The following is a 70,132-nucleotide window of genomic DNA, read 5'->3' as shown; positions in this document are numbered from 1 at the left end:
GTCCCGTCCACCGCTGCCATTTGCGTTGGCAGCGCCAGAGGTGCCAGCTTCACCGGCATTCATCGTCTACAAGATCGGTGGTGACCCTAGTGACTGCCAGTTCTTGCAGGAGGCACCTAAGGAGATCCCTCACGGGTACATGTGCACGTATGTGCCAGATTGCGGTAACTGGGCTCTCACAAACCAGGCCGCGACATCAGGGGCTTCCGGGAAAACAGGAGGAACGTCAGCAACGGATCGCGAGAAGCAGACGTGGCTAACAAAATACGCCACCCCGACGAACCTCCAGAGCACAGATCCTGCAGTTGGCTCCGAGCTGGAAAAACAAGCGTGGCTGGCTAAGTACGCCACCCCGGCCAATCTTCAGAGTTCGACTCCTACAGCCAGCACCGTGGATCAGATCAGCACGATCCTGAGGGACCAGTTCGGCATGGTGCCGAAAAGAAGGACGATCGGCTATTCCAAGCCGTATCCCGACGAATACAAATTGGTCCCACTACCACCTAAGTATCGGCTCCCTGATTTCTCCAAATTCAGTGGATCGGATGGCTCCAGCTCCATCGAGCATGTAAGCCGATACTTGGCACAGCTTGGAACGGCTTCAGTGTCGGATCCACTACGCGTGAGGTACTTCTCACAGTCCCTCACGGGATCGGCTTTCGGGTGGTACACTTCGTTGCCACCGAACTCGATCCAGACTTGGAAGCAGTTGGAAGAACAGTTCCACATGCAGTATCACTCAGACGCCGCCGAGTCTGGCCTTGCCGATCTAGCACAAGTACGTCAGAAGCGTGGAGAAACCGTGGCAGAATACATCCAGCGCTTCAGAAATCTGAGGAACCGATGTTATTCGGTTCGTGTAACTGAAAAAGAAGCAGTCGAGTTGGCAGTAGCGGGCCTTGCCTCACAAATCAAGGACATGGCCTCCCAAGCAGAGTATCCCTCATTGGCGCACATGGTTCAGAAACTGTCAGCATATGAACAGCGCCACCCGGACCTGTACCAGGACAAATTCAAGCGTGCAGTAGTCCTGGTCGATGCAGAGGAAGACGCGGTTTCTGCGGGAGATCAAGAGGTAGCAGTGGCTGAATGGACTCGGGGGGCAACCCCCGTGTCCTGCAAATGGGTAAAGCCACCAGGCCCGCCCAGGGGGTTTGATTTTGACGTGACCAAGACTGAACAAATCTTCGACCTGTTACTCAAGGAGAAGCAGTTGAAGATACCCGAAGGTCTCAAATTCCCCACGGTACAAGAGCTGAACGGAAAGCCATACTGCAAATGGCATAATTCGCTCTCCCATGCCACCAACGACTGCAGGGTGTGGCGTCAGCAGATCCAAATGGCGATAGAACAAGGACGGCTGATTTTCAACCAGTACGCCATGAAGGTTGACACTCACCCCTTCCCCGCCGTCAACATGGTGGGATGCACTTACCCTGAAGGTTGCCAGCCAGGACCCTCGTTCAGCATCAACATGGTAGGATCTGGGAACCACTCTGGCAAAGATGGAGACGAGGGCAGCTGCTCTCGTAGCAAGGACACAGAGGAGGCCGCTCCACGCGATCGGCTCCGTCATGATGGCAAGCGCTACGTCACAGAGGGAGAAGTGAAGAACATAAGATATCAGCGACCCCTCTCTGATCACCTCCTCAACAAATATGTAAATCAGTATGACCAACGCCGACGGTCCAGCTATAATGAAGGAGATCGTCTGGCTAGAGAAGCCAGAAGATATCGTCGGCATGATCACGATGAGGAGGAGCACGAGCGCCGTGCCATAGGAAAATCAAGGGAGCAAGACGACAACGACAGGCACTGGGACTGCCCCTTCTTCAGACACTGCTGGGATTCCGGAATGAGCCGATTGCCCACAATCGGCAATTGCCCAGAATGCAACCAGAAGAAGGAGGAGGCAGCCAACGTGTCTGTGTTCAAGCGCCTAGGGCCTCTCCCGCCACAAAGCAAACGCGCTGAGTCACCTCGTTGGGCAGATCTCGAGGATTCAGAAGACGAGAGAGAAGAAGAAGAAGACATGTACCACCGTCCAAGGTGGTGCCCTGATGGACTCAGCCGTTCCCAGAAGCGCAGGGTTCAGCGATTGCGCGGCCTGGAGGAAGCCGAAAGGATGTACTTGCATACGCTAAGGAAGGCACGACCTGATTTGGCTGCGAAAGTTCAGCGAACCCTGGATGAGGAGGGTCGTCCACGGAAAATGGAGTGGCGTCCCAAGCAAAGGAAAGCCGACGATGAAACATCGGCTGGTACAAACATGGTGCTCGTCCTTCCGACGGAGCTTAGTGCTCCACGATTCTACGATGCACTCAAGGTGGACGACAGCAGGCGCATCAAGTCAGAGGTTGGGCTGGTTTTATCCACCAGCCTGACCGAGTAGCAAGAACAAGCCAATGAGCAAACGAGGCGAGGCTGATCCTTGTGATCGGCCCCAAAAATTACGAAGGGACATTACGGAACCTTCACTGAGCGCTTCAATCAATATGGAAGCCGATTCCAGCAATCGGCCAAAATTATCTTTACCACATGCTCTGCTTATGTTCAGCATCGACCTATTGGGCAGCGGCCACGTCGGCGGATGAAAGTCAGCACGAAATCTTTACGGAGCCGACGTGCAAGTGCAGTGCCCTGGCTAACCATAAAAGCCGATATCTGCAGTTCTCTGACAGATTCGGCTCGGGGGGCACCTAATCAGGAGAACATGTTCAGATGAACATATGCAGTAAACATGTGTGCAGTAACATACATATTGGGGGCCGGTAAAAGATCGGCCCATACAATTTTTTTTCATGATACACAGCCGATGCACAGCCATCGACTCTAGTATAACAACGCAGGATTTATTGGCTACGTGTTCAAGGCACGGATCTTCACATAAGAGCTTCCTCAACTGCCTTGAGTCAATTCTAATGCCTAAACCTGCTTGTCGAGGATTCCCGGCCATTGGCGCTAGTTCAGCAGTGCTGCCAGAAGAGATATATCTGCGTTCAAGGGAAGGAAGGTGATCGGCTTTGGTGCATACTCGCCGGCGTTCTCGCCTTGAGCAAGGCTCGGGGGGCAGCAGGCCTGGTAAACGTTCTGTTCAGGAGCCGATTGGGGTACCATCGGCTAAACCTTCGTTGCAACCTTCTTCACAAAATGATGAGTGTTGAAGAGGACCAATTGAAGGATGGTGTGAAGTTTCCGGTGGCTGTCAGTAGACGGCACCTCGAGAAGTACTTCCCAAGCATGTGGGATGATGGACAGTAAAGTGTGGAGGCTGATACGTGAAATTGGCCAGTAGAAAGTTTTTTGAAACAGCCGATGCACAGACGTCGACTTTAGAGATTGCAAAATGTTGTGGTCAGATGACAAGTTACAGTCTGAATTCGAGGAGTGTTTGCCTGGATATCTGTCTGATGTGGGATTTGAGTTCGGCCTTATTAGTGTGCGAGGGTGAAAAGCCGATACGTTGCTATCGGTTCTTGGTGCGTTGACTTGTTTTGGCAGTCGGAGGATTTGAGATTGAACAAATGGAGAATCACATCAGAAGAACGATTTTCATTAGTTCGAAGAGGGATTCTTTACAAGAAAGAGCCGATGGCTCTCAAAAGATCATCCGATGCCTAATGCACTACTACTAGCCCTATGCTACTCCCTGATCTAAGGGCCGTCGCTGCCCTCGTCGTCGTCATCGAAGCTGCCGGCGGCGCTGCTACCGGCGGGCTCCTCGTCGCTGTTGATGAAGCCGCCGGCAGGGGCTTCATCCTCCTCGTCATCGTTGTCGTCGTCGTCATCCGACCAGGCCCAGCCACGGAAGCGTTTGGCCGGCGGGTATCCTTCGGAGGAGGAGTCGTCCTCCGGCTCCTCCGCCTCTTCTTCCTCCTCGTCGGAGGAGAGGACTGCCTCCCATGGGAAGAGGTCGTCGTTGCTCGCCGGTACCAGCTCCCCGTCGACGAGGAACTGGAGGTCTTCCTCCCCATCGGTGAGGGGTTCGTCGTCTTCCGAGTCAATGGAGAAATCCCAGTCCCGCGCGTCCCAATACTCTGGGGCGCGGGCCTCGTAGATGGCCATCAGATTGACCTCCTGCTCGAGCTCGCTGGAGGAGGAGGACTGGAAGGACAGGCTGGAGGAGGAAGAGGAATCCATGGCGGCTGAGGAGGGTTTTTTGTTTGCCGATAGCTACTGCGGAGCAGGAGGATTAAGAAGCAAACCGCTCGACGCGGTTAAAAATAAAGGGGACGGGGAGATTTAATGCTGTGGTGATTTCCGAGGGGGTGGTGCCAAAACTGTCGAATCATGCAGAGAAGTTGAGAAGGCAAGGTGTCATGATGAAAGCTGCTGCGACGGTTTTGCTCTGCCACGACATGACCCTTCGAAGGAAAATAGAATGGTTTTGAAATTATCATTACCAAAACCAGGGGGGCATGTGTTATCACCAGATTTTGACCAAGTCAGAAGGTGGGCCGCGATCAAGATGGGCTTGGAGATTATACATTGAAGAATATACGTGAATCGGCCTTGAATAGCAAGTTTGGGCTAATTTGCCTTTGTATCTGTAACATAGTAGGATACGTGTCGATTTAGCTAGAGTTGGGCCCGTGCCCGGTTGGGACTATTCCCACGATTAGAGAGTCTACGGACTATAAATATGTATCTAGGGTTTCTGGAATAAACAACAACCAACGTTCAACCAACACAAATCAATCTCGGCGCATCGCCAACTCCTTCGTCTCGAGGGTTTCTACCGGCAAGCGACATGCTGCCTAGATCGCATCTTGCGATCTAGGCAGCACAAGCTCCACGTTGTTCATGCGTTGCTCGTACTGAAGCCTTGTTGATGGCGAGCAACGTAGTTATCATAGATGTGTTAGGGTTAGCATAGTTCTTCGTATCATATGCTTGCGTAGTGCAACCCCTGCATGTCTAGCCGCCCTTACACCTATCTTAGGTGTAGGGGCGACACCCCGCTTGATCATAATTTAGTAGATTCGATCCGTTACGGTTGCTCCTTGATTCTTCAAGGATTAGTTTAATATCTGCAATAGTTAGGCCTTATAAGGGGCTGGAGGATCCAGCGGCACGTAGGGTGTCGTTCGCAAGTCCTAGACAGGATGTTCCGGGGATCAACCTCGTGTTGGTTTTTAGGCCTTGTCTAGGATCGGCTTACGATCACCGTGCGTGGCCGCGAGGCCCAATCCTGAGTAGGATGTTCCGATTATGCGGTGAAAACCCCAAATCGTCGTAGATCTTATCAGCTTTATCTTGATCAAGCAGGACCACCATATATTCGTGCACCTCGTACGAATCATGGGTGGATCGGCTCCCATGAGCCGATTCACAGGATAACCTGAGAGCCGATCGAGGCTCGTATTTAATGTTTACGTGTATGCCATGCAGGAAACTAAGCGAGGCATCTCCATCACCTTCCTGACCAGGTATAGGTCAGGTGGCACGCCCTAGCATCAGCATCGGACGTGTGTCCAGAAAGCTTTGCGGGCCGTCGCTCGGAGGGACCAGGGCCAGCCGAAGCCCTAAGTTGTTCCCGGCTCTACTGTGTTGCCTGTCGCTGCCCGCCGGTGGGTTTCTGACGACAACAGATATAAGCTTGTGTCGCCATGTACCCAGCTTCCGGTGTTTTGGGAATAATATTTCCTCTTGTGTCTATCGACATAAAGGACATGTCGAGGTTTTGAACTAGATTCTCTCTTTCTGCTTCAGGTATGTTTTGCAACCTTGACCTTGCCCTGTTCCGAGCTTCTCTGTGACTATCTTCCGAAGTTCCTGAATGCAGACTGAGGTCTGCCCTTCGCCTGCTTGACGCAGAGGCTGCCTCCCTTCTTTTGTTCAGAACCTCTGTTTGTTTTTCTAATTCTCTTCCAGCTCGAGCAAGTCTATATTGGTATGCCTGCAATTCTTCGACCGTGGCGGTTGTCGCCATTGGTTCTGAACCATCCATAGCTCTTGCGGCTCTGTCCCACGCTGCTTGCGGCAACTGAACTCTCAGACGTGGCGTAGGCCCGACGTATTTGTTACCTAGCCCTCGCCTTAAATCAGAGGGATCGACGTATGGATTTCCCGCATCGTCGAAAGCCTCCGATGTTTGCTCCTGTTCACGACTTGTTTCCCCGATGACGTAGACTTGGTGATAGTTAGAATTCTGCGCCTTGCTGGATTTGGTGACACCATCATAGAGATTGGTGAAGACCTTTCCAATGGTGATAGATTTGTCGATGAAGTCGAAGCTGTCGACACTTTCGGAATCGCTGCTTATATAAGAGTCCGCAGACGACTCGAAAGACATGTCACTGAAGATCTTGGCGAGTGTTTCGCTTGCATTGATGCCGACAAAGCGTGGCGAAGATGTTTCTTCGTCGCCTGACTCGATCGATGACGCCGAGCTCGAAGATTCAGTATGCTCCACAGGAAACCTCGGGAAGGTCGGAACTTCGAGACGATAACTTCCTTCCTTCCCGACGCGAAAGTGGAACCTCCCGAACGTCATCTCCATGGGCTCCTCCGGATATGTATATGCATCCAAACGGGAGGGCGGGTGAGGCACAAAATCAACGAGACCAGTTTCGATCTGTTTACCTCTATCCATGATGTTGCTTGCTGCCGATGAAGTCGACGATTCTGAACGTGCCATCGAGATCAGCTCCTTGTCTCCTCTAAATCCCACAGACGGCGCCAATTGACAAGGTATTAACTTGTCAATGCCTACGAATAGTAGACTAGGGTTTCGTGTAATGTAGAGGGCAAGTAGATCTTGAAGGTTATCAGCCGAAAAGTGCTCGACGAAATAGAACTAGGGTTTGTTCAATAATGATTCAATGATCCTTTTCGTCCCTCGACTCCCCCTTATATATGAGGCGGAGCCGAGGGATTCGTATTGTACAAGTTACAGAGTTCGGGGAGGTTTCTAACTCGTCCCGCAAGATTACATACAACACTTCTTATTACAACTCTAGCTTTCCTTAACAACATCTTTGGGCTTCCGAGTCTTCTTATTCTTCGGGTATTGGGCCTTCAGTAAACCCCGGGTACTATCTTTGGCAGGCCCATTGGGGATGCCTATGTCACCTGTTTTGTTCCATCTCAGTAAAAATACCTTTTTACCCTTCAGTTACGAATTCATTGACCACCGCACGATTTCTCCATCCAACGGCGCATTGCTTCGCCAAATCCCTATATAAATCCTTCTTCTACCTTCGTTCACACCTTCGTTCACGCCGCACCTCTATTCTCCTCTGCAAAAAACCTCCATTGCGCCCAGTACTTCCTGAGCTCATCCACGCACAAGCTTCGCTCTTTCACCACCGTTGATACCACCACGCGCGCGGCTCACTCGCCACAGCACGCCCGAGTCCAAGATGGCCGCCGAAGATCTGGAGTGGGAGAGATCAAAAATCTCCAACCAGGACGTCAATCTGATGAAGAAGCTGGGCCTGATGAAGAAGGAAGGCGCCATTCGCTTCCCCATCGAAGAAAGCTACCCCTCTCCTCCAATCGAATATCGGGTTAGTTTTGTCGACCACCTCATCCGCGGTCTCTCCACCCCAATTCATGATTTCCTCCGCGGCCTCCTCTTTGTCTATGGGGTTCAGCTGCACCAGCTGACCCCCAACTCCATCCTCCATGTCGCCATTTTCATCACCCTCTGCGAGTGCTTCCTCGGAGTTCCTCCTAACTGGGCTCTGTGGAAGCGCATCTTCTGCCTCCGCCGCAATGGCTCCCACAACGCCACCTACAACATAGGCTGTGTTGTTATCTGCGTCCGCTCTGACGTCGAGTATTTCGACGTTAAATTCCCCGACTCCGTCCAAGGGTGGCGCAAAAGATGGCTCTATGTGCATGAAGAAAGCGCCAACTCCGTCGAGCACAACATAGCTCCTTTTGATGGAAGCGCCAAGATTCTTCGCCGCCGTTCCTGGGATGCTGAAGCTACCGAAGAAGAGAAAACGGCGACAGAGGCCCTGATGTCCCGTATCCATGAGCTTCAGAATACCCGAGGCCAGGAACTGTCAGGTATCCAGATCACAGCCTATTTCCTTAGGATTAGAGTGCAGCCTCTGCAGGCTCGCAAAAATCCCCTTTGGACTTACGCTGGCGAAAAAGATGCTAATAGGCTCTCCAAATATCTTTCTGTAAAGGACTTGGAGAACCTTATTCGAATAATTTCATCGCTCAACAAGAAGGATCCTATTCCATCCTCTTGCCGCGTGAAGCCATACAGCGCCACCAATCCTCTCCCCCAGGTATTTTTCTTGTACTTTGTCCTCTCGACTTTTTTGTCTTCCCGAACTTTTGCTATTTTATCGGCTGCTGCTTTTTTTACTGACACCCCTGCATATTTCCTTGTCGCTATTTTTTTGTAGAACCATCCGGTCCTAGCTTCTCTTCCTCCTCTTCCCGAAGACGGAGAAGTTGAAGAACAGGCTGTTGTCACTGACGACAACCAGGGTACTTCTCTCCCTGAGAGTGAAGTCGCAGGTTCTCGCAATTCTGCGGCTTCCTCTGAAAAGGAAGTTGAATCTGACGCCAGCGAATTGACACAATCCCTTCCTTCTGCTGTTTCACCAGGAAACAAAAGAAAAAGGCTTGAAGTTGTCGACACTGGCACGTCCAAAGCCGGCACATCGCATGCCGAAGAAGTTGCTCCTACTAAAGAAAGGACAACTTTAAACCCTTATGAAGCTGCCCTTATCAGCTCATAAGTTTTTCTGTTACTTTTTTGCTCCCGAAATTTTGTCTATATTGTCTCCTTATACTGTAACCTATTTTTTGCAGTGATGAAGAGGAGGACAATCCCCCCATTGACGTGACTGCTCGAACGAGCACGTCTCGTACTTTGGTTATCTCGGAAGCTCAACATGATGGAGACGAAACCTCGACTCCTCAACGAGGTGTTGAGCTTACTGCTCCAGCCGTAAGCCCCCGAGCCCCTTCACTGAAGAGAGCCAGGGTTGAGCCAGTCGAAGAATCCACCCAATTAACTGGTGGTTTCACGACTCCTTCATTGAATGACGTAAGTTTTCCCCTTGTTCTTCTGTGTACCTCTTTTTTGCTTGCAGCTTTCGAACTTTTTCCGCACTATATTTGATTTTTCTTTCTTTGGCTCTCTCTTCAGCCTTTAATGAAGGAATTTTTCCATCTCGGTACCCAATTTGTCGGGTACCGTGATCTTTCGAATAAGCTGAAAGGTACTATCTTGCTATTCTTCTTTTGATTGAATAGTCTTCCTCGTAATTTTTATCATGACAATTATTACTGTCGATTGTTTTGCCAGTCGATCTTATAGAAGCCAACAAACGTGCTGACGCTCTTGCTCTGAAATTGGAGCAAAGCGAAAAGGCTCGCAAGAAGGCTGAATCCAGCGCCGCCGTTGTTGAAGATCTTCGAAAAAGACTCCACAACGCGGAAACCTCTCTAAGTGACAACATTAGTCAGCAAACTGCTCGAGAGAAAGAAATTGTCTCTCGCTTAGAGTCGCAGAGTCGACGTTTTGTTAGTAAGTACTCTGACTCTCTTTGTTCTTCGGGTACCGTGTTTTTCTTGGTGTTCCTTTTTTGACAAGCTATATTTTCCACCAGCAGGGAGGACGCGTCAACATTACGAACTTGAATTTCCTGAAGGTGACCCGCTTCTCGACGCGCTCTCCCTCCTCGAGATTCATGGAGATGAAGCGCGCCAAGGCATTGATGATGCTGACTTGGGCCTGGCGAAGTTGTTTCCATATTTCTTCTCGAAGAAAGAAGAACCCAAGACTTTTGGTGAGCTGGCCAAGTGCTTCAACGTTGAAGAAGATCTTGGACACAATCTTCGACAAGAAGGCTTGAAGGTTGGTGTTGAAGGCACCATTGCCTTGGTGTCTAGCAGCCAGCAAAACGTCGACTGGGCCAAGGTTGGCGACGTACCGAAGATGGAGACGAAGACATGGGTGTCTTTGATCAAGGCTGCCAAGCCAAACTCGAAGAAAATCCTTGCCTTCCTTGGATTCAAGCCAACTCCAGCTCCAAGTTCATCGAAGCCGGAGGTCAAGTAGACCACTTTTCTTTTTTTGTTTTGCTGTCATTCTTTTGATGTTGTTGCCATAATAGTTTTTGGCGACAACTATCCCACTTGCTTATTAGGAACTTGATACGTCTCCGACGTATCGATAATTTCTTATATTCCATGCCACATTATTGATGTTATCTACATGTTTTATGCACACTTTATGTCATATTCGTGCATTTTCTGGAACTAACCTATTAACAAGATGCCGAAGTGCCAGTTGCTGTTTTCTGCTGTTTTTGGTTTCAGAAATCCTAGTAACGAAATATTCTCGGAATTGGACGAAATCAAAGCCCAGGGGAATATTTTTCCACGAAGCTTCCAGAAGTCCGAAGGAGAGACGAAGAGGGGCCACGGGGTGGCCAAACCCTAGGGCGGCGCGGCCCCACCCCTGGCCGCGCCGGCCTATGGTGTGGGCCCCCCGTGCCGCCTCTTGACCTGCCCTTCCGCCTACAAATAGCCTCCGTGACGAAACCCCCAGTACCGAGAGCCACGATACGGAAAACCTTCCAGAGACGCCGCCGCCGCCGATCCCATCTCGGGGGATCCAGGAGATCGCCTCCGGCACCCTGCCGGAGAGGGGAATCATCTCCCGGAGGACTCTACACCGCCATGGTCGCCTCCGGAGTGATGAGTGAGTAGTCTACCCCTGGACTATGGGTCCATAGCAGTAGCTAGATGGTTGTCTTCTCCCCATTGTGCTATCATTGTCGGATCTTGTGAGCTGCCTAACATGATCAAGATCATCTATCTGTAATTCTATATGTTGCGTTTGTTGGGATCCGATGAATAGAGAATACTTGTTATGTTGATTATCAAAGTTATATCTATGTGTTGTTTATGATCTTGCATGCTTTCCGTTACTAGTAGATGCTCTGGCCAAGTAGATGCTTGTAACTCCAAGAGGGAGTACTTATGCTCGATAGTGGGTTCATGCCTGCATTGACACCTGGGACAGTGACAGAAAGTTCTAAGGTTGTGTTGTGCTGTTGCCACTAGGGATAAAACATTGATGCTATGTCTAAGGATGTAGTTGTTGATTACATTACGTACCATACTTAATGCAATTGTCTGTTGCTTTGCAACTTAATACTGGAGGGGGTTCGGATGATAACCTGAAGGTGGACTTTTTAGGCATAGATGCAGTTGGATGGCGGTCTATGTACTTTGTCGTAATGCCCAATTAAATCTCACTATAATCATCATGATATGTATGTGCATGGTCATGCTCTCTTTATTTGTCAATTGCCCAACTGTAATTTGTTCACCCAACATGTTGTTCGTCTTATGGGAGAGACACCTCTAGTGAACTGTGGACCCCGGTCCAATTCTCTTTACTGAAATACAATCTACTGCAGTACTTGTTCTACTGTTTTCTGCAAACAATCATCTTCCACACAATACGGTTAATCCTTTGTTACAGCAAGCCGGTGAGATTGACAACCTCACTGTTTCGTTGGGGCAAAGTACTTTGGTTGTGTTGTGCAGGTTCCACGTTGGCGCCGGAATCCCTGGTGTTGCGCCGCACTACATCCCGCCGCCATCAACCTTCAACGTGCTTCTTGGCTCCTCCTGGTTCGATAAACCTTGGTTTCTTTCTGAGGGAAAACTTGCTGCTGTGCGCATCATACCTTCCTCTTGGGGTTCCCAACGAACGTGTGAGTTACACGCCATCAAGCTCTTTTTCTGGCGCCGTTGCCGGGGAGATCAAGACACGCTGCAAGGGGAGTCTCCACTTCTCAATCTCTTTACTTTGTTTTTGTCTTGCTTTATTTTATTTACTACTTTGTTTGCTGCATTATATCAAAATACAAAAAAATTAGTTGCTAGTTTTACTTTATTTACTGTCTTGCATTCTATATCAAAAACACAAAAAAATTAGTTACTTGTTTTACTTTACTTAATATCATGCATGTTTTTATTTCACTAGTTAAGCATAATGGAAAACAACAAAAATATGAGAGATCTTTATGAACTTTATCTTGAATTAGGACATGATGTGTTTGAAGAGAGAATTAAAAAACCCATGGAACTTTATATGCATGCTAATGGGAATGTTATTACTATGAATGCTTTGAACACCATTGTTGCTAATGCTATGAAAAATTCTAAGCTTGGGGAAGGCGGCTCTGATGAGCATGATCTTTTTAGTCCCGCAAGCATTGAGGAGAAAATTTACTTTGATGATACTTTACCTCCTATTTATGATGATTATAATGATATTGGTCTTTTGGTACCACCTGTTATGGAGGATAAATTTGATTATGATTACAATATACCTCCTATATATGATAGCTACTTTGTTGAATTTGCTCCTACTACAATTAATAAGAATAACTATGCTTATGTTGGGAGTAGTAATAATTTTATGCATGAGACTCATGATAAGAATGCTTTATGTGATAGTTATATTGTTGAGTTTGCTCATGACACTACTGAAAGTTATTATGAGAGAGGAAAATATGGTTGTAGAAATTTTCATGTTACTAAAACACCTCTCTATATGCTGAAATTTTTGAAACTATACTTGTTTTATCTTTCTACGCTTGTTGCATTATGCCTACATAACTTGTTTATTTACAAGATCCCTTTTCATAGGAAGCATGTTAGGCTTAAAGTTGTTTTGAATTTGCCTCTTGATGCTCTCTTTTGCTTCAAATACTATTTCTTGCGAGTGCATCATTAAAACTGCTGAGCCTATCTTAATGGCTATAAAGAAAGAACTTCTTGGGAGATAACCCATGTGTTTATTTTGCTACAGTATTTTGTTTTTATTTTGTGTCTTGGAAGTTGTTTACTACTGTAGCAACCTCTCCTTATCTTAGTTTTGTGTTTTGTTGTGCCAAGTTAAGCCGTTGATAGAAAAGTAAGTACTAGATTTGGATTACTGCGCAGTTCCAGATTTCTTTGCTGTCACGAATCTGGGTCCACCTCCCTGTAGGTAGCTCAGAAAATTAAGCCAATTTACGTGCATGATCCTCAGATATGTACGCAACTTTCATTCAATTTGAGCATTTTCATTTGAGCAAGTCTGGTGCCATTTTAAAATTCGTCAATACGAACTGTTCTGTTTTGACAGATTCTGCCTTTTATTTCACATTGCCTCTTTTGCTATGTTGGATGAATTTCTTTGATCCACTAATGTCCAGTAGCATTATGCAATGTCCAGAAGTGTTAAGAATGATTGTGTCACCTCTGAATATGTCAATTTATATTGTGCACTAACCCTCTAATGAGTTGTTTCGAGTTTGGTGTGGAGGAAGTTTTCAAGGATCAAGAGAGGAGTATGATGCAACATGATCAAGGAGAGTGAAAGCTCTAAGCTTGGGGATGCCCCGGTGGTTCACCCCTGCATATATCAAGAAGACTCAAGCGTCTAAGCTTGGGGATGCCCAAGGCATCCCCTTCTTCATCGACAACATTATCAGGTTCCTCCCCTGAAACTATATTTTTATTCCATCACATCTTATGTGCTTTTTCTTGGAGCGTTGGTTTGTTTTTGTTTTTTTTGTTTTGTTTGAATAAAATGGATCCTAGCATTCACTTTATGGGAGAGAGACACGCTCCGCTGTAGCATATGGACAAGTATGTCCTTGGTTTCTACTCATAGTATTCATGGCGAAGTTTCTCCTTCGTTAAATTGTTATATGGTTGGAATTGGAAAATGATACATGTAGTAATTGCTATAAATGTCTTGGGTAATGTGATACTTGGCAATTGTTGTGCTCATGATTAAGCTCTTGCATCATATGCTTTGCACCCATTAATGAAAAAATACATAGAGCATGCTTAAATTTGGTTTGCATATTTGGTTTCTCTAAGGTCTAGATAATTTCTAGTATTGAGTTTGAACAACAAGGAAGACGGTGTAGAGTCTTATAATGTTTTCAATATGTCTTTTATGTGAGTTTTGCTGCACCGGTTCATCCTTGTGTTTGTTTCAAATAAACCTTGCTAGCCTAAACCTTGTATCGAGAGGGAATACTTCTCATGCATCCAAAATACTTGAGCCAACCACTATGCCATTTGTGTCCACCATACCTACCTACTACATGGTGTTTTCCGCCATTCCAAAGTAAATTGCTTGAGTGCTACCTTTAAAATTCCATTCTTCACCTTTGCAATATATAGCTCATGGGACAAATAGCTTAAAAAACTATTGTGGTATTGAATATGTAATTATGCACTTTATCTCTTATTAAGTTGCTTGTTGTGCGATAACCATGTTCACTGGGGACGCCATCAACTATTCGTTGTTGAATTTCATGTGAGTTGCTATGCATGTCCGTCTTGTTTGAAGTAAGAGCGATCTACCACCTTATGGTTAAGCATGCATATGTTAGAGAAGAACATTGGGCCGCTAACTAAAGCCATGATCCATGGTGGAAGTTTCAGTTTTGGACATATATCCTCAATCTCAAATGAGAAAATTATTAATTGTTGTTACATGCTTATGCATAAAAGAGGAGTCCATTATCTGTTGTCTATGTTGTCCCGGTATGGATGTCTAAGTTGAAGAATAATCAATAGCGAGAAATCCAATGCGAGCTTTCTCCTTAGACCTTTGTACAGGCGGCATAGAGGTACCCCTTTGTGACACTTGGTAAAAACAGTGCATTGTGATGATCCGGTAGTCCAAGCTAATTAGGACAAGGTGCGGGCACTATTAGTACACTATGCATGAAGCTTGCAACTTATAAGATATAATTTACATGATGCATATGCTTTATTACTACCGTTGACAAAATTGTTTCATGTTTTCAAAATCAAAGCTCTAGCACAAATATAGCAATCGATGCTTTTCCTCTATGAGGACCATTCTTCTACTTTTCAATGTTGAGTCAGTTCACCTATTTCTCTCCACCTCAAGAAGCAAACACTTGTGTGAACTGTGCATTGATTCCTACATATTTGCTTATTGCACTTATTATATTACTCTATGTTGACAATATCCATGAGATATACATGTTACAAGTTGAAAGCAACCGCTGAAACTTAATCTTCTTTTGTGTTGCTTCAATACCTTTACTTTGAATTGTTGCTTTATGAGTTAACTCTTATGCAAGACTTATTGATGCTTGTCTTTAAGTACTATTCATGAAAAGTCTTTGCTTTATGATTCACTTGTTTACTCATGTCATATACATTGTTTTGATCGCTGCATTCACTACATATGCTTTACAAATAGTATGATCAAGGTTATGATGGCATGTCACTCCAGAAATTATCTGTGTTATCGTTTTACCTGCTCGGGACGAGCAGAACTAAGCTTGGGGATGCTGATACGTCTCCGACGTATCGATAATTTCTTATGTTCCATGCCACATTATTGATGTTATCTACATGTTTTATGCACACTTGATGTCATATTCGTGCATTTTCTGGAACTAACCTATTAACAAGATGCCGAAGTGCCAGTTGCTGTTTTCTGCTGTTTTTGGTTTCAGAAATCCTAGTAACGAAATATTCTCGGAATTGGACGAAATCAAAGCCCAGGGGCATATTTTTCCACGAAGCTTCCAGAAGTCCGAAGGAGAGACGAAGAGGGGCCACGGGGTGGCCAAACCCTAGGGCGGCGCGGCCCCACCCCTGGCCGCGCCGGCCTATGGTGTGGGCCCCCCGTGCCGCCTCTTGACCTGCCCTTCCGCCTACAAATAGCCTCCGTGACGAAACCCCCAGTACCGAGAGCCACGATACGGAAAACCTTCCAGAGACGCCGCCGCCGCCGATCCCATCTCGGGGGATCCGGAGATCGCCTCCGGCACCTGCCGGAGAGGGGAATCATCTCCCGGAGGACTCTACACCGCCATGGTCGCCTCCGGAGTGATGAGTGAGTAGTCTACCCCTGGACTATGGGTCCATAGCAGTAGCTAGATGGTTGTCTTCTCCCCATTGTGCTATCATTGTCGGATCTTGTGAGCTGCCTAACATGATCAAGATCATCTATCTGTAATTCTATATGTTGCGTTTGTTGGGATCCGATGAATAGAGAATACTTGTTATGTTGATTATCAAAGTTATATCTACGTGTTGTTTATGATCTTGCATGCTTTCCGTTACTAGTAGATGCTCTGGCCAAGTAGATGCTTGTAACTCCAAGAGGGAGTACTTATGCTCGATAGTGGGTTCATGCCTGCATTGACACACAGGACGTGTGAGAAAGTTCTAAGGTTGTGTTGTGCTGTTGCAACTAGGGATAAAAAATTTATGCTATTTCTAAGGATGTAGTTTTTGATTAAAATACTCACCATAAATAATGCAATTGTATGTTTCTTTGCAACTTAATAAAGGAGGGGGTTCGGATGATAACTTTGAAGGTGGACTTTTTAGGCATAGATGCAGTTGGATGGCGGTCTATGTACTTTGTCGTAATGCCCAATTAAATCTCACTATAATCATCATGATATGTATGTGCATGGTCATGCTCTCTTTATTTGTCAATTGCCCAACTGTAATTTGTTCACCCAACATGTTGTTCGTCTTATGGGAGAGACACCTCTAGTGAACTGTGGACCCCGGTCCAATTCTCTTTACTGAAATACAATCTACTGCAGTACTTGTTCTACTGTTTTCTGCAAACAATCATCTTCCACACAATACGGTTAATCCTTTGTTACAGCAAGCCGGTGAGATTGACAACCTCACTGTTTCGTTGGGGCAAAGTACTTTGGTTGTGTTGTGCAGGTTCCACGTTGGCGCCGGAATCCCTGGTGTTGCGCCGCACTACATCCCGCCGCCATCAACCTTCAACGTGCTTCTTGGCTCCTCCTGGTTCGATAAACCTTGGTTTCTTTCTGAGGGAAAACTTGCTGCTGTGCGCATCATACCTTCCTCTTGGGGTTCCCAACGAACGTGTGAGTTACACGCCATCAGAACTCTCCTTGTAATAGCTATTGTAAATATCTGGTCTTATCAATGGAAAACTATCTTGCCAAATTATTGATACCGAAGTTTTTTCCTTTTTCCAGTTAATTTTTGATAACTATACCGAGGTACCGCCGCCAACTGTCTTGCCTTCTGCACCTTGCTCAAAAAAATCCTCTGCTGGCGAATTTATCAAAAGTTCTTCGAGTGTTGCACATACCGAAGATCTGAACGAACTCCGTCAACAGTTGCAGTTGATGAAAAAACAATCTCTCATACTAATGGAGCAATCTCGAAAATCCTCTGAAAAGGAAAAACTTGCTGTTCAACAAGCTCAAGAGGCCATGGCTTTGAAGGAAACTGCGGTTACTGAAGCTGCGCAGGCTGCTAATGGTTGAAGCGAGTCAAGATATAGCGGGTACATCTCTCAACCTTGTCCTTCTTTTTCTTTGTCTGTTTTCTATCTTTCACTCATATGCTGTCGCCAACTAGGTCCCTTTTTAGACGCTGATGCTGAAGATCAACGGGTTGATACAAGGTCAAATTATCTTATTAACCTTGCACTTGACCATGGCGTCCTTTTTTGGGCTACCCCTGAACGCACCCGACAGATCGTCAGATTTCAAGATCGAGCCTGCCACGTTCGTGAGTTCCTTGACTTCTGCACCAAGACCTTGTCCATGATTTACAACTCCATGTTTCCTCGGAATGTTCAACCCAAGACCCTTCCCGAACTGATGGAAAAATTTGAGGACTCGCACAAAATTCACGGGTTTGTGAGAGCTCAACTAGTATCTGGCGCCAGGTTTGCCCTTATCATGCTTCAGATCTGCCACTCGAAATTTGACATGACCCAGGTAGTAGAAAAAGTTCATGATAGGCTAAAGCGACGAAGGGTGGGTGTCGATAGAATTGATGCAAAAGTCACGCCTGTAGCCGAAGAAATAATTGGCGATCTTCTTCGGATGGATGCCGACTTTTTTGCAGACGGCCACTATGCCGATTTTCTGGGCGCCGCTCCCGAAGAAGGCAAAGTCACACTTGACGATATATTGAAGCATGACTAATTATATTTCTTCGGTAGATAACTTTCTTTGTTGAAAAGAACTGTAACTATATTGTAGAACAAAGACATGTATATATTTTTCTAGCCCCCGAGTGTTTCGGTGGCGATTTTCTGTATTGTATTTCTTGCGAGGTTTGAACCAAGGCAAATATTGAATATGTTATATTTGTGGGTATGAGCCCCTGAGCTTGTCGTTGATCACTATTTTGTATCTTTATTGACTTGCGAGGTATTTTATACCAAGGCAAAACTATTTTTTGTACTTTTGAAGAACTATATTGTATTTTGTCGGGCTTTTTAGCCCCCGAGCGTGTCGAAGAAAAAGATGTATGTCATCACTATCTTTACTATATTGCAGCACCGCATGCCGCCTCATTAAAAACCTTTCCAGCCCCACTCGGTGCCCTGAAAAGGAAAAGAGTGCGTCTGAAAGCTCGCGGGCGTTTCAGTACATTGTATTTTTACAAAGGAGGATCTATATTTCGACTCTAGGCGTAGAACCGCCTGAGTTGCGCCACGTTCCAAGGGTTTTTCTCGGGAACCCGGTCTTCTTATCCTTTATCCTGTACGCTCCTCCTTCGGTAACTTCTGTGACGATGTAAGGGCCAAGCCATGGCGACTCGAGTTTCTCATGACTTTTTTGCGTGAGTCGAAGAACTAAGTCTCCCACCTGGAAGGATCTTGGTCGCAAACGTCGACTGTGGTAGTTCTTCAAATCCTGCTGATACTTGGTGACCCGTGATAACACTTCGTCTCTAGCTTCATCAAGTGCATCGACATCATCCTCCAGTGCTTTCCTCAAAGTTTCTTCATTGTATTCCGTGACTCATGGAGAATCGTGCTCTATTTCGATTGGTAGTACTGCTTCAGCTCCGTGGACCAGGAAGAACGGAGTTTCTTGTGTCGCTGTATTTGGTGTTGTTCGTATACTCCATAGCACACTGGGCAACTCCTCTGGCCAAGTGTGTCGAGCTTTCTCCAATGGTGCTAATAAGCGCTTCTTGATGCCATTGCAGATGATGCCGTTGACTTTCTCGACTTGGCCATTGGTTTGCGGGTGCGCAACCGATGCAAAGTGTAGTTTGATGCCTACTTCTGCACAATAGTCCTTGAATTCATTGGATGTGAAGTTACTACCATTGTCTGTTACGATGCTGTGCGGTACCCCAAACCTGAAGACGATACTTTGTACGAATTTGATAGCAGATGCTCCGTCCGGCGAATTTATCGGCTTCGCTTCGATCCACTTTGTAAATTTATCGACTGCGACGAGCATATACTCGTATCCTCCTGGCGAAGCTTTGTGTAGTTTTCCCACCATGTCGAGACCCCATTGAGCAAAGGGCCAAGACAACGGTATTGGCATCAGCTCTGCTGCCGGAGAGTGAGGTTTTGCCGCAAATCTCTGGCACGCATCACAAGTACGAACAATTTCTTTTGCATCTTCGATTGCTGTTAGCCAATAAAACCCTGCTCTGAAAACTTTGGCTGCTATAGCTCGACTGCTTGCGTGATGGCCACAGATTCCTTCGTGTACGTCCTTCAAGATCATCCTTCCTTCTTCGGGTGTGACGCACCTTTGTAGCACTCCCGAAATACTTTGCTTGTATAACTCCCCTTTGACCACAGTAAAGGCTTTAGATCGTCTAATAACTCACCTTGCTTCAACTGGATCGTCGGGTATCTCTTTCCTTAGAATGTATGATATGTACGCCTGCATCCAAGGTATTTGTACCATCATAACCAGGTCCTGTTCCTCTTCTTCTTCTGGTTCCTCTTTTGTAGCCCCCGAGGGTTTCTTTTCTTTCTCCTTTTTCTTTTGCTTCTTTGGCTTCGTGGATCTCTCGGCTATCTCCTCCCAAAATACTCCTGGTGGAATTGCGAGACATTGCGACCCGATGTTTGCGAGAACATTGGCTTCATCATTGCTCAGCCTGTTGATATGATTTACTTCGCATCCATCAAACAGTTTTTCTAGCTCGTTGTATACTTCCTTGTATGCTATCATGCTATCGTTGACTGCATCACATTGATTCATGACTTGCTGAGCCACTAATTGCGAGTCACCGAAGATTTTTAGTCGAGTTGCGCCACAAGCCTTCGACATATTCATCCCATGTATAAGAGCTTCATATTCTGCCTCATTGTTAGATGCGTTTGGGAACGTCATCCTCAAGACATACTTCAGCTTGTCGCCCTCAGGTGATATTAGTATCACGCCTGCTCCAGCTCCTTCCAATCTCTTGGACCCGTCGAAGTTCATGGTCCAAGTTCTCGATAAATCCGGTGGTCCTGTATTTTGTAACTCCGTCCACTCTGCGATGAAGTCTGGTAGAATCTGCGACTTTATTGCTTTTCTTTTTTCATACGTGATGTCCCGAGGGGAAAGCTCTATTCCCCAAAGGGATACACGACCCGTAGCTTCTGGGTTGTTTAGTATATTGGACAAGGGCGCCTCATTGACCACTATTATCGGTGTGCCGAAAAGTAGTGCCGCAATTTTCTTGCGGTTGTAAACACTCCATATGCTAGCTTTTGGTACTGAGGATACCGCTGTTTTGAAGGCGATAAAACTTCGCTGATGAAATATACTGGCCTCTGTACTCCATGGAGTTTTCCTTCTTCCTCTCTTTCGACAACAAGTGCTGTGCTGACCACCTGAGGTGCATGTAGCCGCAATGTATAGTAACAGAGGTTCCTTCTCCTTCGGCGCCACCAATATTGGTGGTGTCGAGATTGTGCGCTTGAGATCCTCGAAAGCTTTATCTGCCTCTTCGTTCCATTGGAACTTCTCTCCCTGCTTGATCAAGGCGTAGAACGGTAACGCTTTTTCCCCTAACCTGGCGACGAATCTTCTCAAAGCTGCGACTCGCCCAGTTAGTTGCTGTATTTTTTTTAACTTTGTTGGCTTTCTCATTGTTACGATAACTTGTATTTTTTCTGGGTTGGCTTCAATCCCTCTTGCTGAAACTAAGAACCCGAGAAGTTCTCCCGCAGGGACGCCGAAGGAACACTTTGTTGGATTTAACTTGAGGCAAAACTTGTCTAGGTTGTCGAAGGTTTCCTTCATATCCTCGATCAACGTTGATCCCTTCTTTGATGTTATGACGACATCGTCGATGTATACTTGTACGTTTTTTCCAATCTGTGTTGCCAGGCACTTCTGCATCATCCGCTGATATGTTGCTCCCGCGTTTTTTAAACCAAAAGGCATTGTTTTGTAGCAAAACACGCCATAAGGTGTTATGAACGCTGTCTTGACCTCATCTTCTTCTTTTAATCTGATCTGGTTATAACCAGAATATGCGTCCAGGAAGGAAAGACGTTCGCAGCCTGCCGTGGAGTCGATAATTTGATCGATCTTTGGGAGGGGAAAGTGATCCTTTGGACATTGTTTATTTAGACACGTGAAGTCGACGCACATGCGAAGGACTTTCGTGTTTTTCTTCGGCACCAGCACTCGGTTAGCTACCCACGTGGCCTCTGTATGTAGTTCTTTGATGAAACCAGCTTCTCTTAGTCTATCAATTTCCGACAGCATAGCTTTGCGGTTTGGTTCCGAGAAACGCCGCAAAGGTTGTTTGATTGGTCTCGCTATTGGATCCAAATTTAGGTGGTGCTCGGCAAGTTCCCTGGGTACTCCTGGCATGTCAGCTGGGCACCATGCGAAGATTTTCCAGCGCTCACGGAGGAACTCGACGAGCGCTCTTTCCTATGCGAGGTCCATATCTTTTGCAATGGACGTCGTCTTCTTTGGATCTGTCGGGTGAATCTGCACCTCCTTGGAATCTTTCGTAGTGCTAAATGTTGGCTCCCTTAGAGGCCTTCCTACATCTGGTAACACGTCGTAATCAGTTGTGAGCCTTGACGCCATGTATTCTGCCTGCATCCCAAAAGTTTCTGACAGCCAATGGAAATCCTTATCGCACTTATCGGCTAATGCAAAACTCCCTTTGACTGTGATTGGTCCCTTAGGCCCAGGTAGCCTCCATAGCAGGTACGTGTAATGTGGTACCGCCATAAACCTGGGGTATGCTGGTCGTCCCAACAAGGCGTGGTATTGCGACGGGAAATCAACGACTTCGAACTCCAGCCTCTCTATTCTGTAATTTTCTCGAGTACCAAATTGAACGTCGAGATTGATCTTCCCCAATGGGTAACTTGGCTTCTCTGGTGTGATGCCGTGAAAACATGTGTCCGTTGGCTTAAGGTTTGCCAAGGATATGTTCATCTTCCTTAGTGTATCTGCATACATAAGGTTTAAACTGCTGCCTCCATCAATGAACACTCGAGATACGTCAAATCCTGCGATCACTGCTGGTAAGATAAGTGCTGACTGCCCTGGTCGAGGAACTTGCTGCGGGTGATCCGCGATTGTGAAGCCAATGTCCTGTCCTGACCAATTTAGATAGTCAATCGTTGGTGGAGGCATCTTCTCTGCCATGAACACATGTCGCGAAATTACTTTCTGAGCCCTGTTAGATGGCCTAGCCTTCTGAATCATCGACACCGCACCATTGGAATTGGGGTCGACATATGGAGGCAGATGTGGGGCTGCTGCTATTCTTAGCTGGTGCCGATTTTCGTCCGTGATTGCGGGAGGAGGTCGTAGGTGGATCTCACTCCTAGGTCCCTGAGGATTTCGACTCACTGCATGAGCATTGGCTTGCCCGGCGAACCTCAACATTGCTTGAAAGTTTCGGCAGTCTTTCTGCAAATGCCCCGACTGCCTCTTCCCGTTATTGTCGACATAGAAGTGCATCTGACACGGGCCGTTCATCATATCCTCGGGAGACACATACGGTCTCTCGAACCTTGGCCCAATATTTTGCCTGTTGTTTCGGGAATCATCTCTATTGTCGCTTTGCTGCTCGTTGCTTCGTTGGTAGTTATCTCTATTGCTTCCTCCACTGCCTGCTCGAAAACCAGCCGATATTTGGCCAGGAGCGTCATAACTCGAGAACTGCCGAAAAGAACGTCGTCTATTTTGAAAATTTCGACCACGGTCCTCCTCTGGTGACCTATGTCATTTATTGTGAACATCATCCTCTCCATCGGCCCACCTGTTTGCTATCTCCATCAGCGCTGATACTGTCTTTGGCTTGGTTCTTCCCAAGTCCTCGACGAAATCGCCCCGCCGGATTCCTGCCACGAACGCATCTATTGCCCTCTCGTCAGATATGTTCTCTGCCGAGTTTTTAATGATGTTCCACCTCTGGATGTACTTTCTCATAGATTCGTCATGCTTTTGTCGACACGACCTCAGCTCCTCTAGCGATGCAGGCTTCTTGCAGGTGGATCGGAAATTCTTGACGAATATGTCCTCGAAGTCATCCCAGCTGTCGATGGAACCTGGAGGAAGCTTCTTTATCCAAGACCTTGCAGCTCCACTCAGGTGTACCTGAATGCTTTGCATGGCCGTTGCCCTTGTTCCGCCTATCAGCTTCACCGTCTCGAGATAATCGACCAGCCAATCCTCGGGATCTTGCAGGCCATCGAATTTCTTGAAATTATCGGGTAATTTAAACCCCGAAGGCACCCGAGTTTTTCGGACCCTCCTCGTAAAACACGGTAGCCCACACATATCCTCTACAGCTATGTCTGGAGAATGTCGATGCTCCCTTCTATTTTGTCGTGCCCTGTCTACCCTTGCTTGAATTTCTGTGTCTCTTTCTCCGCTTGTTCTCTCGGGAACTGGCGCTGTGATAGCAGGTCGTGGACTATTTTGCCTTGCTGATCCTTTGGGAGGTGAATTTACGAATGCCGCTCCCATGGCTCCAACTCCCGCCATGGCCATGTTGTACAATGCCTCTCTTCGATCTCCGGCAGGTGGTTTGGATGCGAGGATGAAAGCTTGCGTCGCCATGTACCCTGCTTCTGGTGTCTTAGGAATAATGTTCCCCCTCGTGTCTATCGACATAAAGGACATGTCGAGGTTTTGGACTAGATTCTCCCTCTCAGCTTCAGGTATGTTGTTTAGTCGAGACCTTGCCCTGTTGCGAGCCCCTCTATGACTGCTTCCCGAAGTACCTGATTGTCGACTCGGTTCCGCTCTTCGCCTGCTCGATGCTGATGCTGCTTCTTGCCTCATGTCTAGCTCAATTTTCTGTTTTTCGAGTTCTCACTTGGTACGCGCGAGCTTATATTGGTATGTCTGTAACTCCTCTGGTGTCGCCGTTACAGTCATTGGCTCTGTCCCATTGATAGCTCTTTCCACTCTATCCCATACTGCCTGCGGAAATCGCACCATCTCTCGCGTTGTCGTGCCGATATATTTTGTCCCTAGGCCTCGCGTGAGATCCGCAGGATCAACGAACGGATTTCCCGCCTCGTCGAAGTTCTCTGATGTTTCTTCTTGAGGTCGGCTTGGTTCTCCGATCGCGTAGATCTGATGATACTTTATTTTTCTATTTTTTCGAGATCGGTGACACCGTCGTGTAGACTGGCGAAGACCTTTCCCACAATGATGGATTTGTCGATGAAGTCGAAACTGTCGACACTGTCAGAATCGCTGCTTATATTGGAGTCCGCAGACGACTCGAAGGACATGTCGCTGAAGATCTTGGCGAGTTTTTCGCTTGCCCTGGTACTGATGAAGCGTGGCGAGGAGATTTCTTCGTCGTCTGACTCGACTGATGATGTCGAGCTCGAAAAATCGGGATCGACCGCTGATAATCCCGATGAGATCGGAACTTCGAGACGATACGCTCCCTCCTTCTCGACGCGAAAGTGGAACCTTCCGAACGTCATCTCCATGGGCTCCTCCAGATACGCATATGCATCCAAACGGGAGGGCGGGTGAGGCACAAAATCGACTAGACCAGTTTCGATCTGTTTACCTCTATCCATCGCTTTGCTTGCAGTTGATGAAGTCGACGATCTTGAACGTGCCATCGAGATCAGCTCCTTGACACCTCTAATCCCCACAGACAGCGCCAATTAACAAGGGATTAACTTATCAATGCCTACAAGTTGTAGACTAGGGTTTTGCTGGAAGTAGAGGGCAAGTAGATCTCGAAGGTTTCAGCCGAAAAGTACTCGACGATTATGAAAACTTGGGGTTTGTGAGACAATGATTCGATCCTCTCTTTGTCCCTCGACTCCCCCTTATATAGGAGGCGGAGCCGAGGGATTCGTGATACACAAGTTTACAGAGTCCGGGAGGGTTTCTAACCCGTCCCGCAAGATTACAAGTGTATGTTTCCTAATACAACTCTAGCTTTCCTTAATTCTATCTTGGGCTTCCGAACTTCATATTCTTCGAGTCATGGGCCTTCAGTAAACCCCGGGTACTATCTTCGGCAGGCCCATTGGGGATGCCTATGTCACTTGGCTCCGAGCCTCGGCGGCGAGGTCGGACCCTAGGCAAGGAATCCATCATCAGAAGAAGGCCACAGGAGACCGTCGTGCCGCACAAGATCTATATCTTCAAGGATAACCCAAGAGAAGAAACACCTGAACCACCGCGGCGATCCCCCGTCAACTCCTCCGCGCGGTGCCCCGATGGGAAGGGCGGTGCTAGGTCTCTACCTGTCGGGGTGTCCCCGGCCCGTTCCGGCTGCAGGAAGCGCTTTCCCGGGAAGTGGGAGTCAACCTACCCCCAGAGTGCATGGCGGCCACTTGGCACCGAATCCCTAGAAGATCTTTTGCGGACCAAGGGATTCGCTGATGTAGTAGCAGAGCAGCTAGACAGATTGATTGCGTCTCGTCGTGGGCCCCTGCTCTCAGCGCAGCCCCTTGCGACCACGCGTTCTCCATGTGCGTGTCCCTTGTAACGTCCCCATGTGATATAAAAGGAGGAACCAATGTTGATAGAAACCCTAGGCTTGGAGGAAGGAGGAGAAAACAATTGTATCGGAGGTGAAGGAAGGGGAGTCTCACCTCCCCTTTTAAGTTGTTCATCCATCAAGAAGATTATACAAGCAGGACGTAGGGATTTCGCATCTTACGCCCTAAATCTTGGTAAAAACATCGTGTCTTTGTGTCGTGCTTGATCCTATTTGCAGCGCCTAGTGCCCTCTTGGCGAACAAAAAGGGGGTGTAAACCCTCGGTTTCCTCTGCCTCATGGACGTGACACTTAGTTCCGTGTTTATATTGTGATGGAAAAGCTCCATCAGTGGCTCATACAAGGAAGGCCCAACGGTGGTTTCTACCCAATACATGAAAACCCAAAATATGGAAAGGCAAAATTACAAGGATATATGTCTAATTCCCGCCCTTAATCTAAGCCACGTAAGAAGTGGAGAAGTTTAGATTACACTTGAACTCTTCAAAGGTCTTCACATGTAGGACCTTGGCTAACCCATCAACAAAGTGATCTTTGCTTGATATGAATTGATGTCATGTACTTTGTTTGTAACTCGCTCTCTCACAAATTGGAATTTAATTTCATTATGTTTTGTGCCGGCATGACAAATTGGATTTGCGGATAGGTAGGTGGCATAGAGATTGTCACACAGTAAGCTGGGAGTGTCACGAGGGGGTATCATTTAGCTCACGAAGGAGTGCTTCAACCAAAATTAATGATTTCGGCCATCGCATTTGCCATGGCTTCGTATTCTGCTTCGATGCTTGAGCGTGATATAGTGACTTGTTCTAGCACTCCAAGAGAAAAGACTAAGACAAAAAATAATTGCAAATCCGTTAGTAGAACGCGTGTCATCAAAACATTAAACATCCTGCCTAATCTGCATTGAAAAATTCACTAGGGAGAGTATGTAGAGGAGGACTTATAAAATGTAAGTCCAATGCTCCATTGATCGATCTCATGCATAATATTCCCATGTAGCCTAAGCATTTTCCACCAGTTTGAACAACTTTTATTGAAATTGGCTAGTACATCAATTTTATACCGTTGTCTAGTGCCACACGCTTTCGCAAAAAAAAAAAAAAGTCTAGTGCCACACGGTTGATGGCGAATTCTGCACGAACAGTGCATACGGGCTCTTCTCGCAGCGAACAAGAGCTTCTCCTGCGCGGGCGCCATCTGGAACTGGAAAACCCCGGCTCGCTGGAAGTTTTCATGTGGCTAGCTGTGCCTCAACGATGCTTAATCGTGGATAATCTTCAGAAGCGAGGAGTAGTGTTGTTCTGAATCTTTATGATTTACAGTGACAACATAAATTTGTGTGTAGCTAGGTTGGAATGGAAACCATAGTTCCACCAAAAAGATGATAATGCTAATTAATGCACATACTCACGTACATACAATCCCATGGATCGATCTCATGCATAATATTGCAGGCGAGAACTACAACGTACAGGAATTATTCAGCAAGATACGTACTCGGTACACGTATAACACCATACGCACGCGACAATGACATAGGTAATATCGATCATGTGATACAATGGAGCCAGCCTGCCAGCCTAGGCCTCCACGTCGTCGTGGTTGGAGCCGAAGGAGTGCTTGGTGGCTCCGTTCCTGAGGACGTACTGGTGGTACAACATGGCGACGGCGGCGCCGACGAACGGCCCGACCCAGAAGATCCACTGCTCGTCCCAGGCCTTCTGGCCATTGTACACCACGGCGGCGCCAAAGCTCCTCGCCGGGTTGATGCCAGTGCCCGTGACAGGAATGGTGGCGAGGTGCGCCATGAACACGGCGAACCCGATGACCAGCGGCGCCAGCACCGCCACGTGGGAGTCCCGCGCCATGCGCTTCGGGTCCGTCGCCGAGAACACTGTATACACCAGCACGGCGGTTCCCAGCGCCTCGGCCACCAGCCCTGCCGTCCGCGAATACCCCGGTGCGAGCTCGTTGGCACCGCCGCCGTACAGCACGTAGTGGCGGCCCCCGTGCACGGCCCTCACAAGCGCCGCGCCGCAGATGGCGCCGAGGCACTGAGCCAGCACGTAGAGGAGGGCACGCGGCAGAGAGACCTTGCGCGCGAGTAGGAGGGCGAAAGTGACGGCGGGGTTGATGTGGCCGCCTGAGATGCCGGCAGTGCAGTACACGAGGACGGCGATCATGCCGCCGAAGGCCCAGGCGATGCCGAGCACGCCAGCACCGCTGCACGGTGCCGCGTCTGTCTGGCGCTTGTGGCCGATGACGGTGGCGATGGCGACGTAGACGAAGAGAAGCGTGGCGGTGAACTCGGCGATGACGGCGCGGTAGAGTGACCACTTGCCCAACTCGCCGGCGTCAAACAGCAGCGTCGGAGGAGGATCCAGGTAGTCCTTGGTGCTGACGACATGGCCGTTAACGTTGGCATCTGGACTCAACTTGCCCTCTGCTGCTGCCATATCGACTGAGGTCCTCGATCTGAGCTTACCAATTGACTGCAACTAATTAACTAAGGATCAGCCGACGATGGAGATTGGTGTCTCCAACCTTGCAAAGCTCTGCATCTATATATAGAGCAAGGCCACCATCATTGAGCATGCCCTAGAAGGCGCCATTTTACAAATTACAATAGTTATTTACTCGTTTACAAGCCAGGGATAGACTGAATTAACCTAGCCACGTCTCTTCTCAAAATCTCGAATCCACATTCTGATACTTAGCAAAAATACGTATTTATAGGTTTTCGAAAAATAAGAAAAAAAAACCTATTTGTGACCTCGATGAAAGTGAGAAATAAGAGTACGACAGGGTAAGTTTTGGAACTTATAGTATTACCATTTTCATGAAGCTTAGAGAATTGTCATATTATTTTGCGAACAATATAATATGGTTACGTTTCAGCTCAATGTATGGGTGTATTTTTTTCGAGAATTCTACAAACTTTACAAATATTGTTTTGCTAACTTCTAGAATTTGAGTACACCGGAACCTAGGTTCATTCGAGTCGATGGCCACCATCGACTGAGGTCCTCAATCTGAGCTTACCAATTGATTGCAACTAATTATATAAGGATCAGCCGATGATGGAGATTGGTCTCTAACCTGGCAAAGCTGCATCTATATATAGAGCAAGGCCACCACATCATTGAGCATGCCCTAGTAGGCGCCATTTACAAATTACAATAGTCATTTACTCGTTTACAAGCCAGAGCTAGGCCGTATTTGCAGATCTTAGCCACGTCTGTCCTAAAAATCTTACCCACACTGGACCACTCCGCGAATAGATTTTTGGAACCAAGTAGACTCGAGCCTACATTCTGATAATTACCAAAAATATGTATTTACAAGTTTTCAAAAGATACAAAAAAGATTAACACATATAGCTATTCCGTAGAAACTTAGGCATGCAAATTTTTGAATTATAATACACGTCTATCTGTGACCTCTGTGAAAGTGATAACGGGATAACTACAGAGTAAGTTTTGAAACTTAATTGATTCCCATTTTCATGAAAATTAGCGAATATTCATATTATTTTGCGAAAAATATGTGTAAGTTTCAACTCAATGTATATGTGTGTATTTTTGCAGAATTTGACAAACCTTAATTTTTTTTGCTAAAATTTAGAAATTGAGTACACCGAAACCCTGGTTCATTTGAGTCAAGAATCTGCAAATAGGCGAACCAAACGTCGAGATATTGGCCACAAGCGTGACCTGGGGGCAAGAAGGCCACAAGTTGAGTTATTCTCTCTTGGATCCAAAATGTAAGTTTTTTAAGACATTAATTCTTCCCACAAAACAAACAGACACATTGAAAAAAAATCGTCAAGACAATACTTTGACCAATCATTTTTGTCCATACATGTTTTCTCTCATAATAATTATATACATTTGTAAGAGCTTTATTAAAAAATTGATTTTTGATCGTAAATTGGTTTATTATAGATGGTCAACCTTAGAAATATTTTATTGGTCAAAATGATAAAAGGATTTGCACTTTGGATGAAGGTAATTCTGAATTCTTCATGCAGAAAATATTAGACCCGCATTCATGATTGTATTAACTACATTGAGAAACAAAGCTAAAAAAATCACCTTAGTATTTTCAGTATTAGGTACGTGCTATAGATATTAAAAAAATGAAATGGACAATTATTTCCAATTAACCGTTACACCACGAGTTATATGTCATTAACTTGACCAATGATATCCAATACCATGGGAAACGTGAAATCGAGAAATGCTGATAACAATAGCTAGTATTACTAAAAAATTGAAGGAACACATTACAAACAAGACGCTCACAACATGCATGTACACTCTTCTCTATGCATGTACTCACACCCTTCCCTAATAAACATCTTCAATAGTGACCTGGCAAATCTTGAGATTGAGGAGTTCACCACATTCACCTAATAGTTGACCAGCACTTCGATATCTCCCAAAGGCATGGAATAAATCAAGAACATATGCAAGCACCCATGCCAACTATAGGACTTGAACCCGTATGGGCAGGTTCCACCACAAGGAAATAACCAGCTAACTTAAACTCAGTTTGATATTATATTATATTATATTATTATTGCTACTATTTTTATTACTATTATGATGAGATAGAGAGAGTGAGAGGAGGGAGAGAGATATATTAATTTGCAAAGTATTTTAATCATGCTCCACTAGGCCCAACATGTATTGAGATAAGAGTCTGTACAACAAACCGTCACACAAACCAAACCTATAGGATGGTGGATAGTGTCCTTCTCCATCTATTCTCTTGGACTGCAAGAGAATTATTCTCTAATCTCCATGATAGCTACTACATTATTATTAGGATTCCTTATTATCACAATACATGGCCATGGGTCTATATATGTCATTATTTGATACTGTTGCACAGATGCTAACTTATGAATTAGTTCATTCTAACAACCAAGACATCAATACTTTTGACTTGTTTATTATTTATTGTTGGGGTCGGGAAGTTATCCTTCATTTTATAAATTATATTAATTAGTACATGCTCCATATCGTGAGATTCTCTTGCATAATCTTGATCGATCCATGCATTCATAAGTGGCACGACCATCTTGCTAAATGCCATGGTTGCCTAGTCGGCAAGATAATCATCATCACTATATGTGTATTTGGACTCATCATCATATGCTAAGATCACATCTAATCAATGGATTACTCATTTGAAGGTTGATTATACTAAAATTCTCCACCCATTTTTAGGATAATTGAGGCAGTAGTGCTTTCTTTCTGATTGCACTTCTTATTTCATCAGAAGGTGTACTAGTCTTTGGGCCAAGACAATATTTATTAACGACGTAATATGATCAGATAGAGGTGCATATAATAACTTATTTTTTGAAACCGAGGTGCATATAATAACTTTGTGAAAGTAGGATTCTCTATATTTTGTTGGTGTGGGATCCAATTTTCTACTCAATACCTAGCTATTCTCTATACTTTATTTACCTTTTCATTCAAACAAGACATGCATTTTGTTGGTCAATAGTTGGATTACAATCCGCACCAAAAAGGTCCGCGACAAACTCCACATTATCTTGTAACCATGTACTGGTTAGATTTTTGTTGTTGTGAGTTCAGAGAACTTTATTGATTAATCAACATGAGTACGATGACTCATAACGCTATTGGCGAGAAAAACTAGATTATAATTGATCCACAAGCATCTTCCTCTCTCTATAAGCATTAGTTTGTTTAGCACAAAGACGTGTAGCATTACTAGCGGCACCACTAATATATGAAATACTAATTATAGTGTAAGGCCTCTCATGTTCTCTTACCTCCTCACGGATAGTCATTTAATCGGATATATAATGTTCTTGCACATACATAGTGAAAACCCTCTTAATTAAGATGAGATAGCTTCCTTTGAAGTCACTCTCGGTTAGATGTTGATCACCTCTAGCGCCATGCATGGGTAGCAGGCGCATATGAGATCCTATTCTGATTACAGTTCAGTTTCACAAACAATATAGAATTCCCTACATATCTCTTAGAGGGGGCTCCTTGATTTCCTGCACAACATGGCCGAGTGGGGAGAGTATCTGTCAGCCGTCTTGAGCAAATTTGCACAGTCTGAGGTACTGAAGCAGGGTGGGCATGCCCGCATGCATGCATGCTCCCTAGCCCGCCAGTTTGATCCTAATAATTTGTCTACTTAACATGCAAACAATATACAGGTGGACAGGAAAGGACCAACGTGTACCTACGTACACTGCCGACTAAAACAGTGTTTCAACTTGACGAAAATGTCCTCGGATCATTAAGCTGGTTGCGTGAACGTACAAACTAGGGACAAAAAAAAGAGAGGGGCTAGGTACCTAGCTGGGCCAGGCGGGTACTGTACAATAGTCTCCGGTCGGCTACCTCGGATGTGTACGTACCGTACGTATGTCACTAAGTAGCAGTGTACTGTTGGTGTTGATCGATTTTTTCAAAAATCTTCTGTTGCTCAGATCAAAAAGTGTTCAATTAAAAAAAATTAGATAATAATCTGAGGCATATGCACAAAAAATGGCAGCTCAAAATTCTGCTCTGACTGTTCATATCGTTACGTGACTTACGTCCATCCGCGACTCCCATGCCGTCCAGGGTCGGGATGGTATTTTATTGTATTTTTTTGAAACGAACACGGTGGAGGAAGACCCTACAATGATATTTAAAAAAAAAATAAGAATCCAAATCCGGGTATCCGGAAACTTGAACATAGGTGGCTGGTTGTACATCCACTTTCCTAACCAAATGAGTTAGGCTCACTTCTTGTTGGTATTTTACTGTAGTTGGTAAAATAATAAGGTTAGGTGACAAGGGGGCAGCCACGCCCGTAGTGCCTCTCCCCCACCTCTCCCGTCTGCCTTATCATCACCGGAGAACTTGCTAAGCGAAGCTTGGGTGTCGATGGTGGCGTCGAGGACTTTCTCCCAAGGCAACAACCCCCTTTATCGCGGCGAAGTAGTTGATTCCCGGTGTTGTTTGGCGGTGGAGTGGTGATGCAGTCCTTGGTATCGAGTTCGGCGCGTTGACGTGTAGGAAGGGAGCGGTCTTCCCAACGGAGTGGCCCTGCAACTGTGCCGATAGCCTAGTACTCGCCCGTGGGCCATTGAAGGCATTGCTTAGGTTGCTCGTCGAATCCTTGGTGCGTCAGTTGGAGTCGTTGTTGTCTGCCGCTCAAAGCGTGGGCTTCCAGGGGATATACATTGTTGCTGACACTACGTACTTGGTTGACGCCTCCTCTAGTTTGGTCCGGTCCCTTCGTTCATTCACCGAATCTTAGTTTCTTTCGATGGTTGTGACGCATTCTACGAGCGTAGTGTATCCCTTCCTCGTCATTGGTGGCGGGAGACGGTGCAAGGCGAGTCCTCGTTGTTAGTGGTGGTGGGTTGCATTCAAAGCCCTGTGGATTCCTATTTGCATCATGTAGCCCATCTTGAAGTTATCCTGTAGTGAAATGTGATACTACAACTTGTAGGGTGTAGTCTAGAAAATCTTTCATGCCGTCCGGTCCTCGTGAGTTGAACGTATAGCTAGAATGTCCAGGGCAGGGCTGTGCATGTAGGCACGTACGTCTGCTTTTTTTGTTTTGCTTTTGCATGGCATGTCATGACACGATCCACACGGCGTCAGTGTACGACGTACTGCAGCTGAAAGGAAAACACGTTACGCTGCTCCAATCCGTACGGTTGCACCATATGCAAAAGTCTCAACACCGCAGCTACCGTGCTACCTTCTCAGGCTATGCCTACGGGCTATGGCCGTGCTGTCACATTCCGGTGTCTCCTCTCCTGGATGATTGCCTTTTGTTACATTGCTTGTGAGGAACATGACCTGACCATCAATAATTTACAACGGTTTTTTTTCTACCACCAACGACCGAGTTTCTTGGCTGACACAGTTGTTTTTCTTTGTTCTTCTCCAACTGGTTAGGCTCTCACAAAGGTGTTTCAGTATGAGCAGCTTTCTTTCTCCCAAGGTCATTTTCACCTTCCTCTCCTATGCTTAGGGTGTGGGTTCTTTCTCCGTGCTCCGTGCACGCGATTGCAGAAATGGAATAATATGTTCCCTTGCCGACCAGCGAGCAGTCGCCAGGGAGCCAAAGGATGACAACGAGATGAAACCACCATTAGAATGCTGATCCAGTAAACGATAGCCGATAGAGATAGGTAAGACATCAAGAGCATGATAAAGATCGGTCTAGGGGTAGCTAACGAACATTGCCACACGTTTAGTGTATGATTTTGTATTTCCTAACCAAGTGAGAAATAAAAAAAATCTAAGTCACAACTAAGAACCATTCAATCCAACCATGGGGTTCGTGAAAATACTAGTATGAGGCAAACTTATTGGACCGCTATCAGTGTCAACTAGAGAGATATCTATGCGCATTTTCCATACATCTTAAACATGGATTTATATATAGCCGATAGACGTGGTCTCGTGATTCATCTCCTCAACGCTTGAGATATTCTTGATAAACACCATTAGGAGAAGTTTGCACGTGTCACTACTACTAGGTTCTTTCATCCTTGAAATCTAGAGGCATATGGTATCACACAAAATCATTTACTTTCTCTTTTTTGAAAACTCAAGAAATCAATTACTTCTTTTTTGTTCGATACATTGTGAATTTAGTTCTTTCATTTACTTTGTCAACTTAGAAGCTATTTTAATATTTTAATATTTAGCATTAATATATTATTCATATTTCACGGAGACACTTGTATCCTAGAAAACGTTTAGGAAGACTTACTTCTAGCACATTTAGGAAATACAAAATCTTATACTGGAATGGGTGAGAAGTCAAAATCCATCGTCAACAATGTTCAATAGAACACGTCCATTAGGCCCCCTTCACCAATTTCCATGTGTAGCAAGCAGATGAGAAACTTCATCCCAATCCAATTTTTGCAGTCTATTAGGCTTGCAACCCAGCCTTTTGTATATTCCATTGTTATGATGTTCCTATTAAACACACCATTTATTCAGATATTTCCAACTAATAGAGTTTTGAGTTACTGGTTGTCCACACACACATTTTTCAAAATTTGTCATTTCAATCCTAGCAAGTAGCTAGGGCCACGTAAATCGGTGATCATAGAAGAAAGCACCCCTCTCTGGAGTCCTCCAAATTTTCGTACGACCCCTCTCCAATCTCCTCCTGCCGCCTCCCATCACCCAGTCGCCCTTCACATGAGATTCATTACCTCATAGCCTTAGATCTTAATTCGAATCTAACAAATACTATGACTATTTGTGCCAAATCTCCTTGAATTTTGAGTGTGAACCTTGATATTATAGTGTACCAAGGTTTGTCTGGTCTATATACCTCATCCCATTTTGCCTTGCATGTAAACAAACATCCCAGTGAATTAATTGTACATGTACTAACTTAAGTAATTACGGTTTTGCTTGCCTCTTTGGGTTCTTAGCATATTACATACATCTTATTTGTATTTCTAGAACATACATTGTTTAGGTTGGGACGACAAGGGTCACGAGCACATGGATAGCCTTTTTTATTAGTAGAATACACCTTCACCTCCATTGTTCGTGTAGATAATGAAATCTTGATTGTCGACAAAAGGATAGAGGGTACGTATGAGTAGTTTGGCAGCAACATCGGACAATGCAAACTATATAGAGGCTTGGAGGGTTTCAGAATAGAGTGTGATCCAAGGGCATAGAAGGAGAAAAATATATAGGAATTACGGTTATCATAGGCTCAAGGATTGAACTAGCAAGGACGTACAAGATGAATGAAGTACTTACAGTTTAATCATTTCCATATAGACCAACTAAAGCTGAAGCACACATACGTATAACCATGTAAATAAATGAAACTACTGTGTCTGACATGTAGTAAAGGTGGTCCGGTGTGATTCTGTGCGTGCATGATCGTCTCACTGAACTATCTGCACAAGGCTAGTGAGCTATGACTGCAGGAGTGTCAACTGTCAAGTATGTACATGTACTACATGACACAGAGGCTGGGACTTATGCCTCCATTTCGGAAAAAAAAAAGTACTACATGACATGGACGCGATTGCACACTAAAGAGAGACATGAGTGAGATGGGTACGTGTGTGTGTTAGATTGCCTGCTTGTGTGTAACTAGTTCTCCCGTGAATCAAGGACGAATGGAGAATAAGGGGCATATGTGGAGTATGATGATGATGTGTTCATGATTGGTTTGTATGTAGCTGCATGCATGCCTAGCCTCTGTCAGATCGTTCATACTATGTACTAGCAGATCTGGTCGTCTGAGATGAGATTGAGGTAAGAGGTGTCGAGCGCACACCGAGGAGGGCCTGATTTTGGTTGCTTGTAGGTATTGCTCGCATCCCTCGATATCGAATGAAGTGGGGAGCGATTTGGGCCAATTTACGCATTCCGATTGGTTGCTAACAAAATCACATGTCACGCTGTAAAAAAAAATATTACACCACATTTGGTTCCATGCAAGTTGGAGGTTGTGGATAAATAAACTAGTTCTATCTTAATCCTCTCTAATCTGATTAACCATATATCGATTTGAGATAAGGTCTATATAAAAAAACATGTGCACTGATGTTGTGATTTCATTCCCGTGATCGGTTCATAGTTTCGTCTAGTGTTTGAAATTCAATATCGTGTTTCATTTGGAGTTTTTTTGATGAATTTTGTCAAATTTTACGCTCACGCTTGACCATTTGATATTTCATTCGAGGAGAAGTTTCACCTCACCATTTCACATAAACATTATGTCCAAAGTTTTTGGTTTTGATATTCGTAGACGAGTACATCTACAACTTCGTACATTATACAAGGGAGATGTGTATATGTACTCATCTACCATTGTCAGAATGGAAAACTACAAACACAAAAGTTGTGTGCGGCGGTGAGATGAAGCTACTCCTCGAAGAAAATTTCAAGCATTCAAATGTATGCAAAAATTTTAACAAAATTCGTCAAAAAAACTTAGCTGAATGAATGCGAGAAAAGCCCATACGAACAACCAAATCACGCCCCCGAATGTTAGCCGCGCATTTAACACGGTCGTGCAGCACACTTTCCCCCTTTCCTCTCTCTCTCCTCCCCCTTCCTTGACAGCTCCCACAGAGAGGCCGGGCCGCTCCCGAGCCTTCTCCGGCGGCTTTGCCGGCCGGAGATGGCAGAGCAGGGGTGCCGGAGTAGATTTTAGGTTTAGTTTTTTAGGATTTAGCTTTATGCCGGTAGTTTGGAGTAGGGTTCAAGATCTTCTGGATCAGATCTTGAGCATCCTGAGACGGTGAGACGGTGAGATTCGCCACCCCAGGGATCTCCGTGTATAAGATCAAACTCTTCTACCCCTGGATTCGAGGTGTTGGGCTGCTATCTCTTCCTCCTCTGGCCGGCCATGGAGGCGAGGAGAAGAGGAGGGATGAAGCAAGCACCTGTGCATCTGGAGGTAGGCAGGGGTCTTCCCCTTGCCTGATGTGCCGACGCCGCATCAGGCCAGCGCTGCTGAGTGGCTCCACCGTTCTTCCGTGGTGGAAAGAGGTGAGGCTGACTTCTGCGGCGCGCCTCTGGTTCAATAAGCGTCTTCGCCATCTCTGCTTGGGTGGCCAGGTTCGCCTCCTTCTCCTCTTGGCCGGCCTCGGTGGCGAGGGAGAGGAGTGGACTCGTGCGACGACGATGACCCTGCTGTGGTGGTGCTCGAGGTTCCTGGAGCGTGCAACCTCGGCAGCATCCTCCAAGCGCCGGCTAGCTCCGGTCGCCGCTATCTTCGGCCTTAAGGTTGGCCCTGCTGCGCTCGACCTCCTCTCTGGTTCGAGCTATCTCCTCAGTCGTTGGAGGATCTTCACCGACTCCGGCGTGGCGGTGAACGCGGCTTCTTCCCCAAGTGGTTTTGTCCCCGGTGATGGAAGCGGCGGCCGCGCCGGCGAGTCAACAACTGTCGGCCATGGACTCGATCGCGTTTCTGCGCATCTTTGCGGGGTGCTCGGTGCAAGTTTTAGGGACTTGGTTGTAATTTTTCTTATCTTTGCGGTCCTTCTTGTAATTGTACTCCCACCGACGATATGAATGCATGCTCCAGGTCCTTCGGGACCTTTCCTGTTCAAAAAAAAAAATTAACACGGTCGCGGTAACAGGAGTAGCTAGCTACACTCTAGTAAATGGGTCCGTAATGAACTGCAAGAGAGAGAGTGTGCATGTGCCCTGCTAGCGTTTATATATGTACGTATGTGCGTGAATGGACCAGCTAGCCGACTACAGAACTCGTACAGACTGTTCTGGAGAGATCAGATAGAGCAGTCCATGATACAGCCTGAATTGCATGCAGCAGAGCAGTAAACGTAGCATGTCATGCACCCTGAAAACGAGCATACAATGAAACGTAACTGCCACATTTCGTTGCCATCGATATGTATGATCTGACACCATTAATTCGTGTTCGCAAAATTCCAATTCAGTTCAACTAGCGATCAAGATAGTCAGCAAGTTTTGTCTATATTCACACCTTACACTGTAAACCCGTGCATGTTATTGCGCCAAATGAATTGAAAGCAAGAGGTCATCTCTGCACTTTGCTCATGCTACAATATAAATTGGAAAGGTCGATCTGCACCAGTATCTCCCTCAAATTTAGTTTGGGAAATTGGATAATTAACCAATTAATAATTAACTACTTAATTGATTGTGAGGATCTACTACTCCCTCTCCCATAGTTTATTAGGCGTACACGTATCCCTAGGTCGCAAATTTGATCAAGTAGCATCACTTATACTAATATATCATTAGAAAGTTTAGATGTTCTATTTTCTAAAATATAATATTTATATTATATAATTTAAATTATATAGGTCAAATTGGCGACCTAGGAATACGAGAAAGACTAATAAACTGAGAAGGAGGGAGTACCATTCTAACTCGTACGGTATACGGTATGCAGGAGTATGTGACGTCAGGATAGATCGAAAAATGCGTAGGTGAAAACTTGCTGCTACCATGCTGGTCCCCAGGGCGGCATAGGGGCCAAACCTAGCCGCCACCAAAAGCACCTCCCTGCTGTAGATCCTCGTCGCCTACTGTTGCCCGCCCGCCTCGTCCACGACGATGGCGGTCAAGCGCGGCTAGGACGGCGCGAGCACTTCCCGCGATGGCTAGGGCGGAGTCCTCTGGTCGAGGCAGCGGCGCTGACGTTGTTCCTCGACAATGCATTTTGGTGCAATCCCGTGGAAGTGGTGGTGCTATAGGCCTGGCTACCGGTGACGGCCGATAGTGTGGGGGATGTCGTTCGAATAAAGAAGGTTTGGTCCTAGGATCCCTCTCACACCATGAAAAAGATCTGATTCATGCATGTCTTCATTGATCTTGCCGGAGAGTCGAGTTTCAGAAGGCTCTACCAGCGAACTCCAATGGACGACATGCCCGGAGATTGCCGGATCGAACGGGATTCGGTCGCGTGCAATCATTTTTTCTAACTATTTGGTTTCAAAGGGAGCTATGCGAAGCTTCGCAGTTTGTTGCCACTGTGGGACATGCCTTTTTTTTGCGAGAAAACCCCGTTCATATTAAACCGCGGTTCTTACAGAACAGTCCAGAAACATAAAAGAAATTACAAATTGGTCCTTCTGAACCCCAACAACGGAGACGGAAACGAGAACGTCGCGCCGGCGCGCCACTGCACGAACTCCCCAAAGCCTTGGATCGGGAGACACCCCTGTACGGACGGGAAGTCGACGCCACTCGGCTTCACAGAGCCTCCGCCCTGCACCGCCACCGCCGTCGACGCGGTCACCATGAACATCAGCTTCCATCTTATTCTTCACCCAGATCCGACGTGGGACATGCCTTTGATCCCATGGTGAATTGAGTGACAGAAGAAAGGCATGAAAGCCGGGATATGGGGAATAGTAATGGTGGTTAGAGTCCTAGTGGCAATGAGGTTTTGGCTTGGTGATCCGTAACTTGGAGTAGTGGCATCGACAAGTAGGGGCGATGACACACAAGAAATTCACGAGTCTCAACTTGCAGAGTGAAAATCTAAGGTCTTGTCTTAATTGGTTGTGCCTGATGATGATTTGGTTCCTGCACCAACAATAGGGTTATTGCAGTACTTGTACAATAAATATTTATTATAAAGTTTGTTCCATGGAAGATTTGCAGGATGAAAACTACACAACTCCTCAACTGCGTTGTCAAGCGTACCATGTTAGCACCCAAATCATTGAATGAAAATAGCCTAGTTTATAAGTTACTAGAGGTGAAATACTTGATAGACTTTAAAGTAATTGAAAGTTAAAAAAACTAAGCAAGAGTAAAATAAACTAAGACTAAAACTAAACAAGATCATGCGAGTTTGATTGTGCAGTGAAACAGTATGGTAAACGAGGTTCTATGAGAGTATTAGATCCAGCACTAGCATTTAGAGACATAATTAAGAAATTAAATACATACACTATGCCTCTATTTTCTTAACTAATGGAATCATGGAAGGTTGAAAAGTAAGATCCCTCTTAGGATGGAGATCACAGAGAAGAACACCATCTAAGTAAGCATCATGACCGATCACATATATACTGATTTTCACCGAAATTTTTGAATATTGTATTGGCGGGCGCGTCAGGCGTCCAGCTGCGCTCTACATTTGCTAGTGCTAAAAACAGAGGCCGACATCACGTACCCGGCCCGTCCTTGGTGAAACGTCATGTCGAGATGAATCAATCCTTCCGGTGCTGGCGTGGTCTCCTGGAATCAGTAAGGCTTGGATCGAATTTGCACCATCTTAATAATAAAGCAAAGCAAAGCAAAGATGACCTAGTGATTAGTTATACTCCGTATTATACTCACCAGTCGACAACACGGCGAGCCTGTACGCTTAAAATACTCGCCGGCAAACACGGATCCAGTTACGGTCCGGGCCACGTGGCGACCTGCTACCGTCCCAGACAAAGCCTGAAGCACGTCCTCCTCCATCCACGAACAAAGAGACTCCGGGGAAAGAGAGACCAAAAACCTCGACTCCATCCATAATTTCGCTCTCCGGCGACTTTGGTCCATCGTGCTCGAGTCTCCCTCGCCCATTGCCGCCGCGCTTGTCAAGGTATTCCGATTACGCTGCTCGCATCGGGCGTGCCGGCGGTTGCATGATTTGGCCGGCGTGAAGGGAGGTAATGGATTTCGCCGTCTCTTTCTCTTCGTCGTGAAAGGAGGTTCGTCGCCCGATTAAAGCTTGATTCTCCGGTGAAATTTAGCCTGCGTTCTCCCTGCTTCGATTTGCTTGGTTTCCTATAGGTTTATTTATTACTTCTCCCTGCTAAAATGATTACATTTATCCACTATACAGTACCTCGATCGAATCAGGGCTACTTCTCCCTGCTGAAATGATCGCATTGAGGCCATCGCGCAATCTAGAATTCAGTCTGTAGCTGGGCTAAATGTGCAGTATTTAATTTCCACTCCCTATACCTGCAGGTTTTAAGAGGGTATCAAGGATCATGCTTCTGTGCGTATTTAGATGACGTACCCTGTGTTGTGCGTCACTGGCTCGGTAGGAAGCCATGAAGATCAGCGCGCTTCTGACCTCTGCAGGCATCAATATTGGACTTTGCGTGCTCTTTCTGTCGCTCTATTCTATCCTCAGAAAGCAGCCGGCTAATATCAGGGTATACTTCGGCCGGAGGATTGCTGAGGAGCATAGTCTGCTCCGAGAGGCTTTTATCTTGGAGAGGTTTGTTCCGTCTGCTGGCTGGATCGTGAAAGCCCTGCAGTGTACCGAGGAAGAGCTCTTGGCAGCTGCTGGGTTGGATGCTGTTGTTTTCAATCGAATGCTTGTATTCAGGTACACCACTTTGTATCATTATTGCTGGTTAGAAGACACCCATATCTGATTGATGACCTTGTTAGCATTGACCTAAATCAAGTAGGAGACGAGAACTTGTAGGTCTAGCAGCTACCCCTTTTTTTTTGCGAAATTAGCAGCTACCTTTAAATTAGAACTTATCCTAATGCTGCTATGCAGAATAGTAGATCAAGTTTATTTTTCTGTTAGACTCTTTATTCTACCAGTTTAACCTTAGGCTCCAAATTTACACACTGATACATTTGTTTATTCTGCAGCATACGCATCTTTTCCCTAGCTGCCATTCTGTGTATTTCTATAATTCTTCCACTGAATTATTTTGGACAAAATATACATCATCTTCAGATTCATTCAGAACAATTGGATATCTTCACCATTGGGAATGTGCAAGTGCGATCAAGATGGTGAGCCGAGCAATTTGTTTTAAGATTTTCATACAGCGCTAGTGCCAATGGCTGAAATTGGATGTTTGTTTGTGGTTTGTTGCGTTGATTATTGGGTATCTATAGTCTTATCTTCTTTTGCCTCTAACTAGACTTGATTAGTTCCGTGTATGTCTCCACTCCTCAAAACATGAGGAAAAAGCATGCATGCTAGCGCAATATACATACTCCTTAATTTATTTTATGTGCTGGCTGCATTGCAGGCTTTGGGTCCATTGTATAGTCCTCTACATAATATCTGGAGTAGCTTGCCTTCTCCTATATCTTGTAAGTTTTGCTCTTATAAAGTATGAATATTCCATATCCTCATGTTGAGGAACAAATCTAATATAATGTTGTTTCTCTACCCGATATTATAGGAGTTCAAGCACATTGCTAAGTTAAGGCTCATTCACCTTAAACGTGAAACACCCAGTCTAGGACAATTCACTGTGCTTGTTCGTGGAATACCAAAGACAACGAAAGAATCATGCAGTAGTGATGTTGATGATTTCTTTACCAAGTATCATGCATCAAGTTACCTATTCCATCAAGTTGTATACAAAGCTGGAAAAGTTCAGAAGATAATGGTAAGCTATTATAATACAACATTTCTATTTGTCTGAAGGGCAAAGGTGAGGGGGAATGCAATTGCTAAGATAGAATGATGAACTTCGTAATAAGATGGTTGTGTACCTCAATTGAGGCATAGGCCGGGGTTCTACTCCCCTTTTCGGAAAAAAAGTATTGTTCTGATTTAATATTGTTAGCCCTAGGCATATTTTTGTTGTTCTTGGCATATGAGAGACCAGAAAGGCTCTTGTACCGTGCATGTTATCTAGCGTGCATGAATGCACCATTCGTGGCTTTGTGATTGCTTTGAGATTGGTATATGCATGGAATCTCACCTCTTATGGTACTATATCCTTTCGATATGATGTTTCTTGTCTTTTGCATGAAGTAGTAAATTGATCTCAAATTATTTAAGTTGGAAGATTTATACTCCTAATCTGCAAAGGTATTTTGATATCGCAATATTCTTTACAAATTACAATATGATATAATTTTTGTTTTTCATGGAATAGTCAATTGATCTGAAATCACTTGATTTGGATTTGTACCCTTTATCTGCATCTTAGTATTTTGCTTTCTGCTTTTGGAATAAAACTGTTTCATGTGTTGCAGACTAGTGCAAAGAAAGCATGTAGAAAGTTGGAAGATTTCACAGTCACCATGGTAGATCATATCGTGTTGCCCAATGACGAAGTAGTAGAGAACAGAGGGGAAGATGACCTGAACGATTCTATCTCGAACACAGATAACAACACAGATAATGAGGTTTGCTTTGCATTTTGCAGACATTAGTTATTTTATTAAATTCATCGATAAGTCGGTGTAAAGCAGAAATTTTAATTGTGGAGTTATATACAGGAATGTGCAGTAGCTTTTGTATTTTTCAAAACTCGTTACGGAGCACTTGTTGCATCAGATGTACTTCAGACATCGAACCCTACGAAGTGGGTTACTGATCTAGCTCCAGAACCAAATGATGTGTATTGGTCAAAGATTTGGCTTCCTTATAATCAGCTTTGGATTCGACAAATAGCTACTCTTCTAGGTTCTATTGTTTTTATGTTGTTATTTCTGATACCGGTGGCATTTATACAAGGTCTATCTGAGCTAGAGCAGTTGCAGCAGAAGCTTCCTTTTCTTAATGGGTTATTAACGAAGTAAGTACCAACATTCCTTAGAATACTCTAGATTCTACCAGAGTACTACTACACTAACTCACACTCCCAACAGAATTTAAATTTGAAACAACATGCAAAATCGTTGATATTTGGACTTATTAACACATTCTAGTTTGGTGTATCTTGTGTTTTGAGATTCTTGAGCCAGCATTCAGCGTAGACATAATTCCTTTTGTCCATTTATAGCTGGCTTCTATTGACTCATCTTTCATCTTCAGGCCATACATGATCCAGCTAGTAACTGGATACCTTCCGAGTGTCATCCTGCAAATATTTCTGTACAGCGTTGCGCCAATAATGATGCTATTTTCTACATTGGAGGGGCCTACGTCTCACAGTGAAAGGAAGAGGAGTGCTTGCTGCAAAGTGCTGTACTTTATGATTTGGAATCTCTTCTTTGTTAATCTAGTATCTGGCACGGTCTTAAAACAACTGAATTTTTTTTCAAGCCCGAAGGAAATCCCTTTACAGCTAGCTAGGGTTATACCTGGGCAGGTAAACCAAGTCTAAATCCTATCCTGTCTTCATACTGCAGAAATTCCATTTTGCTTTTGGAAATATCAGTAGTTTTAAATTCACAAAGGATATATTTGTGCTTTCCGAAAATTGCTCGTAACACTTGGCTGTAAATCTGTTCTTATTTCAGGCTACCTTCCTCATCACCTATGTTCTGACTTCAGGGTGGGCCAGTTTATCATCCGAACTTATGCAACTCTTTGCTCTGATATGGAACTTCATAAGTAAATATATTCTTAGAATTAAAGAAGATACAGATTTCGTGCCCTCATTTCCCTATCACACAGAAGTACCAAAAGTTCTGCTGTTTGGGCTATTGGGCTTCACATGCTCTGTACTGGCACCTTTGATCTTACCTTTCCTGCTAGTGTACTTCTTCCTTGGTTATGTCGTATACCGCAATCAGGTGAGAAACAAGAGATGGTGCTATATTCTACCAAGCAACAAAAAATGTTTGCCTTTTCAGAACAATTATGTTGCAATCTCCAGGTGAATATTGTGTAGTAGCTTACATTGTTATGCACAAATATAAATAGGAAAAAATGCAGTACATTTCTTGTCAACTAATAAATGATAAAATAAGATCTCATACTTATTTGCTAGGCTTGAACCCTACTGGTCCCACATGCTAATGATCTTATATGTTTTCAGCTGCTGAATGTATACCGCACGAGGTATGACACAGGTGGTTTGTACTGGCCAATCGCTCACAACACGGTGATATTCTCTCTTGTGCTCACCCAGATCATCTGCCTCGGCGTATTTGGCCTCAAAGTGTCACCGGTAGCTGCAGGCTTTACCATACCCCTTATCATCCTTACCCTTTTATTCAATCAGTACTGCAGAAAACGACTCCTCCCGCTATTCAAAACTTTTCCAGCACAGGTTCGTATTACTTCCACTGTAGCCTACAGTGATATATGAAGCTAGGCCTGTTTTATTGAAAGTTGTGTTCCAACCGTGCAGGATCTTGTCGACATGGACAGGGAAGATGAACAGTCAGGAAAAATGGAACACATTCACCACCAACTCCATACCGCGTATTGCCAGTTCCCTGACACCGAAGAAATGCAGCTGGAGAAAATCCGGATTGCTGGGAATGACAAGGACGACGAAGAACGTTGTAGCTCAGGTGAGTCGAACAGCAAAGAAACCTGCGAGGAACGGCAGCCCAGAAAGGATCTGTCTCACCCAACACTGAAGGGGCTCCCCGTTAACCGTCTGCAGAACGCCATCAGGTCCATCACTTTCCTTATTAGATTGCAGAAGAGAGGTCTATCGTGATGCAGCATTGGGTAACTGACTGACTGGCTGCTAAATCCTCCACTGTGTTGGCTCGTGTAAATGTAAGTCGCACATATGAGTATAGAGGAATTGGATTTAGATAGGAAAATAGCTAAGTAAATACGTGTAAACTTGCAGCAAAAGTTCCGTTTTCATGCCTGGCTCTATCCAGGGTGTGTGCACCTTTGTTGAATAAACTTAATCCACATATTTCAAGAAGCATATGGCATCATTTTTTAATTTGATGGCAGCTTCTTGACATTTAGCATTGGGGCAATATCTGTAGCTGTTGGGAACCTGGGACGCATATTTCCCATAAAACTGTACAGTCACTATCTTAATATTGTCATGAAATAAATGCAGCTGGATTATCTTAATGTTACCATCAGATAAATCTTTGCACCTCTGATTTCAGAGGGTATTCGACTAGTTCCTTTTTTTACTATTTATCGCAATGGAAAAAATGTGTTTGTGCTGCAATCAGTGCACATGTCTGTTCTTTTGTTGCCTTAATGTTGTAGAAATTGTCTTTATTTTATTTTTTAGAGCACAAGAGTTTAAATCTCAGGTTTAACACTTTGATGTCTCATTAAAAGCGGAATATTCTTCAATCAAACGAACATCGCTCCTGCCAAGCACCTCGATCATCGGTGATCGTCCCAGCTGCCGGCATCACTAGACGAAGAAGGTTGTCCGCTCCAACTGCGTCGGATGGAACATTGTTAAGATTGTATGGTGGAGTAATCAGTAGGCTTGCACTTGTTATAGATGTATAAATGATTTTAACAACAAAAATTTCACTGATTAAAGACGCCCAAAACCAAAAGTAATTCAGCATAATCTAGTTAATGGGTGAGACTATTTCCCTAACGTCTTTGTCGATGATATAATCAAATCTCTATTTGTCGATGATAATTTTTCATAGTTGCATCTATATTTGCAACTGACAAAATGTAAGTAGCAACTAGCAAATCCCTTTGTTAATCTGTCTACCGGCCGCCGGGCAGCAGTCACCACGCACCTAGCCGCCGGGCAGCAGGGACCACCGGACCACGCACCTACGGCCGGCGGCTATCTTTTGCGGTCAAGTGCAAATAGTCGACCTCATGGGGGATCAAGCTGAGCAAGCGGACCCCAACGAGCAGCGAGAGCGACCACGATGAGAGCGGTGGCGATCGCGAGGCCCGGGGGCGCGGAGGTGCTGGAGGAGCGCGAGGTGGACGACCTCATGGCGCCGGGGGAAGGCGAGGTGCTCCTTGAGGTGGCCGCCGCGGGCGTCAACCGCACCGACACGGTCCAGCGGCAGGGCGGGTACACGCTGCCGCCCGGCGCCTCCCCCTACCCGGGGGTCGAGTGCTCCGGCACCATCCTCGCGCTCGGGCCCAACGTGCCCCCGCGCTGGGCCGTCGGCGACCAGGTAATTTGGTCTAGTTAGTTCACCACTTCCTTCCTTCCCTGGCCGATGGTGGTGGTTGCCGCCGCTGCTGCTCCTCTGGCGCTTAAGTTTTGAAGTTGACTTGCAGGTGTGCGCGCTGCTTAACGGCGGCGGGTATGCGGAGAAGGTGGTGGTGCCGGCCGGGCTGCTGCTCCCGGTGCCGGAGGGCGTGTCGCTGACCGATGCGGCCGGCTTGGCCGAGGTGGCCTGCACTGTCTGGTCGACTGTATTCATGACCAGCCACCTCTCCCCTGGCGAATCATTCCTTGTAAGAAATCTTTCTTGTTCATATTTTCTTCATGGAATGATTGCAATTTGCAAAAAAAAAAAAAAAAATACTGGACTTGCTTCTTCCCTCAAATGGGATTATCCATAGGAGCCGAGCATTGAGTCAGACATCTTCTGCCACAACAAATTAACATGACTCCACTAGCTGAAAAATAGCCAAGCAAAAGATGCTTACTCGAATGGAGTATGAAATACAGAGTAATCTAGTAGTAGTTACTTATATGCAAAAACAGGTGGCAGGGTTGGTGCTAAAACTTAAAAGCATTGGATTGGAAGTCAATTTCAGACTCTATATTTACTCCTGGTGAGGTATCTGTAATGTATGCAGATCCACGGTGGATCCAGCGGAATCGGTACATTTGCCATACAGATTGCAAAGTACCTCGGAAATAAGGTTTTCGTTACCGCAGGTTTGTTAGTTCGAATAGACAGCATATATGGTAGGATGCTTCTGTTAGTGCACAAGTAACTCTGTTATGCTTATTTCGCGATTAGGAAGCGAAGAAAAACTTGATGCTTGCAAGGCTTTGGGTGCCGATGTATGCATAAACTACAAAATCGAAGATTTTGTACAATGTATCAAAGAAGAAACCAATGGAAAGGGTATTATCCTGCCTCCCTTTTGCCCTTTTGTAATGGTTGATACCTGAATACAAAGGACGTGTTTTGCTTCAGCAACTTATACTTGTCAGTTTACATACTTACTAACTGTAATATGTGAACGCCTCTACAAGGTGTTGATGTCATCCTGGACAACATGGGCGGATCTTATCTCCAGCGCAACCTCAACAGCTTAGCAGTTGATGGTAGACTTTTCGTTATTGGTTTCATGGGCGGCACTGTAACTGAAGTGAATTTGCAGCCTATGCTTGCCCGAAGATTGACCATACAAGGTTGCACTGATATAGAAGGCAGTCTTTTTTATTACATTCTTGTGTATATGTTTTTTGTTTGCTTTATGCCATTGCTAATGTTAGCACTTGACTGAATTGCAATTTGCAGTTGCTGGACTGCGGAGCAGAAGCCTTGCTAATAAAGCTCAGATTATCAGCGAGGTGGAGAAAAATGTATGGCCAGCCGTTGTGTCAGGCAAGGTGAAGCCGGTGATTTACAAGACGTTGCCTCTATCTGAAGCAGTTGAAGCTCACAAGCTGATGGAATCAAGCACACACATAGGCAAAATACTACTGATTCCGGTCCATGATTGGTAATGGTGTATCATGTGTGCACTAGGGGCCGTTGTGAGCATGTAACTATGCATCGACATGGCTTCTATGTTGTAACTTGATTCTTGATGCTGATGAAAGTGGAGATATATCTTGAAAATCATTGGTTACAATAAAAAGATCAGAACTTGCAAGTCGTGAGATTTGGACTGGAAATATAGCTTTGGTTGAGGACAGTGTTCTTGATGATGATGCTTTTTTGGATCAGATCCTACTGAGCAAGATTAGCACCAAGTGATGAGAACGATGATGCGTTGTTTTGTTCACTATGATTAATCCTGGCATCTGAGTTGGTTAAATTGGGGTTACCCAGCCCAGCATCAGCATGTCACCAGTAAACTTTAACATATCATAATATGCATCCTCTGTATTATGGTGGATTTGCAGGTTTAACAAGAAAAGAAAGTTAAACAGAAAAAGGAAAGAAACGAAAGCTTAAACCAAAAGGATTTTCATTTTTTAGAACATACACCAAAGGAATTGGATATGACCATTACTACAGTGCATATGTATAGCTGCCAAGCAAACTTTACAAATCCAGCAGAACAAAAACTGCATTACTTACTATTAACTTAGCCAACCAGTAGTATACATTGCAACTCATCATGAGTGACCGCTTCGAAGATCGTGTAAATGTGTAGCTCGTTGACAATTGAAATTTGCAAACTAAGTTTTTTTAGTAGTCACCATTTCTACTATTACATAGTTCTTCATTCTACCTGTCCTCTCCCAAACAGAAAGGAAAATTAGTGCTATTCTGCCAAAAAAAAAAGTGTCCTCATTCCTGAGCAATCTTGGCCGGAACAGTGCAATTGCACTGCAGTTTCATGGATTCAATCTGCCTCTTCAACATCTCATTATCCTGCAGCGGTTGAAATAAGCATAAGCAAGGCATGTAAAACATAGGTGAGTGAAAATAAATGAAGAGGAAGCATGAAGTCAGATGATATAAGACAAACACGACTAAGGCTAGCATTGCTACAATGATAAAAGTCACAGAAATTACCTTTTGCAACGATTCTAATCTCTTGGCTGAAGCAGTTAGTGTGGTCTTAGCCTGCAAACATAGATTCCCCCATGAACATGCAGGCGCAAATCGATGGGGCATAAGAAGTGCATGCTGAAATTGAAACAGACCTTTAAGAGTTCATCTTCCAGCTGCCTGTTTCTCCCAAACTCGGTGTCATATTTCATCCTCCACTCAGCGGATTCATCCATCGCCTCTAGGTTAGCATGCTCGAACTGCCTCCTGCAAAGATCAGGCCAGCGAAGAAATGTCACTAGGCTGCTTAGCATGCCTTTGCTGAAACAAAATAGTATGGGCACGGGCAGACATGAATGAAGCTGGATAGGCCTGGCATAAATTTCACCATAAGCAAACAAGCGCTATGGGAAAAAACAGCGATGCTCTACATGAACCGGACCATAGCTTAACATACTGCACTCAAAATCTTGTTAACAAGCATGCAGTTCAGAGTTCAGGGCGACGACGGTGAACACGCATTTTCGGCGCAAACAAACAAACAAACAAGGAAATAAGGTTTATATTCTATCAAACTCCCTTGAGCCCCTGGTCAATTAGTTCATTCTCAGAGCATCTAGACTGGCTGCGGGTGGTTAGAAAAGTGGAAACAAGTGCACATCTAGGCTCTCCATTTGTGCCAGGGAGTCGGCCATGGTGGTGGCAGGGGTAATTCCCCATTTTGAAGAAAAAAAAATCTAGGATCTCCATTTGTGCATATGGAATGGTAGAAGATGTGATCCCATCGCTACTGTGGAGGATGAGGATGCAGTTCCTTTCACACGACTGCCACGCAAGTCCTGACCGATCCATGAATTCCTCCTAGACGCAGATGGAATGGCAGGACAGAAATCGAAGGGCCACCGAGATTTGCTCGTCGGAAACGGCTCTACAGGAACTGGAGGGTGCCCCGAATCCGGAATCCGAGGGTTTCCTCTTATCCTACCCGTGATCCACCCGTCGCGCAGGCTGTCCGGAGACTACCGAGGAGGGATCGGGAAAGGGAGGGAGGGAGGGAGGGGGGAAAGGGGCGGGCGCGAACCGGAGCTCCTCGCGGTCGTCGGCGGTGAAGGAGGGGTCGTCGGACTGGCGCGCCCAGATGCGGAAGTAGACGGCGGTGCCCATGAGCAGCGCCACCGCGAACGCCGCCATCAGCGCCTGCCGCTCCTGCCTCCGCCCTCCCCCTCGGCCCCCCACCATCGTCGTCTTCCTCCTTCCCGTTTGCTGCCCTGTTCGTCTCGCTTCTCTCTTCACTCTTCAGACAACTTCCTTGTTCCTCGCGCGCGCGGGCCCCTTCTCAGCCCGAATACTCACCCATTTCAGCCCCTTCACACTTCGAGTCCAATCGGCCCATGCATTTCGACCCAGGGCCCAGGCGCATCGTATTACAATTTCATTCGTCTACAGGCGAAATCAAACTAAAAAAAAATAAGGCAAAGGATTTGCCATTTCCACTGATAGAGAAGAAGGTTTTAGAATAAATCAAACTTCACTGAGATCTACTTACTCCGATTTACAATAAGTGTTGTGGTTTTAATTCAAATGATCAGAGAGAGTAGCCTTTCAGTCAGCTTTGGCATGTTTCTTTTTTAGAAACACTGTACCAAGCCTGAAAACTCCGTGAGTACCTTCGGAAAACTGAACCGACACCCTACGAGTACCCCTGAAAAACTGGGCCGACAGATCAAGGCTGCTAATGCTCAAGTCATATAACACTCAAGAAATATCACCTATTCATCTGGAACAAATCCAGATAAGTGTTAGCGCAACTGTAAGAATTAAACCATTTGAGATGGTCCCACCCAAAGGAACCCAACTGAGCACATACTTGATACCCCACAGGTTTTGCACATTTTTGTAGTTTGGCTCCAGGTAATCTTTTCAAAAGACTGATCCAAATAATATTTATCGCAAGCACATAAACCAGCTATGAAATGAGATATACAGGAGAGCAGAGAGATAAATGGGAAAAGTAGTTATAAGTAGGGCCGATGCAGAGGCCTGGGTGTTTCCTCCCCTTTTCTACGTAAAAATGTTGGAGAAAATGTCACTCACCTACTGTTTCACCTAAACATTCATAGAGAAACTGGCTACACAAAGATGGTTGAACATCTATGTACACTTCTTCACTTAATACACAGGCGTGCACGTGACACAAGTATATTTTACCCAGCCTAGTGGCTGCTCACATCCTCTCTTACAAACTCTAAATCCGGACTAGCCGTGGCGGCAGAGGCGTAGACGTCCACAGCATCGGCAAGTATTCTTCCGACAAGAGGACAACGAACCGGTGCGCGCCAATGGCGGTGGATACGGCCGAGACAACAAGCATGCTCCAGCCCACCCTGACCATCAAGGCAGGCTCCTGCCTTAGCTCCCTGAGAAACTTTGAGAATATAACCTTGAGCCTTCGGTCTCCCACGGCCTCCTGCAACGACGACACCGCGGTTGAGGTCGACCTCCTGGCTCGTTTCAGCCCAGTCACCTTGACCATCCACTGGCAGACGACGTCGGCAAGAACCCGACTGAGGAGGACCCGGAAGATCGTCGCTTCTTTGGAGATCAGGTCCTGGGCAAGAGACTTCGTGTTCTGCATGACCAAACAGAGTGAGCTCAAGAGGTAGTATAGTTTCATGTGCTCTCTACGCTCAGCAGAGCTAGCTGATTCAGGTTAACAGGTGTTTGAAAAAACAATGGTACATTGGTACTTACCGCTGTCATTATTAGTCTCCTTATCACGATGCTATCTCTTGATAACAGAAGCTTCAGACAAAGGTGTGCAGTATGCAGCGCCTTTTCTGGTGTAGCACCGTCAAGGGAAGACGCATCACTGATCTCTGCAAGGTTCGAGACATCCACACCCTTCCTCTCAGGCAAAACCCCAGTATTTTGCCTGAAGTTGCCCCTTCATATATGAGAATAATGTCAGCAGGAATATCACGTATTCAGTAAAAATTGGCTATTTATATAATTCCGAAGTTGTTGAAAAGTGAAATCTAAGCCTCATAAACGTTCCAGACCATCCCAAAACAATGATGTTGGCTTAGTTTTCTGAGAATACAAATGCAGAACTAGAGGTATATACACGAGACCTGGAGTAACGAAGAAGATAATTTTCTGCTGGCAAGACAAGAACTATGAATTTACCTCATCGATGCTAGCTTTAGAAACACCGCTATCTTGTGCCACTGGAACTCCTTCCTCCTGTTGAAAATCACCTGCGTTGCACATGATTGATGTCAGTAATATGGTAAGTGCTTTTTGTCATGCAGAAGTGCGCGCCATGGAATATTGATGTTATGAGCTGCTTCCATTGACGTGGGCATAACCCTTCGGGTATTCGACATTGCCATACCCGGTGCAAACTATGAAGCTGGACCAACACGAGGACTCAACAAGCTGGACTTGCACGCGCCTCAACTTGGACTACAAGGAAAGAAGACTCCAATATGAATCCTACTAGGACTCTTGTAAACCCTAGCTTGGCTGATATATAAAGCCAGGCAGGGGCACCCTTTAGACACACAATCAGAAACATAATTTTAGAGGCAACACGCCTAGACACCGCAACCCGCGGATTAGAACTAGACTAGATCCAACAACTCCGCCTATGGCGGCCCCCTGTATACATATATTCATATAGTGGATTGCTAGCAGGACGTAGCGACCCTCCACCGCGGGGGCGTGAACCTGGGTACGTCGTGTACCGCCTCGCTCCCGGAACTTCCGTCGTCGCCTTTCTCTAAAACCCAAGCCCCTCATGGTGGGCATTGCCGAGGAACCGCCTCGTCAATTGGCGCCGTCTGTGGGAAAGCGACGATTGGATTTTGTCATCCGGGCGGGATCCTCCATCATCAACGATTTCTAGAATCATCTGAGTAGAAGATTATCGAGTTCATCAACAAGCACCTTAGCCGTCGGCTGGGCGGATTCTCTCGCGCACCAGGCGCGAACGATCCTTCAAGAGCACGCCTGATCTGCTAAAAGACAGGAGATGGAAAGATAGGGCGGCGACTCGCTGCTTTGCATTAAAAAATCTGAGACCCTGGCTTGATCTGCTACGCATCACATTGCAAGACCGTCTCCAGCAAAAATCATCATAGATGAGCGATTTTCTTATCAAGAGTCATGGGCATCAGCGATAGCCTACGTGTTTGCTACCACGCGTTTATTGTCAGCCTTTTACCCGTCAACTGATTGGTCTTGGAAAAGAAAGAACAACGGCGGCAAAGCATTACGTGCGTGCAGTATGTACAAAAAGCAGCAAAAAATAAACCCACGAGCCACACCAGGGTCAGCCAACCAGCTGGAACAATTCCCAAGGACTCCAGTGAATTGATTAAAGGATGAAGATATTAATACACGGCTGATACTGGAGCAGAATCGATTACAAGATCACGAGAGACCAGCTTATTTCATCCAAGGATTAGCAAAGGAAAAAGAAGAAGAAGATGCATCGATCAGCTAGCTAAAGAGAAAGTATACATACGAGCGCTACATGGTGAAGACAATGCCAAGACGGATTTTTCCTGAGCCAGCAGTATACTCAACCAACGAGTCGTCAGAGGCTCGGCCGTCAGCCGAATAAAAATTCAACTCCATCGCAAATTCGCCTTCAGAAGCAAGGACCAGTCGCCACGCTCGGGGTTGCCTCGTTGCATCACGGACTTGATATATTCGGGAGCTCGCCCGTCGACTACCCTGCTCGGCTGACCGCGCCCGCCATCGCGCACTCTTCTTACTCGGGGGCTCGCCTGCCGTGGACCCGACATTACGAACCCGATATATTCGGATGCTCACCAGCCAGCGGATCGGCTATGTCAACCGCGTCCTCTTCATCGGCCACGTCAGCTAGGCGCCGCGTGGATTACCTCGGATGGCGCAATTATTTTGACTGCGCCCACCACGTGGATTATCAGGAGCGCCGATGTGCTGGAATTACTTGGGGGCTCACGGATTATCTTCGAACTATCAAGCGCTGGAATTCAAAGAAATATGAAGACTCCTTACACTATTACTCCCATCGGGATCGCCGGTGTGCTGGAATTATTACTCCCATCGGGAGCGCCGGTGTGCTGGAATTACTTGGAGACTCTTTGAAGATCGCTGGTTGGGAACGCCGGTTCGCTGGAACCCGAGAAGATTTGAAGACTATTACTCCCATCGGGAACGCCGGTTCGCTGGAACCCGAGAAGATTTGAAGACTATTACTCCCATCGGGAGCGCCGGTTCGCTGGAACCCGAGAAGATATGAAGACTAATACTCCCATCGGGAGCGCCGGTTCGCTGGAACCCGAGAAGATATATCACGGAAGCTTAGCTGCAGACAAGGAAGGAAAAGTTAAACGGAATTACTTCACGACAAGTAGTGTTCAATTTCCATACGACGCGGAATCAAACGAGGCGCAGGTGCCCAGCCTCACGCGCGAGCAGCCGCGCGGCCCTATCATACATGGATCGTACAAAATCAATTTGTACGTATAGCACGATTCAAGGTTAAATGCTGGAATTGGAGCAACGCATCGTCAATCTCAATGAGCAGCTAGCCTATCCAACAAAGAAAGAAGTCACGTGTCCACAAAAGCTAGGATGGACTACTAGCTACAGTACCACGTCATATGATGATCTTAATGGACCAAGCGAAAATCAGGTTGAAACGAAGTGCTCGGACGACCGCGCTCGCACTGGGACTTGCATGTCGCGTGTCTCCGACGGCGCGGAATTGATATATTCGGGAGCCCGCCCATCGATTGCCCGGCTCGGCTGACCGCGCCCGCCATCGCGCACTCTTCTTATTCGAGGGCTGGCCTGTCACGGATCTGACATTACGGACCCGATATATTCGGATGCTCACCCGCCGCGGATCGGCCATACCAACTGCATCCTCTTCATCGACCATGTTTGCCTGGCGCCCGCCGCATGGACTATCTCTGGCCACAGAATTATTTCGACTACGCCCGCCGCATGGACTATCTCTGGCCACGGGATTATTTCGGCTGCGCCCGCCACATGGACTATCTCTGGCCACGGGATTATTTCGGCTGCGCCTGCCGCATGAAGTATCTTGGATGGTGCAATTATTTCGGCTGCGCCCGCCGGTTGGATTAGCTTGGATCGTGCAATTATTTCGACTGCGCCTGCAGAGCTAAGTGTTCCTCTTCCTTACGCCACACCCGATGATTGGGGAGGCGCCATTACATCATTACCTCTGGAGCGCTGGAATTACTCGGGAGCTCTTGGAGTATTTTCAAACTATTGCGTTTACTCCCATCGGGAGCATTGGAATTCAAGAAGACATGAAGATTCGACTGTGCTCACGGTCCCTTGAAGATTCGACTGTGCTCACACACGGTCCCTTGAAGATTCGACTGTGCTCACGGTCCCTTGAAGATTTGGCTGTGCTCACAGTCCCTTGAAGATTCGACTGTGCTCACGGTCCCTTGAAGATTCGACTGTGCTCACGGTCCCTTGAAGATTCGACTGTGCTCACGGTCCCTTGAAGATTCGACTGTGCTCACGGTCCCTTGAAGATTCGACTGTGCTCACACACGGTCCCTTGAAGATTCGACTGTGCTCACGGTCCCTTGAAGATTCGACTGTGCTCACGGTCCCTTGAAGATTTGACTATGCTCACGGTCCCCTGAAGATTATTTCGAGGACCTTGCTCTTGTCCTTTGCTATAGATGCCTCAAAGAGTGCCGCAGATAGCAAGGATAATGAAAAAGCCTCTGAAATTACGAGTGCTACGATGCAAAATCAACGAAGACCTTGCTCTTGTCCTTTGCTATAGATGCCTCAAAGAGTGCCGCAAATAGCAAGGATCGTGAAGCAACGGGACCTTGCTCTTTTCCTTTCCTATAGATGCCTCAAAGAGTGCCGCAGGTAGCAAGGATCATGAAACACGTACGAAAACGGCCCACGGTCAAGACATGCATCGGTTGAAAGCAAAGTTGCACATACAACGGGTTTAGCAAGACCTGCAACACGAGCTGATCACTCATAATGATTTGCTGACCAACTAGTATACATACATCTAACGGGCAATTAAGATTTGCTCCTTAAAAATTTGCCAACGGCATTAACACGGTAAAAGTACATATACATGTATCTACCGAACAAAAGGTCTCGACTACACAATCCAAACACTTGGATGAAGTAGCCAAAATACCTATTTTGACTTGAGTTTATTCACGGTTGCAAGCATCAGTGCCCACACTCGGGGGCTACTTCCATCGGGAGCGCTGGACGCGCACCCAATAAAAATCATCGGCTCCTATGGGCCGTCATCCCAATCATCGGCTCCTATGGGCCATCATCCCAATCATCGGCTCTTCTGGGCTATCATCTGAATCATCGGCTCCTCTGGGCCATCATCCCAATCATCGGCTCTTCTGGGCTATCATCTGAATCATCGGCTCCTCTGGGCTATCATCCCAATCATCGGCTCCTCTGGGCCATCATCCCAATCATCGGCTCTTCCGGGCTATCATCGAATCATCGGCTCCTACAGGCCATCATCCCAATCATCGGCTCTTCTGGGCTATCATCTGAATCATCGGCTCCTCTGGGCTATCATCCCAATCATCGGCTCCTATGGGCCATCATCCCAATCATCGGCTCTTCTGGACTATCATCTGAATCATCGGCTCCTATGGGCCAAATCATCAACTCCTCTATCGATGACATCATCAGAGTCATCAGCATCATGTTCTCGGAACTCGAGGATATGTACGGTATTTAACTTAGCATTTTTTACCCTATACATAACTATTTCATATTTATCTACTGTGCTCGGGTTACTCCCATCGGGAGCGCTTTTCGCGCACCCGATAAAAAATATGGCAACCTCGCCAACAAAGAAGAATAAAGTTGAAGACATCAGCATCAACGATCAAGATCTTCGAGTAGTACAACTTGAGTCTATGCGTGGCTGCAAGCACCCGCCCATAGACTCGGGGGCTACTCCCATCGGAAGCGCTTCGCGCACCCGACAGAAAGCAACTTCGACTCAACGTCAAGCACAAGATTCAACAGATGATCAAGACATTCGGCGAAGACAACTTGAGTCCCTGCCCGAAGCTTCACTTCGGCCAGACACTCGGGGGCTACTGACGTGGGCATAACCCTTCGGGTATTCGACATTGCCATACCCGGTGCAAACTATGAAGCTGGACCAACACGAGGACTCAACAAGCTGGACTTGCACGCGCCTCAACTTGGACTACAAGGAAAGAAGACTCCAATATGAATCCTACTAGGACTCTTGTAAACCCTAGCTTGGCTGATATATAAAGCCAGGCAGGGGCACCCTTTAGACACACAATCAGAAACATAATTTTAGAGGCAACACGCCTAGACACCGCAACCCGCAGATTAGAACTAGACTAGATCCAACAACTCCGCCTATGGCGGCCCCCTGTATACATATATTCATATAGTGGATTGCTAGCAGGACGTAGCGACCCTCCACCGCGGAGGCGTGAACCTGGGTACGTCGTGTACCGCCTCGCTCCCGGAACTTCCGTCGTCGCCTTTCTCTAAAACCCAAGCCCCTCATGGTGGGCATTGCCGAGGAACCACCTCGTCATCCATGCTAGAGCAACTAGATTAGCAATACATATTGCTAAGAGATTAAAGAGGGACTGGGGAGCCCAAGGCTAGAGACAACAGGCCTCTGCAATAGTAAATGCTGCTGTTTAAATGTGGGTCATGTTGTTCAGAAGTCAATACTAGTTGAGATAAGATTTTTCTCTAAACACTGTTAGAATAGCAAAAAAAATAAGCAAACATGTAAGTATATTGCCGAGTAATGCTATTAGTTGACAGCTAGTCATTTTATTTTTCGAAAAGAGCTAGTCATTTTGTTGCAGGTGCTCTATATTGCTCGATAAAAGAGATGTCATGTGCTTCAAAGACTAACTTTCAGTAACTAAAAGAAGCCATCAGAAAGGTGAAGCTATAAGCTATATAAACTTAATCATGCATGACTATTCTGGAAATTAAGTGAGATAAATGGAGCGCACCTGATACAAGACCTTCCTTGTCTCAAGTGAATTATCAGACAAAAGCTTCCTAACAACATATGGGTATGCTGCCTGAAATGTTTTAAAAGTTCCATCTCCCGCCATGGCCAGTCCTATCAATTAAACAAGAAGGATATACATAAGCCTCTGATGAAACAAATCACAATCAAAACAGAAGAATCTGGAGTAAGCAACTGATAAATACGTATTTATCAAACCAGTTCAGTATCTTGACATAAGATGAACAGGCTAACCTTCCAAAGAGGCAAGTGACCGCAGGACAAGTGTGTAATATGGTGGCATACGGAAGTGATATTTAAGTGCTATAGACCAAATTCTTCCAAGCACCTAGAAGATGTTTGTAGCAGTTCAAGAAGCACATCAGAGAAATGAAAGGAATGACATTAGGCAATGTACTCATTTAAAATAGAAAATAGATGGATGGAGACATGTAGACATTAGATCAACACTATATGGAATTGAACCTACAGAGAGATGTCTACCCACCCTACTAAACTTGATGTCTGGAATTCCATCTTGAAAGGTTACCTCACCCAGTGCATCCTCTAAGTCCTGAAAAATCAAAGACACTACTGTAAGAAAAAACTACTTACAATATAATAAAATAATCAGTGGCACAGTAAATCACAAGGCCCCAAAGACATGACCACCCCCATCGTCGAGCTTGAAGATGTGGCGACAGTCAATCGGGAGCAGGATGGCAAGGTTGATGGCAATGGCTGATCAAAAGACGAGTATGCGCTCTCTCCGGTGGAAATCATATCTTTGCTGAAGGTGATGGCTTGACTTGGAGTTAGGGATGAAAATCCAGAGTTTGACTTCGGTTAGACTCGCATTCATCAGAACACGTGCGATAGCTTTGTCTAGGAGTTATGTGCTTTTTCTTTGTTCAGTCTTTGTCTTAGGGTCTGTGGTAGGTTTGGGTGGTGCTTGTCACCAGGAAGGTGGCTTCGGGTTGATCAATGTATGATTTTTTGCCAGGCTTTGTTGAATAATTAATAAATTTAGGTTTTATGCATCTATTGATGCAGAGGCCAGGAGTTATCCACCATTTCTAAAACAAAAGAAAATCACAATATCCATATTTGTTAACAGTTAATAGACCCGGCGGTTTATCCAAGCGGTCAACAAAGAGCATTAACTACCAAACAAATCGTTTAGCTCTTTGTCAATACATTCCAAGATACAATCAAGCTCTAATTAACCTGTTCCATTTCCATTCCAAATTTATTTCACTTGTATTCAACCATTTAAGACAGCCATCATATCATATAAGTGACAGTTTTCAACAATCTAAAAGGCTAAAATACATGATGCCACTGAGCATGAAGAACGAGATTTATTACCCACAAGCACACACAAAATTATTCTGCTCAACACATTACCATTGTCACTCGGCGTAGATTAGTTCTTGGTGGAACAACATCCATTTCAGTCAAATCGTAAACAAGAGAAGCCCAATCTCCATTTACTATGTGCACAATGCTCGAAAGCATAGCATGCTTATGTTTCCTCTCCATCTCGCAAAGCAAACCAAAATCAAGAAACCTGACATGTTTAGAAAGATGTTACCCCAGCTCAACAAATAGTGCACCAGAATAACAATTAAACTATAATTCCACTGAACAAACTAAACTATTAGCTACCATATGGATATATTGTTCTACCAATTATTGCAGGTCATTTACTTGTAGAGCATGGACCGGGAATAAAAATGGCACTTACCCAACACGACCATCAGGTGTATAACGCAAATTCCCAGGATGAGGATCAGCATGCATCAAGCCTGTATCAAGGAGCTGCACTAGTGATGCCTCAACACCTTTATTGACCTTATTACCAGAAAAAATAACCAAATGTTAAAACTCATTTGTCAGTATGCTCAAATTGAACACTGAAATGTGCAAATTGTTGGTAAACCCTCTATACCATACAATATCCTTCAATTTTTTTTTAAGTTGTAGATTCTCAGACAAGCACAAAGTGATACAGAACTACCTAAACTGCAACTTCTAAATGACAGAAGCACTAACCAAGTTACCAATGAACATAATCTCGATTCGATATATTTGCTACCCAGAATTACTGCTATATTAGTAATAAACTTGTTTATGGCGCTCATCTTGTGTCAAATGACATGAATAACTAATGAATTTCTTATGAACAAACAACTAAATACCAGGTCAAGAAGGCGGCCTTTCGCTTCCAACTTCTGCTTCTCTGACAATGCAGTAGTGTTACCAGAAATTCCTTTAGACAAAGAAAGCAATTCCCTAGGATTTTCACCAGCCACCCACTCCATAGTCAAAACCCTCTTCCTAGTAAGTTGTTTGAGAATCTTTGGAACCACTATAAATGAATATCTGGAGTGAGTTTCCTGCAAGAGTCGAAATCATGAGCTAAAACTAAACCTAGAAAAGACACTCATTAGCAAAGCATGGGCAGGAGACAAGACCAGGAACTTAGTAGCATTAGCAGCTTCAATATTGTAGTCCAGCTCGTCAACAAAACCTCTACCCAACTCATCAGCATACAGGGAAATGTTACTTCTTCGCTTTGCAACTTTTCTCACAAGAGAAAGCTGCAACAAATAGTAGAAAGTAAACAACTGAATAAATAAGGCATCGCACAAATGATACTATGATAACAGAAAATTCTGCAATTGTAGTTTAAAAAGTGTTAAAAGGACATTCAAAGAACAGGGAAGCTAAACACAATATAGGAAGAAACAATTTATGTGGTGCTTCCTGTGTCCGGTTGTAGTTACATTATCACTTCACAATACAATATCTGGAGGGATAAAACCGTAAAGCTTGGTGTCACTTAAAAAGTGAAGACTACCATTGAATTGACAATGCAAACAATAAATTACTCATAGCAAGTTAAGAACGGTAGAATAAAAGCACCAGCAACTACAGCGATGCTCCAGGTTATATAGTGATGAAGGACTAGGGTACCAAAAGCACAACAAAAATCATTCGAAGTCCAAAGAACTTATAGGTAAGCTTGTGTTTTAGCAACTGTAAATGTACAGACCCCAAGCCGTAGAATGTAGATGTCCCTCAATACAGAAGGAAGAAGGTTAGGCCGCTGGACCTTTATGGCCACGAGAGCACCATCAATCGTGCGTCCCTGGTAAACCTGATGGAGATGGTACAACAAAATGAATAAGAATAGATCAGAAATTCCAAACAATTTTTTTAACATATTAGAAACAGCGGGCAAAATCTTGAATAAGAAATTACTTGTCCAAAGGAAGCTGCAGCAACAGGTTCATCCGAAATGTAACTGAAAACTTGCGAAACAGGGCGCTCAAATTCTCCCTCAATGATCTCCATTGCATCCTCCCTTGGGAAAGAAGGAACTCTTTCGTGCAACTCAGCAAGTGCCTAAAATCAAGGTGCTATGGCCAGTTAATTTCCAGTGAAAGAATATGGGCACTACTTAACCGCGAAGCAAATGTTTGTTAAGAAGATGAAGAAATACAACGTAAAAATTTAGTGGTATCCTGGAGAATTATACCTAACCTCAGAAATCTCCGAGCCTATAATGTCAGGTCTTGTTGAGAGGGATTGTCCAACTGGATACATAAGATATGACAGGTGTATTAGGAGCAATCTGTGGCGGATGAGCACTACCAAGGCTTAAAGCTAGCAAACATGAACACCAGACCTTTCACAAAAGTAGGCCCAAGGTCAATAAAAGTATCCTTGAGAAGCTGTCCAACCATGTATTGTGAAGCATTGAAACCCTTGTTGCTGACACTACTGCTGTGGGTAGCATCTGTGGCGAGGTTGGCTCTTTTGAACATTTGCACCTTTACCGCACCCACAAGGAATGCAAACAGTATCTACAGAGTAGATATGCATATCGCATCAAGCCGACCGAAGCAAGTAAAGCTACGGAAAAGCAAACATGGTGGCCACTGTAACTTACTTCAACCATGCGAAATACAAGGATATGAGGCCGCGAGACAAAGTACTGAGCGAGGAGATCGGGGTCATAATGCTGGGGCAGAGGAGTGGTGAGAATGGCCAAGAAGTAGTTGACGTACAACTTAAGGGCATCAAGATCGGCCATCATCAGCTCCATACAAGACATCCCTACCAAAGTTCATGGAGTGAAAAGGTTAGCATTTTGACCAGTGAAGCTAGTGAAATCAAATCTTGCTTTTTTTTGTGCGATAAAAATCCAATCTTGCGTGTATAGTGAGGAACCTGGTGGGTAGGAATGGGGAGGGAACGCCGGGGCCTGAAGCGCCTGCTGCTGTTTCTGCTGTTCATCGGGTTTGGGTTTGGGTTTGGGTTTGGGTTTAAGTTGTTTCTTGAAAACGGGTTTGGGTTTAGCGGATTGTCGTTCGGATTGAGGCTGCTGCTGCTGCTGCTTGCTTCCGAGGAATCGCAGAAGGAACTCCTGCTTCGACGAATCAGCGTACACCTTGAGGGCTTGTAGATCGGCCATCACCAGCTCCACGCAAGACAAACCTACGAAAAAATGGGGAGAAATCAGGAATGTGGTCAGCAAGAGGGCAATTTGAGCTTAACTTGAGAGGTGGTCTTGCCGCGCGCCGGTGAGGAATTAACCTGGCGGGTAGGCTGGGAACGCCGCGGGTCGAGGCGGCGGCGGCGCCGCCTCCTCCTCGTTCACGGGCTTAGGTTTCGGCTGCTTCCCCCTCTGATGCTGCTGCTGCTTCTTCTTCTTCTCGAGGAAGCGGAGCCAGAGGGCGTCGCGGAGCTGGCCGCCGGCGGCGGCGGCCTGGAGGAACTCGCCGTCGCGGCGGAGCACGCCGAGCACCTGGTCCAGGGCCCCGCCGCCTCCTCTCCCGCCCGGCTGGTGCGGCAGGCTCTGCTTGCTCCTCCCCCACCACGACCGCTGCTGCCGCGGCGCCCACTTGTCGTTGCCCCCGCCGCCGCCGCTAGTCACGGCGCACACGGGCAGCACGGCGGGCCGCAACAGTGCCGGCATCGCATCGGCCGCCGGAAGTCCGGTGGAAGAGCGCGGCGCGGGTGGGGGAGTGACGGTGGTGGGCTTGTGCGGCGGCAAAAGTGTGCGAGAGGAGATTCAGTGGTCACGCACCGCACACGTCATCGGCTCATCGTCCACGTGGCCAACGAACTGGCCCGATCCGCTTGGGCTCCGGCTGCGCGTTCGGTTAATATGGTTAATTCGGTTCGGTTAATACGGTTTTTCGGTAAATACAGTTTCAATACTTCGGTAAATACGGTTTCGTATAAAAATACGGTTTGGTTTCGGTAATAACCATATAAATTCGGTTCGGTTTCGGTAATAACCAAATTAACCAAAGTTGACGCGAATTTTTGAATAACATCCATTTTTATGGACATATATTTGGTTTTTCTACTTTTTAATACCAAACTAAATGTGTTACAGGAGAAAGAAATGCTAAGTAATGAAAATGCGGCCAAAATAAAAATAAATGCATCAATATTGGGGACTAGAAGTCTAGAACTCACGATCTGTCACAAACTTATGTATACTAGCACGTACAAACCACAAATCTAGAGTAGCTCTCTTGCCTAATATGCACGTCAAAGATATATAAAAGTCTAACGTGAATTTGGGATGGGCTTAGAAAGAAAAATTCTTTGTTTCATTGGGATCTTCGGTTTTCTTCGGTTAACCATGGTTTTTTCGGTTTTTAACTGAATTAACTGAAGTGTATATGGTTAGCACTTTTGCTAACTGAAACCTAACCATAAAACCATAAAAACTGAAATTCGGTTTCGGTTAGGTTTTTTTCGGTTCGGTTTTCGGTTTCAGTTCGGTTATGTGCAGTCGGAGCTTGGGCAGCAAGGATTCCTAGCCGGCACGAAAATACACCACACGCCTTATATCAATCCAAGTAACTTTATTAAAAACTAGGACAATGCCCGCGCGTTGCCGCGAAATACCAAACATTTGTTGAGTCCCTTTTCTACCCGGCTCCACCCAAGCACGAGCTAGACCCGCATCTCCCTCTCTTCTATCATCTTCCATCACTGCAAAATGTGATTGAAGGCCCGCCCGCTGCATCAGGATGGAATAAATCTGGATATGCCCCTTGTTTCCGTGGCACAATTGCACCACTGATGCCAGCCGTCCGAAGGTGGTAATATGCGTAAGCATTGTTCCTCTGGTCGACGAAGCGGACATAGTACCAGGACATGTGTTAATTTCGTCTTTGGTCCATTCATCTTTGCGTGCTCCCTCCTTCCCAGGACATGTGTTAATTTCGTCTTTGATCCATTCATCTTTGCGCGCTCCCTCCTCCCTGCACATGTGCTAATTCCTTCCTCCTCGATCATTAGTTAGATGATGGTGCTGCTTGCTTCTTTTCAAGGCGACTTGTTGATTCCGGAAAGCTTGACGTATATAAATCGGTGAAACTAAATATGATTAATCGGGGTGGGACTATTGTGCTGGTCTGAAGTGGTGGCTACGACTTTGATATTGATATGGACGAAAATACCAGGCCGTTCGTCCCGCAGCGTGGCATCAACTGGGCCACATCAAACGTTCAGGCCCACACGTTGTGATCCACGTTCGGGGAGGAGATAGACAGAAGATGCTGGCCCAGACATTCTTCCTTGCAACGCGACCAAAGGGGATCACGGACTGCTAGTCCAGGAACTGCACTGGTGTCCTCGCCATGGATGTCTGAGCTTCACCGGGAGACCTAGCTTGCTCCAGTCGCGGGGACACGCCGGCCGAGCTTCAGCTCCATTATTCTCTCCCCAACCCGAGCGCCTCCTCTCTCTGCTTCCATTCCTCGCCTCTCCTACTTCCGGCCGGTCGGTCGTCGACGCCGTCCTGTGGCATGGTCGAGCAATCGAGCTCGTGGCTGTCGCCAGTGTCGGGTAGCCTGGTGGGCGTGGGCAGGGGCACGATGTGACCTGCTGCTGGTGCCGGTGCGAGGCCACGATAAGCGGGCAGGGGAATTTGGAGGGCATATCGGCAGGCGGAGGAAGAGGCGAGTCAGCTTACCGAGCGAATCGTTACGATGGCATTTTGATGTATTATGCGATTTGGTGGGAGGGCAAAACAGTCCAATGAAATGTTGGACGAAAATTTTGGCAGAAACCTTAAAAGTGAAGTGTCCGTGCATTGCGCTGGGATAAGCTAAAACTCAATCGCTCCAATGAAACAAACACTTCTCGTCCGTCCGTGTCACCATGGAGGAAGTTGCTCATGTCTTCTCCTATTCATGACGAATATATGACGACCTAAATTTTTCCCATAGTGGTCCCAACCAGACCTTGAAGAATTTTACTATTGAAAATACTTCTTTTACGAGACAACTCTAGTTGAGAAAATTTGACACAAGTTTGTTCTGACCGACGGATGCTCGGCGGGCATTTTCATTTATGTCTAGCTATGCAAATTTGTGCATCAAATTAAGATATTTTTCTCGTTTAAAAATAAAATAGCAGTAGGCACCGGTATTATTTATTTTCGGAAATTCCGGAAATAGCAGTCATAAAACCTCTCGAGGTATGACGAATAAATTTATAGTTTTTTTCAGAATTAATAAATATCTTTAAATTTAAGCAGATTATATAAATGTTGTATATTTCGTCCGATATAAAGTTTTCTCTATGGAAAACGAAATAACTGTTCTTTTGGCGAGATTTCGCATAAATTTTGGTTGAGAAATAAAAACATTAATCTTTTTGCTTGGATCCCATCGCGCTTATTTTAGGCGGGGGGCAAGCATGGCTCCTTGCTTTCTCTCATCAATTAGTTGGCTCTAGTTTTCTTTCCTTTTTCCATGAGTCTTTCTATTTTAGCGGGGTGGGACATCACTTGGAAGGGGGCTAGTTGCACGCTGCTGCTCCTCCGTATCTCACTTGTCGTCTTCGCTCGCATGATCGCCACCACCCCCGACGAGATAATTCCTTGCTGATTATGGTGCTCCTTCCGTTTTGCTTGGTGGCTTGTTGATATCTAGAAAACTTAGGTATATAAACTGGTCAAAATACATCTAGGGAACCGAGGTGGGATTAAGGCATCCGTTTTTACCCAGCTCTCAAGAGGTTACGACGTTATGCCTTGCGTATAAGTGAAATTTGGAAATTTTACTCGTGGTCCATAAGAGGAGTTAGCCCAGCATTATAGCTACGTGGCCCACTATGGCGCTAGCGGGATAGTTTGGAAGGACACAGTTGATGATTTCCAGAGCACCGCGGAGGGCTGGTGTGCCACCCTTGCTGGGACCCACCAATATTCTTCAGTTTGGCAAGTTCTGTTTCTTCCCCAAATCCTCTGCCAAGTCTCTCAGCCTCACCCGAAAATCTCAAAATTTGATATAAATCAAGGGATACTGCAATTTGAGGACTGAATTCACCATCCATCCCATTTTTTTCAGATGGATTTTGAGCGGTGCCGGGAGCCTCGCATGGAGCACGCGTTTTCCACCTCCGGCCACAAGGGGCGGCGTCGAGAGCCTCGCACGGACCGCGTGTTGCCGACGAGGGCCGACACTGACCTGGGCGCGCGGCATCGCGCGCATCTAACGGGACCATAAGGATAAATGGGAAGCACATATTGGGGTATGGTATCGGGCCGGCGACCGGCATGGAGATCCATGTACACCTCTGACTCGACGGGGAGAGCACACCTATGCGGCAAGGACGGGCGCCGCGAGGCCAGTCTCCAGGGGCATCTCACCACCGGCGCGACCCTTGGAGTGGACACGGCAAGGTCGGTCACCGTGAGGTCGGTCCGCCGACGGAACTCCCTACCCCTTTATTCCCCTGCGGCCGGTCTCCTCCCATCCACGTCGTGGGCCAGGTATGGTCGTGGCCGCGCCGCGCAACAGAGCGCGGCTTTGGTAGAGGCGTAGAGCTGACTCGTAGCTGTAGCCCACACTCATAGAGCGCTCGCGGGGAGGTCCGGGAATCGATAATAGAACACCCGAACCGGTACGGTGGCCATTGTGCAGTAATATGGATTTCAGTGGGAGGGTAAATCTGTCCAATAAAAAGTTGGACGGAAATTTTGGCAGAAACCTTAGCTCCTTTATTATTAGGTATATAGATAGGAAAATTGCCCGTGTGTTACAACGGAAGAACAAATAAACTTTGGATAAAAACTGACGCAACCTTATTTTTGCGTAAAAATGGATCAACCATCAAAAGTCTGACAAAATCATCAAATTATCAATCTATATTAACTTGGATAATTTATGCGCAAAAATCGATCTACCATTGAAAGTCTAAAAAATCATCAAATTTAAGTCTCTATGTCAACTTGGATAACCCTCAAATCGAAGGGGAAAATTGTTGTTGGGGAGAGAACCCACGAATTAAAGGGGGAAATAAAGAAATCTGGATCAATGGAGCAGCCTCAATCTTTCTCCTTAGCTCTCAAATTCTCTCTGTATTTTTTCTTCATATACAACGGTACCAGCTAGCGAAACAACAACAAAGCAGTACCACCACCATGGAAACTCTCTCGAAATCTCGCAAAGTAGTTGTGTTGCTGTCAACCTGATTTGTCTCTCTCCTCAGACAGTACAGTACAGTACAGAAGCTGTCCTTGAAGCAGTACCAAAGCAGGACCTAAATCTTCAGATTGATTCATCTCTCACGGTCCCCTCCTGCTTCTCCCTTGTCCCCTTGCTGTCCTTGAAGCGGAGGAGAAAATAGCCCAGAAAATCAGAAGCATCATCCATGGGAACAATCTCGACCTTATAGTGAGATCCAGGTTGAGATAACACAACGGATCTGAAGCTAAATAGCGTCTCAAGAGCTCCAATCCCAGCCGCCATTCCACGATGGAGAAGATTAGAAGGGAGTAGCCCGTCGGAAAGGCGAAAATTCACAGGTACTCGCAAGTGAGGAGGCAGGGGGTATCGTAGCCTGCGCCTGTTGCGGTACTCCTCCTGGCCTGATGATTCTGATGCATGTCGTCGGCGCCGCGACGCCGGGACGGGCGTCGAGTGCCTGCCGTCTGCCTCTGCACGATAGGGCTTGGACGGCGGGGGTCTGGCCGGCGGCGCTCGGGAGGAGAGCCAGTCCGGCAGCAGGAGTCGCGCTCACCGGCGGCGCGATACGCGCGGCGGAGGTGTGGCCCGCGGTGCTCGGGCAGAGCACTTATCTGCCCGGCTCGGTTAGAGGAGCCAGAAAGAACAAAACAGGACGAACCGGTATAGTGGCAATCTGCAGTATTATGTATTTTGGTGGGAGAGCAAAACGGTCTAAATAAAAGTTGGACGAAAATTTTGGCAGAAACCTTAACTCCTTTATTATTAGGTATATACTAGTAAAAGTGCCCGTGCGTTGCAACGGATTTAAAAATAATTTCATTTAATATGTGCTCACAAACTAATAAAGTAATATTTAATTTATAGCACTCCAAACATATTATAGTATTTCACTTTGGTTTTGCTTTGAATTTAGTTTCTGTCTTGCACTGTACATCAATCCTCTTGTAAGCAAAACAAAACTTAGGACCTAATTATTAATCTTCTATGCGGTTCATCAGGATCTTCTAGAAGTGCACATATCATGTATATCATGCAATTCTGATTATACTACAATTAAGTGATTGATTTTAAAATTGGCTAAATTACATGAAAAATGAATAAACAACAAATATATTAAATCGTAATAAAATAAGGCTCACAAGGAAAATTTCCAAGTTCCCGTTTAAGACATCATGCATATAGTAGCTCACGGCCTAAAGAGTGTTGCGGGTAGCCAAACAACAATGGAAGTTTTCGTAAAAACAACTATAGAACTATCTATAAATGCCTATCTTGATAAGTTGATATGCCATCTTTTTACCTACTCACGTTGATCTTGTGATCTTGTCTTGGAAGCAGCCCCCACAGCTGAACTCGTACCCACACCTACGTGATGGAATTTCTGTACACATGCTACACCCCCGCTGAACTCCAATTCCGCATGCGTAATGAGCACACGTACCCATGACGATGAAATCTTAGAGCATCCCCACTCGTTGGCGCTCCCCACGCCCAAATCCGGACGAAACTACCTCCGGATTGGACGAAATTAAGGCGTGGGGAGTACCGTATTTCCAGTCGTCCACCCGGAGTTCGGCGGATAGAGTTTAAATTCAAACAAACCGCCGTCCCGCGCTACAAGTACGGCCAGTTGATCGGCAAAAGGAGCAAAAGGATCAGCCACAGATCGGCGATCGGAGGGAAATTACACGGAAACAGGCTCGTCGGCAGTCCCGGCCGGCACGGCTTCGTCCGACGGACCAGTTTCCTCACACGTCGTGGCCGAAGCGGCTGCGGCGCGAATGATGAACCAGCGGCGGTGGACGTCGAAGCGGCCGCGGTCGACGAGGTAGATGGTGAGGCGGACGAGGTAGGAGCCGGCGGAGACGACGAAGGATCGGCCGGAGTGGCTCGGAGGATGTCGTTGCGGTGGCCCCGGTACCAATTCCTCGTCTCCTCGTCCATCGGTTCCATGTCGCCGCCGCCCATGAGGAACGCCAAGTCTGTGTTCCTCTTCTTCGCCGCCGCCGTCGTCTTCGACGAGGCGATCCGGACGCCTT

The 70,132-nt window shown here is 45.9% G+C and overlaps 5 protein-coding genes across 8 annotated transcripts; 2 read left to right on the top strand and 3 right to left on the bottom strand.

Annotated features, from left to right (window-relative positions):
- Positions 1-27,179: 27,179 nt before the first annotated feature.
- On the bottom strand, positions 27,180-28,316 carry LOC127305486 (aquaporin PIP2-5-like). Its single transcript, XM_051335904.2, has one exon. It carries the CDS (start codon positions 28,221-28,223, stop codon positions 27,348-27,350), a length of 876 nt encoding a protein of 291 aa, XP_051191864.1. The 5' UTR covers positions 28,224-28,316; the 3' UTR covers positions 27,180-27,347.
- Positions 28,317-40,667: 12,351 nt separating this feature from the next.
- On the top strand, positions 40,668-45,857 carry LOC127305484 (CSC1-like protein RXW8). 3 transcript variants are annotated; one of them, XM_051335902.2, is made up of 11 exons: positions 40,668-40,927; positions 41,232-41,598; positions 41,877-42,023; positions 42,266-42,329; positions 42,422-42,631; positions 43,227-43,379; positions 43,473-43,771; positions 44,011-44,287; positions 44,439-44,714; positions 44,960-45,193; positions 45,275-45,857. In XM_051335902.2, exons 2-11 carry the CDS (start codon positions 41,318-41,320, stop codon positions 45,590-45,592), a joined length of 2,259 nt encoding a protein of 752 aa, XP_051191862.1. In that variant the 5' UTR covers positions 40,668-40,927; positions 41,232-41,317; the 3' UTR covers positions 45,593-45,857. The 3 variants fall into 3 exon arrangements, with proteins under 3 accessions (XP_051191862.1, XP_051191861.1, XP_051191860.1); XM_051335901.2 differs by having other exon boundaries at positions 40,668-40,969; XM_051335900.2 differs by having other exon boundaries at positions 40,668-41,598.
- A 737-nt stretch (positions 45,858-46,594) lies between these two features.
- Positions 46,595-48,713, top strand: LOC127305485 (uncharacterized). The gene is made up of 6 exons (XM_051335903.2): positions 46,595-47,009; positions 47,116-47,295; positions 47,644-47,725; positions 47,811-47,918; positions 48,050-48,208; positions 48,318-48,713. The coding sequence occupies exons 1-6, from the start codon at positions 46,752-46,754 to the stop codon at positions 48,524-48,526; spliced, it is 996 nt and encodes a 331-aa protein (XP_051191863.1). The 5' UTR covers positions 46,595-46,751; the 3' UTR covers positions 48,527-48,713.
- A 258-nt stretch (positions 48,714-48,971) lies between these two features.
- LOC127305483 (uncharacterized) lies at positions 48,972-50,782 on the bottom strand. The gene is made up of 4 exons (XM_051335899.2): positions 50,605-50,782; positions 49,679-49,790; positions 49,548-49,598; positions 48,972-49,403 (listed from the first exon to the last, which is right to left on the bottom strand). Exons 1-4 carry the CDS (start codon positions 50,760-50,762, stop codon positions 49,320-49,322), a joined length of 405 nt encoding a protein of 134 aa, XP_051191859.1. The 5' UTR covers positions 50,763-50,782; the 3' UTR covers positions 48,972-49,319.
- Positions 50,783-51,522: 740 nt separating this feature from the next.
- Positions 51,523-63,724, bottom strand: LOC127305482 (uncharacterized). 2 transcript variants are annotated; one of them, XM_051335897.2, is made up of 17 exons: positions 63,190-63,724; positions 62,824-63,090; positions 62,543-62,709; positions 62,279-62,456; positions 62,134-62,186; positions 61,852-61,995; positions 61,643-61,747; positions 61,062-61,187; positions 60,786-60,983; positions 60,332-60,438; positions 59,992-60,154; positions 59,093-59,158; positions 58,840-58,933; positions 58,586-58,698; positions 52,710-52,780; positions 52,275-52,467; positions 51,523-52,152 (listed from the first exon to the last, which is right to left on the bottom strand). In XM_051335897.2, exons 1-17 carry the CDS (start codon positions 63,569-63,571, stop codon positions 51,769-51,771), a joined length of 2,811 nt encoding a protein of 936 aa, XP_051191857.1. In that variant the 5' UTR covers positions 63,572-63,724; the 3' UTR covers positions 51,523-51,768. The 2 variants fall into 2 exon arrangements, with proteins under 2 accessions (XP_051191857.1, XP_051191858.1); XM_051335898.1 differs by having other exon boundaries at positions 52,275-52,455.
- Positions 63,725-70,132: the final 6,408 nt, after the last annotated feature.

Source organism: Lolium perenne, chromosome 6 (genome assembly GCF_019359855.2).
Source record: "Lolium perenne isolate Kyuss_39 chromosome 6, Kyuss_2.0, whole genome shotgun sequence".
Lineage (NCBI taxonomy): Eukaryota > Viridiplantae > Streptophyta > Magnoliopsida > Poales > Poaceae > Lolium > Lolium perenne.
This window is presented reverse-complemented; position numbering and strand designations above follow the sequence as displayed.

What these genes read in the sequence shown, in the direction of transcription:
- LOC127305486 (XM_051335904.2), bottom strand. Translation starts at nt 28,223, where the DNA reads ATGGCAGCAGCAGAGGGCAAGTTGAGTCCAGATGCCAACGTTAACGGC.
- LOC127305483 (XM_051335899.2), bottom strand. Translation starts at nt 50,762, where the DNA reads ATGGTGGGGGGCCGAGGGGGAGGGCGGAGGCAGGAGCGGCAGGCGCTG. An exon ending in TGGAAGATGAACTCTTAAAG is followed by an intron (nt 49,599 to 49,678) that starts GTCTGTTTCAAT and finishes CTATGTTTGCAG; the next exon opens with GCTAAGACCACACTAACTGC. An exon ending in GATTAGAATCGTTGCAAAAG is followed by an intron (nt 49,404 to 49,547) that starts GTAATTTCTGTG and finishes CAACCGCTGCAG; the next exon opens with GATAATGAGATGTTGAAGAG.
- LOC127305482 (XM_051335897.2), bottom strand. Translation starts at nt 63,571, where the DNA reads ATGCCGGCACTGTTGCGGCCCGCCGTGCTGCCCGTGTGCGCCGTGACT. An exon ending in CTGCAGCTTCCTTTGGACAA is followed by an intron (nt 61,748 to 61,851) that starts GTAATTTCTTAT and finishes CATCTCCATCAG; the next exon opens with GTTTACCAGGGACGCACGAT. An exon ending in CAGACATCAAGTTTAGTAGG is followed by an intron (nt 58,934 to 59,092) that starts GTGGGTAGACAT and finishes AACATCTTCTAG; the next exon opens with GTGCTTGGAAGAATTTGGTC.
- LOC127305484 (XM_051335902.2), top strand. Translation starts at nt 41,318, where the DNA reads ATGAAGATCAGCGCGCTTCTGACCTCTGCAGGCATCAATATTGGACTT. An exon ending in CTTAATGGGTTATTAACGAA is followed by an intron (nt 43,772 to 44,010) that starts GTAAGTACCAAC and finishes TTTCATCTTCAG; the next exon opens with GCCATACATGATCCAGCTAG. An exon ending in CTAGGGTTATACCTGGGCAG is followed by an intron (nt 44,288 to 44,438) that starts GTAAACCAAGTC and finishes TTCTTATTTCAG; the next exon opens with GCTACCTTCCTCATCACCTA.
- LOC127305485 (XM_051335903.2), top strand. Translation starts at nt 46,752, where the DNA reads ATGAGAGCGGTGGCGATCGCGAGGCCCGGGGGCGCGGAGGTGCTGGAG. An exon ending in TAAGGTTTTCGTTACCGCAG is followed by an intron (nt 47,726 to 47,810) that starts GTTTGTTAGTTC and finishes TTTCGCGATTAG; the next exon opens with GAAGCGAAGAAAAACTTGAT. An exon ending in AGAAGAAACCAATGGAAAGG is followed by an intron (nt 47,919 to 48,049) that starts GTATTATCCTGC and finishes CGCCTCTACAAG; the next exon opens with GTGTTGATGTCATCCTGGAC.